Source organism: Seriola dumerili, unplaced genomic scaffold, assembly GCF_002260705.1.
Source record: "Seriola dumerili isolate Sdu_G_001 unplaced genomic scaffold, Sdu_1.0 BDQW01000468.1, whole genome shotgun sequence".
Classification (NCBI taxonomy): Eukaryota; Metazoa; Chordata; class Actinopteri; order Carangiformes; family Carangidae; genus Seriola; species Seriola dumerili.
In genome coordinates, this window is record NW_019174723.1 from 1102773 (window position 1) to 1174449 (window position 71677).

At 41.4% G+C, this 71677-nt stretch overlaps 4 protein-coding genes across 5 annotated transcripts in view; 2 read left to right on the top strand and 2 right to left on the bottom strand.

Annotated features, from left to right (window-relative positions):
- The window catches only part of LOC111235079 (nucleolar protein 4-like), a 21375-nt gene extending 9270 nt beyond the window's left edge, over nucleotides 1–12105 (bottom strand). The window contains exons 1-2 of the mRNA XM_022763397.1: nucleotides 11764–12105; nucleotides 2126–2281 (exon numbers count right to left, since the gene is read on the bottom strand). Of these exons, the coding sequence (XP_022619118.1) occupies nucleotides 2126–2281; nucleotides 11764–12105 (498 nt within the window). The remainder of the gene's footprint in view (nucleotides 1–2125; nucleotides 2282–11763) is intronic.
- An 18195-nt stretch (nucleotides 12106–30300) lies between these two features.
- Nucleotides 30301–44150, top strand: LOC111234906 (DNA (cytosine-5)-methyltransferase 3A-like). Its single transcript, XM_022763108.1, has 25 exons — nucleotides 30301–30424; nucleotides 31053–31198; nucleotides 31697–31868; nucleotides 31980–33715; nucleotides 33810–33939; nucleotides 34148–34207; nucleotides 34448–34503; nucleotides 34908–35061; nucleotides 37173–37231; nucleotides 37389–37538; nucleotides 37629–37736; nucleotides 38363–38492; nucleotides 38955–39071; nucleotides 39231–39275; nucleotides 39373–39452; nucleotides 39606–39718; nucleotides 39929–40112; nucleotides 41310–41394; nucleotides 41626–41771; nucleotides 41946–42036; nucleotides 42135–42283; nucleotides 42388–42473; nucleotides 42596–42665; nucleotides 43169–43287; nucleotides 44009–44150. The coding sequence occupies exons 1-25, from the start codon at nucleotides 30301–30303 to the stop codon at nucleotides 44148–44150; spliced, it is 4452 nt and encodes a 1483-aa protein (XP_022618829.1).
- Nucleotides 44151–51892: 7742 nt separating this feature from the next.
- LOC111234863 lies at nucleotides 51893–64243 on the bottom strand. The gene is made up of 9 exons (XM_022763060.1): nucleotides 63596–64243; nucleotides 61059–61283; nucleotides 59842–60000; nucleotides 57646–57717; nucleotides 56309–57529; nucleotides 56076–56195; nucleotides 54589–54638; nucleotides 53331–54507; nucleotides 51893–52314 (listed from the first exon to the last, which is right to left on the bottom strand). The coding sequence occupies exons 1-9, from the start codon at nucleotides 64241–64243 to the stop codon at nucleotides 52159–52161; spliced, it is 3828 nt and encodes a 1275-aa protein (XP_022618781.1). The 3' UTR covers nucleotides 51893–52158.
- Nucleotides 64244–65969: 1726 nt separating this feature from the next.
- Nucleotides 65970–71677, top strand: part of LOC111235062 (oxysterol-binding protein-related protein 2-like) — a 10579-nt gene continuing 4871 nt past the window's right edge. For both annotated transcript variants that reach the window (XM_022763366.1, XM_022763367.1), the window contains exons 1-10: nucleotides 65970–66058; nucleotides 66350–66495; nucleotides 66610–66721; nucleotides 68986–69061; nucleotides 69552–69686; nucleotides 69851–69948; nucleotides 70065–70247; nucleotides 70793–70900; nucleotides 70990–71079; nucleotides 71172–71298. In XM_022763366.1, coding sequence (XP_022619087.1) covers nucleotides 66459–66495; nucleotides 66610–66721; nucleotides 68986–69061; nucleotides 69552–69686; nucleotides 69851–69948; nucleotides 70065–70247; nucleotides 70793–70900; nucleotides 70990–71079; nucleotides 71172–71298 — 966 coding nt within the window. In that variant the 5' untranslated portion in view covers nucleotides 65970–66058; nucleotides 66350–66458. The remainder of the gene's footprint in view (nucleotides 66059–66349; nucleotides 66496–66609; nucleotides 66722–68985; nucleotides 69062–69551; nucleotides 69687–69850; nucleotides 69949–70064; nucleotides 70248–70792; nucleotides 70901–70989; nucleotides 71080–71171; nucleotides 71299–71677) is intronic.

Below are 71677 nucleotides of genomic sequence, written 5' to 3' on the forward strand. Positions count from 1 at the left end.
TCATATGTGCACCTCTCTCTCTGTCTCTCTCTCTCTCTCTCTCTCTGTGTCTCTCTCTCATGCTCAGCCTTCCTTCTCTGTTTGTCTCCACTGCTATCCCACCCTCCCCTCCTCACCCCCTCTGGCGTTTCCCTGTAAAATGCGACCTTCACGTGACCATGGAGAGGCAGCAGGGGTGCCCACCCCCCACTGGCCCACCACCACCACTGCCAGAGCTCCCCATCCCCTTTGCCCCCCTCCAATCCCCCCATCCCCACCCCTCATGGCCCCTTGAGGCAGCTGAGAGGGAAAGGCCACCCAGAGGAGCGTGCACCTCCCAGAAGGCCACAGTGACAGTTCCATATTATGCCCTGCCCCAGTGATGCTGCCTCCTCAAAAGGGTACACACTATGAGACGTGACAGGACCTCTCTACAGGGCAGGAGGAATTGGCTGTATGATTTTTTTTTTTTTTTTTTTAATTCTAGGGGGGAGGGAAGAGAGGAGGGGTACCAAAGTCCTGCTAAACCCCCCAACACTGCCTCCCAACATAGATGCACCCTTGAAGCTGCACACAAAGCCTCTCGGTTTGTTGGGACACCACACCCGACCCGACACCACACCACGGTTTGCAACATCAGCTGCATTTTTTCCAGAAACATCAATAATGTGACAAAAAAAACTGTGGCTTGAGCACTAGAAGTACTTTGTTTTCCTAGTAAAGCTGGTTGGTTGTTCCCTTGGTAAGTCCCGATGCTAAAAATGACACATTATATTGGCAGAGCTAATGTGTATCCTACTGTCTTTCACAGACTCTCTGGGTGTTGAATATACCTTTAGTCAGGGGCCCTTCTAAGTTTAGGACCCCTAAAAGAGTAGTGAACTCACTTTGGGCCCCCTGTTCTCAAATAAAATAATCCTACTGGGATTTTTTTTTTAAACCCTCTGAAAAGGAGATGCTGCCAGCACACTGAAATTGTCAAGCTCCCAAAACAATGTTTTCACTGACACAAGCTCTCTGTCAGGTAAACACTCGTGTGAACAAAAAGCAGACTACACTATACATAAGGACCAAAAAATGACGACTGCACCTACAGTTTGGAGATCACATAATATGCGATATTTCTAGTGGGAGCTACACATGTCTGAACAAAATCGCATGGCAAACAATTAAGTAGTTGTTGTTGTTGTTGTTGCTGTTGATATTTCAGTGATGGAACAACCATCAGACAAACTGACATTGCCATCTCTAGAGCCATGCTGCCAGTGTGGCTAAAATATGTATGTCCTATATGGGCTTCTTTGGGACATGATGTGTTTTTTATTTGCATTGAAGAAAAATTACTTTGAGATAATGAGTGTAATCATGTGATCTCCTAATTACAGGAGCTGTCATTTTTAATTGCGGTAGCAGGTCTGTTAACCCTTTTGGTCCAGACTAAAATATGTCAACATCTCTTGGATGGATTCCCATGACGTTTTATACAGACTGTCATGGTCCCCAGAGAATGAATCCTACTGACTTCATCTACCACCATCATCAGGTGAAAATTTTAACTTGTCCAATACTTGTGACCAAATACCTCACAATTACATTCCCATCAGCCTCAGCTGTACTTTGTTTCCTGTTAATTAGCAAATGTTAGCATGCTAACACACTAACCTCAGATAGTGAACATGCTAAACATTATACCTGCTAAACATCAGCATGTTAGCATCAACACTATGAGCATGTTAGCACTGAGCTTGAAGCACTGCTGTGCCTGAGTACAGCCTCACAGAGCAGCTAGCATGGCTGTAGACTCTTACTCTTGTTTGTCTGTACATAAGGTAGACTATAGCCTGCTTTTTGTTCACACTGATGTTTTTCTGACAGTTTTTTTGTTTGTAAGACAAAAAAGATGTGTGCAGGCCTCTCCTTGTCTTTTGTTTTTTGTCCTACACCTGTGGGGTTTGATTTGCCCACTATCCACCTTCTTTGCTTTGCCACTTTTTTACCAGCAGCTCTGCCAGTGGTGTAGATATGGGCAGAGTGGAAGAGACAAGAGGGAATAAAATATGTTTACTGTCAACATCCTCCATATCAACAAGCAGCAACGCTTGCCAAATTATCTGCAACCTGCAAGTACCTGCTTGTATTTACTCACCGCTTTGTAGGTCTTCTTTTGGCCTGCATGTTTGGGTGCTCTGCCAGGGTCGGCACCCATCTCCACATGCATGGCATAGATGATGTCAAAGAAGTCTTCAACCACAGCTACACGCTTCAGGGAGGAGTTGTCTTGGGCCGCATTCCCATCTGAACACTGAAATACAGACAGAGACTGGAGTTTAGTTGATTGTCCCGTCTCATACTTACAGAGCTGACATGTTTGTATTTCTATCTACAGTGGAGAATGTCTGATATCATGTCTGCAAATGCAGATTCCTGCATCCATGCGATGTGAGCAGGATCTTAAAGGCAAATGAGTCATGGGTCATGTGGCTGCAGACACTCAAACACACTGCACAAGGTGTCCTTACCAGCACTTAAAAAATCCTGAAACAACCTGCCTTACTCTGTCCAGCCCTCCTCCTGTAAATGTTCAGATTTCTCCGTCAGGTGGAGAAGTCTCAGCTGGGTCGGCAACCATCACCTCATCTCTGCCATGTTTAAAAATAACACCACCACCGACACTGTACAAGACCAGCAGTCCCTCCTTCCACCACCTCTGGCAGCCATCCTGCCTCCCGTACTGCTGACCCTGTCGCCATAGAAACTACCGCTGATTTCTCTCGGGCAGGTGTGCTGGGCAAGGGTCATGTGACACACCATAGAAGTGGGATCGCCAGGACAACAGCCTCCATCCACAGCACCACATGGGGCTTTCCTTTCCTTTCTACCTCCATCTTTTTTCTCCAAGTAACTCTTTAATTCCTTCATTCCCTCCTTACAAAACAGTCAACACTAGATCTTATCATTATATTCCTGCACCTGCTGATATTTTAAACATAAAGTGCCCCAGCAAGCATAAAATGGAACAAATGGATTTGGGCTTTTAATTAGGTTTCTTTTTTATTCAGAGTCCACCTCCTCCACGCAGATATGAGACATGCTCTGACATTTTCTGGAGATTGGGTTCTAGGTAGGGAGTGATCTTTTCTTGTTTGAGTGAGAGGAGGGTCCTGAGTTCAAAAAGTTGCCCCCCCTGGCATTGAGGAATAACACTTTTTCCCCCTCCTCTCCTTGACATTTGTGTGCAGTTCCTGGGATCTGACATTTCATTTTCTCTTTTTCCCCCAACTGCGTCCTCTCTCCTGCCTCCATGTCTCCATCCCCTTCCTCTGTCCCGTCCTTCTTTCTTTCTTTCTTTCTTTCTTTCTTTCTTTCTTCCCCCCTCCTCTTCTTTCTCCTTGCTCCTGCTCTCCCAAGTGCGAGGTAATGATCGTTGCCATGGCAACTAAAACCAGCTCACAGAGCGGGTTTGTTTTAATCCGGCCCTCTCCCTCCCTCTCTCCCTCTTTCTCTCACTAGCCACTCTCCCCTGTCAGCATGGGCTAAATGTAATGATAATAAATGAAATAATAGCGATCCTCCACCTCATCATAACAGCTGTAATCTATCGCACTTGGAGGTATCATCATCATTCCCCCAGTGACATCACCACCGCTGCCGCCACTACTGCTGCTGCCGCTGCTTGGGACAATGGTGTCAGGTCCATTCACGCTGGATTTAGATAATCTCATACAACTGTGGGGTGTGCAGTGCACCCACACCGCTGCTGCATCCTCCACTGAATTCTACCCCAACAAAATATCCAACATACACACTGGATATTCTGCTGGGAAGGATCTCACTGATCTGGAATCCAACCAGAAAGAATAGAAACACATACATAACATTGTAGTCAACCAGTGTTAAACCTGGTGGTAAGCTTGGCTAATTCTGCTAAAACCAATATTTGTTTAAGGCTGCAACTATTATTTTCACTTTACATTATTTTGTTGATAAACCGATTAATCATTTGGTCTAAAAATGTCAATTTTAATTATATAGCCCAAATATCATAAATCACACATTTCACCTGTACAGCATCACAGCACCCTGTCCGACTCTTGACTCCAAGATAAAACTCCCCAAAAACATTAGTACATATACGTATAATTATATAGTAGGCCTAGTATGTAGTAGGCTAGTAGTCCATTAGCAGAAATGTAGCAGATTTACAATATGGACAATCAGGATAGTAGATGATTGGGGTGGCGTGACGTCTTCTAATGTCTTGTTTTGTCCGACCATCAGTCCAAACCACAAAGATGTTCAGTTTGCAGTGACATGAAACAGAGTCAAACAGAAATCATCATGTTTGAGAATCTGAAGGTCGAGACCGTTTGGCATTTTGTCCACGTTTGGATTTAAACGATGAATCAATGCTCAAAATAGTTGCAGATTATATTACTGATCAACTAACTGTTACAACTTTACTTTCGTAGACTACTTAGAGCTGCAACGATTAGTTGATTAATCAACTGGTCAAAAATTAATCAGCAATATTTGGACAATTGATTCATCGTTTTAGTCACCTGCTGGGTAAAGTCTCTCTAATGGGAGGATTTGATGCTTTTCATTGTCGTATCTGATGGGAAACTGAATATTTTTGGATTTTGGACTGTTGGTCAAAAAAAAACAATGATTGTGTTTTATGATTATAGCGATAATTTACCATTTCCATCCATGATGAAAGTATTCATTAGTTGCAGCCATAATAAAAATATTCCTCAAGTTAAGAGGCTGCAGCCAAGACTGCATTTCCTCCGCAAGCCACCATCAGTCTGGCTACCTGAAGGCCTTCTTGGACACTCCTGCACCGATAAGCTCTTTAGTTTCCAGACACAAGCCAACAGGGAGTTAAACATTCACCTCTAAACACAACATGCTGTGTATTTGTGTGTGCATGTGTGTTTAAGTACAGTACGTGTCTACCAGGCAGAGCGACATCTCAGAGGAGAACAGCTGTTGAATAGCACTGTAGATATTTGGTCTCATCAGCAGCATGCCGTTTTAAAGAGCAAAGGAGACATGTCAGCATCCCTAATCGCCAACAACACTGCAAAACTCTCACCCTCCTTCTTCTCCTTTCCTCCTTCTCTCTATCTTTCTAATCCTGTAGGACTTTGCTCTCCCCAGCCACTGTACAACCAGCCCCCATCCCCTCTGCGCGCTCTCCCTGTCCCGCACCAAACCGCTCTGTTGCTAGGAGACTGGAGGGGTTGAGTCGACTGCCCCCACCCCCGCTGGCAGTCACACACACACACACACACACACACACACTGTAGCAGAGAGTCGCTGAGGGGAGAGAGGAGCAGTCCTGCACACAGGCAGGTCAGGAGGAGGAGGAGGAGGTGGAGGAGGAGGTGGAGGGGTGGGGTGGGGGTTCAGAGGAAGCAGCTGGGTCACAAAGACAGGCCGGCAAAGATAGAAGAGATGCATCACACAAGAAATTAGCTACATGGGTGAACAGACAAACATGAATGTGACATGCAAAAATCAAAAAAGCAAACATTTAGCTTCGCGCTTAACTTTTAAAGTCGAGCTGTGGTGCAGCATAAAGATGGAGATGGTGTTTTATTCAATGAGGTGGCTGCACAATAAGTAGCTTAAGTTGTGGCAGCAGTGATGCTGTGTGCTCAGGTACTTTCTCGCTCTGTCTTTCTCTCTCTGTGTGTGCACGTGTGTGTGTGCGTGCGTGTGTGTGTGTGTGTGTGTGCTTGTGCGCACGCCAAGATGGCTGTGTCAACAGTACTCATGACTCAGATTATCTCACTGCAGATGTGACAACAGGTCATCTTTTAAAGCCCCATCTTCCCTCTGTAAATCTATCAGCTGGCAAATGGACACATAAATGGGACGACCTGTGTTTCTTCTGTGTGTGTGTGTGTGTGTGTGTGTGTGTTTGTGTGTGTGTGTGTGTGTGTGTGTGTGTGTGTGTGTGTGTGTATGTGTGTGTTTGTGTGTGTGTGTGTGTGTGTGTGTGTGTGTGTGTGTGTGTTTTTGTTTGTGTGTGTGTGTGTGTGTGTGTGTGTGTGTGTGTGTGTGCACTATGAGAAGACAGTGCAAGGTAAAGGTCCATACTACCAAAAATAAGAGTCTATTACCTCCACTATGTCCCCAGATTTTTTATGAGAACCCTGTCCCCTTCTATTTCTTTTCTTTTAACCATCATCTTCTCTTCTCGCCCTCAATTCATAAAGCTCTGTCATTAAATCCACATTAGGTTCACCGAGCTCTACCCCTCTGTCCGACGTCTGTGACTGTGTGTGACATTGTGTGTGTGTGTGTGTGTGTGTGTGTGTGTGTGTGTGTGTGTGTGTGTGTGTGTGTTTCTCTCTCGGCTGCTCCCATGATGAACATTATTTGATAGAGTGTGTGACATCCCCAATATCCCAGCAAGCCGGAGACACAGACAGTCCCACTGGCCCCGCAGACTGGCACTGTTGACGTTCCAGTCACTGACTCAAAATGGTATGCAAATGACTCGCACATACATCATCACATCCCAGAGTCCATTTCGTCACTTTCAGGCTATTATCATACTGTCCCAGTTCGTTAAATGTTGGCCTTACAAAGGTATTAAAAATGACAGTAGCGGTGTGGTAGGAAGATTATTGCCGTCTTAAAGACTATGTGTGTGTGTGTGTGTGTGTGTGTGTGTGTGTGTGTGTGTGTGTGTGTGTGTGCGTGTGCGTGTGTGTGTGTGTGTGTGTGTGTGGAGAAGAACTCAGACTATCTCCCACACAGGGGGGAGGCCCCCGGGCCAGTTAAAAATGGTGTTAATTTCTCCTCCTATGGGAAAGCAAAGAACGGTCTCTCCATGGCAACAGAGAGGGTGCTGAAGGGAGGAAACACAGAGCATGCGATCAGCGACCCCCTCTTTGTATGAGCACACACACACACATGCACAAACTACCCACATACGTGCAATATGGATTTTGTCACCCATTTACAGTAAGTCATGGCAACGTTTTAACGTCTGAAATGAATATATATTGACATAAACTCATTTGTGTATGAATCTCAGTTTGACTCTTGTTTAACAAAGAAGTGCTCTGCACCCTCAAACCGACACGTCTCCACCTTTAAGCAGGGAATGAGACCAAGTCGTTCACCACCACCACACATGATCAGGTCGTTTCTCAGCTGCTCTGATGACGAATGTGGCAGGAACAACCAGGTGATTCTTGTTTGGGGCAGTGATGATTTGCTGTTTGAACCCATGAGTGTGAGCCCATGTGTTGCCCCTAATAAACGCTGCCAGAGAGAGACGACACAAAAAACGCCGGACAAAAGCACTGGAGATCAGCTATGCAGAAATAGCATTAATGCAAATGCTGTTGAATAATAGGGCCAGTATTCTTTTGACTCTGTGAACCTTCCACAAAAGAGAAGCTCTCAGGGGAAATGTGGACTAATTAATCAGATAATAATGATGATGTTCCTCTTCCCATTTGATGGTGAGGCAAGAAAACATTTAGGGCCCGCTTTACAAGACACAGAGGAGAAACAGTGGTTTCTGATTTCAACATGAGGAGAGGACGTCCCGAGGAAGACCTTTATTTTGTAAATTGATCACATTATTGAATCCTCCATCCTGAAAGCTTCTCTCTGTGGCAGCAGTGTTTTGTTTTATCCTGTCCTGTCACTTTAAGGCTTCAACCTTTTCATTATCAATTAACGGGCCAATTATTTTCCTGATTAATTGATTAATCCTTTTGTTGGTAAAATGTCTGAAGATAGTGAAAAAGGCCCATTCTAACTTCCCAGAGCCCAAATTTCTTATTTTATCTGATGTCCACTACCAACATACATGACAAAGAAAAACATCAAACCAGTAGTCAATTCATTGATCAGAAAATAATCTGCAACTATTTTGATAATTATTTCAAGTCTTTTTTTCTGTTGTCCTTTGTCTTCTATAGTAAATTGAAAATCTTTGAGCTGCTAGTCAAACAAAAAAGACATTTTTGAAGATACCTTGAGCTTTGAGAAACTGTGATGAGCATCTTCACTATTTTCGGACATTTTAATTGACAGATTAATCGATCGATATTATTGATAATCATCAATTGCAGCCCCAGTTGATCAACTAATCGCTTCAGCTTCAGGACACTTGTCTGACAGTGGCTTCAGACAAATCACACAGGATATAAAGGATTACACAAGCTGATGTCGATTAGATTCATAATTTGTGACAGCACACCCTGCAAGCACGATATAAGCACACGCAAACATCATGTGAAGTATTTCTGAACTGTGACATGTGTGTGTGTGTGTGTGTGTGTGTGTGTGTGTGTGTGTGTGTGTGTGTGTGTGTGTGTGTGTGAGAGCATGACCACCAAAACTGAGTTGTGAGAGACGAACAGAGATATTTACAGATTTCAGTTGGCATGGCAACTAAAAGCAACAGCTCGCAGTATTTCAAAATTTTCAGTACAATGCTCATGTCAGCCGTAAGGAAACACACAGGGCGTTTAAGCATCTCTTTTGAAACTGGCTGCACTCTGACTCCCTTCGTCTCGGGGAAGGGCTTGTGCTTGTGTAGTGTGCAATTCTGTGGTGCATCTCTGTGTCTGTTTCTGGTCCTATTCCCCTCCTCCTCTGTAGCGTCCTCTAATCAGGACATAATGAGAGCTAAACGAGGTTGCATCTCCACACTGAGGGCTGCTGGATTCTCTGAGCACTGGGAGGGCTCTGAGTTGTGCAGAAAGAGGGCGAGACAACATGGGCAGGAGGACAGAGACGGACAGAGAACACAGAAAGAAAATCATTCTGTGTCCGGCTTGAAAAGAAGCATCTACTACACTGAGTCTGTGCTACTGTGCCCTGTCTTTCTGTCCCGCCACACACTGAAGCCGCCTTGTATGCTTCACTGACACATAGAAGAGACCTTCTCTGTCTGCACATCAGCCACCATCCATCCCTACCCCCACCCAGCCTGCCCCCATACAGAAACTTGGCACACCCTGGGAGCAGCTGCAGCGGGGGCTTCCAATGCTGAAGCTCCAGAGACACGCCCCCGGCCCTGCAGCCGTATGAGGAGGCAGTGACCATTGTGCGTGTGTGTGTGTGTGTGTGTTTGTGTGTGCATGTTTGTACGTCTGCCTGTGTGTGTGTCACTTTTTTATCAGCCCAGGACGGCCTATTTATAAAGCCCATGAACACAAGCTGAATCAAAAATCATGTTTACTAATACAGTCACATGCATATAAATTGGTTGATTTGTGGTGCCTGACTCATCATTAGAAGCTGCTTATGTTGGCTGATGTTTTGTTTGTTGTTTAAATTTCCCAAGTGGAGCTGAGTCAAGGGGAGGTTTCCCCCTGCCCTATGATATTAGCTACAAAGCATCGCCTCTCCAGTAAACACTAAGCTACACCTTTACAGCAAGACTTTGCCTTTCTCAGCCTCTCCGGTGCGGTTTAACCCGGCCTCCGAGAATGATTTCAGCCCAGCAGTTGCTAGATGGGCCTCATAGAGAAATCAGGCTGGCCTGAAGAATCTTGTATTGATGAATACACTCAGTTGGCAGTTTATTACGTTCATGTAGCTGAAACTAATGCAGTCTAATACACCACTCCTGCAATAAATCCTCCCTTCATGAAGGTTATACTGTTCAGTTTGTGTTGAAACTGTTTTAGAGAGGTGTTGATTCAACTTTATGATCATTTTTGAGGCTGCAGTTTGCAGTGCTTTTGAATTGTATTGCATTATATGGACAGGCGGTTCTATTATTTTGTCCACCCCATTTATATCAGTGATGCTAGGCTGAATAACAGAAGCACCCCTCTGTATAATGCAATACAGCTCAACAGCACCACAACCTACATCCTCCAAAATCACTATAAATGTCACATCCAATAAAAACTGAACACTGTAAGATTCTTGAAGGGAGGATTTAATGCAGGACTGTATTAGTTTTATCTAGGTGTACTGAGTGTATATTTGACAAGAGGAAGTCTTAGAATTTATATCAACAAGAAAATGACAGGAACCATAAACAAAAGCTAATCATCAACACATTCCAGGCACCATCTGCACCTGCAGAGACAGATCACACCTGTCCTCTTGTCCAGAGGGAAACATAATATTGAGTAGAGATTAGAAGACTTTTGTAAAGGCATTTGGCCTAAATCTAAATTGTGCTTTCACACAGGTATAACACCTGTGGAGGGCTGTGTTCTATTCAACTGAAATCAAAAGATTCAGTCTCTAATCAGTGCCAATATCTCCTCTAGTTTGTTGACAGAAAATGTGTTTCTGGTCTTTGAGGTCCAGAGAGACTCTGTCCCAGCAGGGCGGGTAGTGGGGGGGGGGGGGGGGGGGGGGGGGGGGGGGATTATTCCCTGAAGGCGCTTATTTAAAATGGTGGTTGTCTCCTTTCTGGCACAGCAGGCCCAAACACCATACAGTGACATGCACAAGCGCACGCGCACGCACGGAGAGCCGCTGGGGCACTGGCTGACAGTTCATCATGAACATGTTTATCTTCCGTTACAAAAGAGGAATGTGTGGTTTAACCCATAATGCACCTGCAGCGTCGGTCATGTAGAGCGGGACGTGGCGGTGACACGACTACTGAGCATCAGATCCGCTCATCCAGAGACATGTAGAAGTGAAGTCTGAGCGCTACAACTCTGGGCGTATTGTCGCTATCAGTCCCGGGCAGACCCTTTTGTTTCCGCCACAGCCCCTCACGTGGTCTCCAATTACGCACAGCTGCCTCTCTCTATCAAATGCAGAAATTATTTTTTAATTAACTTAATAATTAGAATTTGTTTCTCTTGCAAAGACAGCCTTAAACGGGTTTGTAGAGCTTAATGTCGGAACGTACACAATAAAATGCAGCAGAGACAGACTATCCTGGACTACACAGGTGTTGCCAGAGCAACGAGTGCCTGCGATCCGCATCCTGCCCAGGACAATGAAAAGTCGGGTGCAAACACTCAGACTGACTGATACGATGATATTTTTCTGAAAAGGCCAGATATTCGAGTATTGTGGAAGCCTGCCTTTGCTCTCTCGCAGGCAGGCAAAATAAATGTTACCGAAGCACGGACACGGTCCGTTTTGCTCGGTTTACATGGGACAGTGAGGGCGCGTGTCCTTTGATGAATCGCTGACAATCAAACCCGCTGAGCTTCTCAGCAGAAATGTGGATCAGACATCCTCTAACTTGGCGTTAATAGCCTGCAGTCCCTCCAGGGGCACACCGGACTACCCTGACATACCCGACCTACGAACATGCCGTTGCATCCACGCGCGCGCGCATACAGCATCACCACACCGGGCTCCACGAGACCCGAACGGCACGGTTCAAACAAAATGTTGTCAATAGTCAATTATCTCGTGCTTTGCACCCGGCAGCGTGCCGCTGACAGGACTTCAACCTCACTGGCGAGATGGCTATGCATGATAGCCTACCTTTTACAATTGCGATTGCCAGGAGGCACCGGCGTTGCTATGGCAGCAAGGGATGAGAGTAGGGCTGTTCTGGTTGGGATGTGGACAAAGTGAATCTTTATCAGGAAAGACGAGGGCGAGCTGGGACGATAAAACACTATAAGTTGTCATTTTATTCATGTGACAGGTGCATGTGTGCAGCCAGAAATAATGACAACTTATAGGCGGCAACGGGACATCTCGTGCGCGTTTGCACGCACGTTCTCTCTCTGTCACACAAACACACACACACACACACACACACACACGCACATACACGCACACAAACACAAACGCACACACACACTTTACCGTTGACTTGACCGGGACATATAGGACGGGTTTCCCTGGGGCTCCTTTCTTGTTGTGCTCTCCCAAAACGTTGGTCCCGACCTGAAATCCTTTGGACTTCACCCAAAATTTGAATTTGGCGTTGATGTGGCTGTTGTCGACATAAACGCCATCCGACTCGTCGTTCTGCAACAGTGTCTGCATGATTTTGTTATATTTTCGCCGGGTGACGGTCTTTGTTTTACCGGAGTCTCCATAAGTCCGGAGACACCAGTCCTGAAATTCACTGAACATCTCCGCCTCCAACACGACCGGACTCCGGCTCCTTTTGGGCGCATCCACGCACGCCTTTTTCGTTGCCATCGCTCCCCCTCTCCCTCTCTCTCTCTCTCTCTGTCTGAACCCGTTCAAACAGCCCAGGCTAATAAAGAACAGACTTGACCGGGATGATTTTCCTCCTCTGGTCCCCGCTGTCCCGCGTCCTGGAGGCTTGGTTCAGGTTTTGGGACGCTACCTCCCCGTGGTTTCCCAGTAAAAGTGACCCGGACAGCAGCACACCTGTTTGCAGAGGAGCAGTGCTGTCCCGAACCGCAGCGGTGAAAAATGTCACTTCCTCACATCATCCGCCGAGAAGCAGAGAGGGGGGCTGTCCTATGCTGAGCGGGTATCTCCCACCTGTGCGTAAAACCCTCTTCACTAAAGGGTAGGCTATGAAAAAAAAACCCACAGTCCTCGCTAAACAACAAAGAACACACACAAAAGCGTGGAAACAAACGTCGCTCTCAGTTCCTATCGACCTACTTTCAAACAGCCAACACTATTTTCGGATGCGGGTTGCTCAACCCTTAAAAAAAAGCGCAAAGATGTTCACAATGAGCTACTATATGGCCCCATATCCGATCAACATGCGCCACCTGGGATTCTCTCTGCTCCTCACACCTGTTTGAATGGGATTTGCGCTTGCACTGTGTGCTCCTTCTATCCCATAAAAACACACAGTCATATCTGCATTTCACTGGTAACTGGCTTGATTTGCAGCAAAGCCTGGGCTTTACAAGTGGAGACATGGAAGGTGAGAGAGGGTGGGGGCAGAATTTCATTGATACTGTGTCAAGAATATACTGGAAAACACTGATAACATTTGCTTTATTTGCAATTAGGAAACGTTTTTCATTTACAGGTGGCCAGTGATTTATAGAGAAATAAAAAATGTGGGTAAAATAGTTCAACTCAAGCTAAAAAAAAAAATCCACACACAGTTCTCTTCAAAAGACAATATCCTCATATAATAATTACATTCACAACCAACTATCGTGATATACAGATTGGGTTTTTGTGCACCCCCCAAAAGGTGTAAGTAAGTGTATTGTTTAAATGTGGATAAAAAAATAATTTGACAAAGAGTCTACACGTGTTTAGTTTGAGAGGTGGAGTTTCGTTTTATAAAGGTGATTTAAGTTCTAAATATTGCAATATATGTCCATAAAAGCAAAGAACAAGGTGACAGTTTCTGTACCATCGCTTTCATGTGAAGGGACAAAGGGAGGGAAATCTATTGAGCCATAAAACTAGACTTGATCAACCCAAATAGGTGTCTTTATTTTGAAGTGTACAGATGTTTGAGAAAGATGCAACAAACTGCACACATTCAGGACCTGTATTTGCCTCCAGTGTGTAGTTTTGTGCCTGTGTGGTGTCGTGCTCTGATTGTGTGTATGTGTGTGAGTGTGTGTGTGTGTGTGTGTGTGTTGTGGTGCTCTGTTTGTGTGTGTGTGTGTGTGTGTGTGTGTGTGTGTGTGTGTGTGTGTGTGTGTGTGTGTGTGTGCGCGTGTGTGTGTGTGTGTGTGTGTGTGTGTGTGTGTGTGTGTGTGTGTGTGTGTGTGTGTGTGTGCGCGTGTGCAGCCTGTGTGTGACTCCTCCTGGCCTGTGCATTGTACTGTAGGCCCATGCTGGCGGTGGCTGCTGTTGCCATGACAGCAGCGCAGCAGTGTCTCCGGCCGTGCAGAGGGTGAGTGGGATGCCCCGTCCTCATCTCTCCATCCTGACTCAGACAACGGTATGCTGGACACAAAAGCCCCCCTCCCTCCTTCCCTCTCTCAACTAAATGACGAACAGCCAAACACTCTGTCAACAGATTGTCAGATAAAGAAAAACTGAGTGCACATGTGTTTGTTTGTTTGTGTGTGTGTGTGTGTGTGTGTGTGTGTGTGTGTGTGTGTGTGTGTGTGTGTGTGTGTGTGGTGAATGGCCAAGGCCTTTACAACCTATTTCATTTCATTTCATCATTTGGTCTTGTGTTGTGTCTCCGGACTGGCCCGCATGCAGGATGAGCTCCAGGGCTGCCCATCCACCCCCCAGGGGAGGAAACATCGCAACACTGCTCTTATTTTGAAAGGTTTGGTTTTAGACACAAATCTGCAGTTTGTTTGTAGTATGACTAACTGCTTTCAGATGCATGCAAGCTGCAAATGAGATTCTTCTACACAGATGACTTGACAAAAGCAGTGGTGGAAGTGCATTTACTGTGCAGATTTACGTGTTGTACTTTTTGAGAAATTTGTGAGTAATTTGCAGCCTGCAGTGCAGAGCGAGTGTAGAGAAACAGTGAAATTAAGAAAAAAGAAATAAGTTTGAAGGCTCTCAGTCCAACTGTAAAACAGATATGTAAACTGTAAAACCTTGATTTTATGCTTTTTATTGAGATTGTTAATAATTGTCACAGAGCTTTCATCAAATCTAAGAAAACATTTAGATAAACTGCAGTCTGTTTACTCCATCTAAGGGACAAGGGAGGGAGTATCTACAACTTGTCCATTTGCAGTAGGAACTACTTTAATAAATTAAGTGAATTAAATACATCAAAATATGTGATTTGAAGGTAGTTCAACTTCCACTCTGCGAAATGACTTTAACCAGTTAGATTTGTACAAGACTTGTTACGTTTTTCTCCAATGTGATTTAACATTAGCTCCTGTCTGTGGTATAAAAAAAGCTCTAAGATGATATTTTTGTTTGTTTGTTTTTTATCTATTTTCTAGTCCTTGTGAATTTGTTTTTTTGTTTTTTTTTAAATATTGATTTCTATGGTACAATATTATTTTTATATAGTAAAGTGAAACATCAAAAGGTCAGATTCTGCTCTTAACTCAGTTTTGACCAAATATACAGCAGTTGCTTCATTTTGGCTTTGTGAGGCAGTATTGTAATTATATGTTCATTTACAGGGATGCAAGAAACAGCTATTTGAATTATTGGTTAATGTGCCATTTTTTTTTCTCCATTAATCATTTTGTCTATAAAATGTCAGTAAATATTGAAAAATGTCCATTACAGTTTCTCACGGCCCAAGGTAACATCTCCAGATGTTTTGTCCATTCAGTATCCAAAACGCAAAGCTTCAAATTCTGACATTTGAAAAGCTGGAACAGCAAGGTATTTTCCATTTACACTTGAATGATGACTAAGACAATTATCAAAACAGTTGCACTAGAGACGTAAAAGATGAAAATATCCAGTACTTCAAGAAAAAAGAAAAAATTTGAGAAAAGACTGAAAAATTAACCAATTTTCTCTATAATTTTTTATTGATCCCTTTAATCATCTGGTGACCCCCTCAGACTTATCTCAGGACTTTTCCAAGGGGTCCCGACCCCTAGGTTGAACACCACTGAGCTACATTCAAAAGCTGCTGAAACATTAATGAATCTGTAATAATAATCCCACAACATTATAAATATAACACTCACAGGGGCTATTTTTCTGCCTAATGAGACTTCTAATCTGCATACTTCTACTGGAATGACTGCAGGACTTTTACTGAGTGGTACTTTACTCAAGTGAAGGATCCTAATACATCTTCTGCCACTGTACGAAACGACACACACACACACACACACACACACACACACACACACACACACACACACACACACACTGGTTTAACAGGACACGAGGTTCAGACTGCTCTCCTGAACCACACCAGTCCCTCGCTTCCTCTGAGCAGAGATCATTTCTCAGCGCCACCATCCGTGCGGTTCAGCTGTCGGACCTGTAGGCAGGGTCACGCCTCCTCAATCCTAATGAGGCAAAACTGCTGTAATTATGCTCACAATCCCCCACTGAGCACTTTCCTTTCAGAGTGAGGTGGACAACTCCTCTGTCCTGGAGGGCCACAGCGAGGGCTGTCTCACACGAAAATACCCCACATTCAAAAATAAAACCCCTCACTTAAAAACACAGGGCTGATGACAGCATTTTCACACCCATCTGCTTACTCCCCTGACCTGCACCACACTAACCTCTGGATCAACTGGAGAGTCTAGCAACCTTCGTGTCTTCACAAATGCCCTGGACATGTTCTAGTGTGGAGCAGATCCAGTGGATGTGTATATTCAGATCCTTTAATTAAAGGTGCACTCCACTGATTTTAACCTTCAACATCAGTTTACAAGTCATGGTTGATACCACTCAGCCAGAGAAAACAGTTGCATAATATCATTCCTGGATCTGGAGGGAACTTCCTAAAGTCTGAGTAAGTTGAGTTGTCAGGTAGGAGAAGTTATTTCAGGTGCCCCCTGGTTGTGAAAGTTAAAGTCCCATTAATATTTCCTACAGACAATGTTACGTGACTCACAGTTGGAGTACCTCTACAGCTTGGATTGAATCATCAGTTAGATGAACATCTACACTAGAAAACATCTGGCTATTTGGTAAAATGTTAACTTTGCCTCCCAAGGTGGCAAGAAACGTCAAATCAGTGCGCTTTTGCCACATTCACGTCATGTTTATTTCAATCAGCTGAGTGGGGAAAGCTGTTCAGGTCAGCCTCTGACTTGTAATTCAGGGTCAGGGATATTGGGAATATTTGGCAGCGACGATATCTCCCACTTGGTGAAAAGACCTGCAGCCATGTCAACAATCTGTTGACAGAATGGCTGCATATGCACCAATGGCAGTATTACAGTATTACAATTATTACAATTCATTCAGTTTATTTTATGGGAACTATACACTGTTTGTACCTGGTTTCTCTTGGTAACAAACAAATACCGACAAATACCTAACACAACAAAAGAGAATTAATAGTTTATCCCGTGTAACGGCAAGGTTAGTACTGGGCTTACCATCTTCGAATAAAGTGGGAATGTGTGAAGTATACTTGTTTTCCAGAATGGCCTGTTTAAGAGCTACATTTGTATTTGCATTATAAATTACTACGAAAAATAAAATTTTCTATGCATAACCATCAATATGAAAGGCAGCACTTTAATGTTGCTGCCGGTTAAGGGGAAGCTGATGTTTAGCCTATAACTTTATAGACTGGTTGGTAGTTTAAAAGAAAATGATGCATCATATCTTACAAATCAACCATATGTTTTGTTACATCTTAACCTGTAAAGTAACTTAAGTAATACCTACAGTAAAAATATTTGCTCCTGAAATGTAGCATATAGGGGAAGTACGTTAGCATAAAATGAATAGGGGGGGGGGGGCTAGGCCTCATGGTAAACAGAGGCAGAGACACAGACACTGACACAGAGCAGTGAGTGTTAGACTGAATAAGCGCATGAGTGGCACACACTGAGGGGGAGTGATGGTGAATCAGCCTCAGTCACAGTGACAAGTTTACCCTGCTTGGCTGGTGTTGATCTCAGAGTGTGATAAAGGCTGAGTGACAATTTGATAACTACTGCCTCCTGTTGGTAGAGCTGAAAACTGCACCTCCTTTGTGTCACCCATCCTGGACCGGACCCGTCCTACACGAGGATACAATCAATAATATACTGTTATGTTTCAATTTGCAGCATGACTTGATTGTCTGTGTTGTAATATTTGTATTTTACAGTGAAATATTCTGACATATATGAGTATTATAATATGTTTTTTATAAAGGGTCATATATATCAGCCACTGAGATTCTTGCTGCCACCTAAATACAATGCGAAATGAATAGAATTGTTATCATCTTATTGTTTTGTCATTTTGCATTGAAAAATCCCCTCAACAACAAGGTCTGTTTCCATAGTGCCCATCAGGATATATCCACAAATCTCAACAGCTTTCAATGGGAATATGTCTTTATTGGAAATTAGTAAACCGTCCACACTGGCGTCTGGGGATTTTTCTAATTTACCTGGACTTGGTTTCTGGAGAGAGACTTTGCTTTTCAAATATTATTTTGAAATGTTTTCCATTTATGTCAATTGTTATCAATCAATCCTTATTTATATAGCACATCTCATAATGGTTAGTGTGCTTTACGTGGTACAAATGGATCCACATTTGCTGCCATTATAGTATTAATACTCAATACTGAAAAATGACTTTGTATTGGTTAGTATTGATACTTTGTGGATTGATCCACCCACCCCTTAAAAAAAATAGTCTTCAGCTAAATATTAGAGGATTTAATGTTATACAGTATATGATGTTAAAAAATTGAATGAACTATTTTTTGCTTTAACATATTTTGTTCAACATGTTAAAACTTACTTAAGCACAGTTCCTAAGGTAATAAGTCAATTTCAGTCAGTGTTTTGAAAATCTTTCTAATGAGTTTTCTGCTGAAATACACCTGAACAAATGTGACATTTTGAAATACAAAATTCCTAGATTACTGCATTGTTAATTAAATGTTCCAAACTTAATAAAAACTGACACTGCACTTATAAATCATATATTATTGACATGTGGCGATATTCAATTGCCTTATTATATTGCTTAAAATGACCTTTGCAGATATTTTAAAATAAATCATAAATCAATGCCTCATGTTAGTGTGCGCATATCCCAACATGTAGATGGTCTTTGTTTCAGAAATTTGACTGTAGTGGTGATTATGGAGTTGATAACTCTGAGTTTTGTGTTGTAAATATTGTAAATAATTTGATTTGACTTATGACTGATTCACAAAGTCATACCTGGGTTGAATCAGGTAAAGTTTATATGTAGACCTGCTTGGTCATATACCGAACGTTACATGATGAAGACAAAGTCGAGTCGAAACATCATACTCGCAATCAATAAATTTCTTTTTTGGGGAGCCTTTACTCAGTGGATTAATCTGTATTCAAATACACTCAGTGAAAAATATGACTGAAAACTCACAATGCACAGTTACTAGTCATCATTTGTACAGTACTTATACAGTATTTCCTTGATACCCCACACATGCAAAATAATTATTTCAGGCTGTAGCATTGCTAAACATCACAGTGGCTTGTTCTCCTCATACACTGATGTTGAGTTTGAGGTGTGATGAGCCATAGCTGTGTAAAAGAGAGCGGGAGCATGCATTTTTACTGTCTATTATATAAACTCTCTCTTTGTCTGCTCAGTCAGCCACAACACGGACCAGCCAGAAGTTGCATTACCAGTCTGGCATGGTGAGGGCCTGCAGTGCGACACGGACACACACTGACAGCCTTATGGGACCATGAGGCAGGGAGGCAGAGAGCTGTGGGTCAAGGCCCGGGGTGGCTGCAGGCCCTCGGGACAGCACAGCCAAGAGGCAGCCAGGAGACGACAGAATGGGCACAGTCGCCATGGAAACACAAGCGGCCCAGGCAAATCATGGCAACTGGTAACTAAGTAACAGGAAACGACAGACCATAGAGGGCGATGAGTCTGGTTAATCATGAAGAGAGGGGGTAGCAGAGAGACAGAGGGAGCAGGGAGGGACAATGAGAGGGAGATAAGGGCCACACAGATCTGGCTCACCGCAGACCCCTCTCCTCCAAAGTGTGAGGCTCACTCCCTCCCTCCCTCCCTCCCCACGTGCACTGGATTGACACTGGATTAGTGAGCTGGAGCGGCAGCCTCCACCCGTCTTTCACCATCATTTTCTTTGTAAATCCATGAGGGGGTGTAATGAGCACACACTGTGAGAAGAGGGGAAGCAAGCTGGAGTGCAGCCATTAAACTGAGCTTCTGTGCGTGCATGTGTGTTGATACTGATGGAGGAAGTATCCAGATCCTTAAAAGTATTATGACCAAACTGTAAAAAATACTCCATTTCAAGTTACAAATATTGTGTAAATATAATCAGCAAAATGTACTTTAACTATCAAAACCAAACATTAGTCAGTGCAGAAAAAGTGTCCCCTGTGACTGTAATATTAGATTATTATTCATGTTTCACTCATGTTTAAGCAGCATTTTTACTGTTGTAGTTGGTTGAGATGGAGCTAATTTCACACAAAACTAACTGATGACTATTTTCATTATGGATTCATCCCGTTTGGTTGGTAAAAATTCAGAAAACAGTCAGAAATACCCACAGCTCAAAGTGACACATTCAAATTTCTTGTTTTGTCTGAATAATGGTCCAAACCTTTAAGTTATTCACTGAGCTATAACTTCAGACAAGAACAATTAACAAATCCCTCATTTTGAGAAGCTGGAACCTTGAATGTTTGGCTATTTTGCATAAGATAGATTAATCAGTTAAACTAATTAATCAGTTGACTAATCAAATACACAGGTATATACTTTAATATAATTAAAGTAATATTTTCATTATGGAGAATGGCCCATTTCAAAATAATATATATATTAATTGGGTTATAAATATTAATGTGGACATCACCTTGTGCAGCTGGTAAAGGTGGGGCTGATTTTAATTACTTTGCCTGTGAACAATGCAGTCTTATGTTATCTTAACTTGATTATATTTGTATTATACCATCAGACAAGGTAGAAGAGTACAAAAAATATAATATTTGTCACTGGTTTGTGGTGAAGTAGAAGTATAAAGTAATGGAAAAATGAAAATACTCAAATAAAGCAAAAGTACCTAAAATTTGTACTTAAGTACTTTACCTGAGCAGATGTACCTACTTAGTTTCCACTACTGGTCAGTGTAATGTTTTGTGGTTAGTGTGTGTCGTGCATTTAGTGGTTGGCCTCAGCCTCACTACAAAGAGGAAGCTACTTTTAACAACACCCAGGAGGTAGAGCTTCCTTGTGGGCCTTCAGATCATTTGCAAATGTTGCATACAGCCAGTGGCAGAAAAGATATTATCGGAAAAATGTGGTTAAAATACCAGAAGTAAAAGTACCACTCTCACAGCATCACAGCAGGCAGCTGTTTTCAGTGGGAAACCCTCTAAAAAATCCACTATACAGCTGCTGCCAGATATTTCCCTGAGGTGGTGGTAGAGACCAAAAACAGAGCTAAAAGTAGAGAGAACATTGGATTTACATCAATGAAGTGAACAGAAACATGACTCCAAATGAATGATACTGTTGCTCTGTGACTGCTGGATGTGTAAATAAGCAACTGTTTGCTAACAAGTTCACCATAATCAACTTAAAAGATGATAATATGTCATTATTGCTTTTGCAGCTTGTCTCTGCTGCTCCAAGTGGCCAAAGCATCTGTTATCAAAGGTTTAAAAACAGGTCACAAAAATATAGTTTAATTCTAATTTTTTAAGGCAAATTAATTTCCTCAAACAGGTGGACACTGTAGGTTTAAGCAAACTTACACAAACAGTGCATTTGTTGGGGAGTATTTTCAGCTGTGTTCACATTGAAAACAGCCCTGCATTAAAAAAAGAAAAGAAAAACACTAAAAGCTGCATTGCTGGGGACGTGACATTGCATGTAGAGGTAAAATGATAAAATACCATAGTAGGACTGCTGGTTTGGGTTATAGACCCATGAGTTTAAAACTTTTCAAAACACTGCACAGTGGTGTAATGTCGTGATGTGTCAGTGTTGTGTTCGGGACTCGTTTCTGCTGCCCCCAAATGGCCGAAAAATCAGCCTTTGCAGATTTAAACTTAAATGTGATAAATACAATGAAGTAAAACCTGTGTGTTTTTTTTTATAATCATCTTCCTATTACACAACTACCTTAGAGAAGTTGCATGTCTGTCAGCCAACACTCTTGAACACCCCTCTGTGGTCTGAGAGGCTGCGAGGGGCCCAGAGGAAGCCTGTTACCTCCACACAAAGGCAGATTGTGTGTGTGACCCCGGTGACCTAACCACTCCACATAACTAAAGCTTTATCTTTGACACAGCATCTGTTTATTGAACTGGCAGGCATGAAGTTAAGTGGCTTTGGATTCTGCTAGTCAAGTGATAAACAAGTAAAAGTTGTCAGAAAGCCAACTGCTGTCATCAGTACAGCCAAACATGACCATTTAGCTGATCTGTCCATTCACTAACATCTGATTTGCATGTCACTAATGTCCTTAATCAACCACTTCCTCTCACGAGTGTGGGATCTGTCAGTGCCACCTGTGTTCTTGGCCTCCATCATGCCAATACTACTCGGCCTCTACAGCAATAATGAGCAGACACAAACAATCCCTAAAGACTCTACAGCTTTTATTCCACCTCCCTGATTGACTGTGACATGCTTAGTGTGGCCCCCCACAGCTGCACTGACATCCACTTTGCCATGGCTGTGTGATACATTTGATTGCACCTGTCAGGCTCTGTCCTCTAAGCCTTATCCTCTAAATACTCCCACTGACCTTTGTCTCTGTTTTTTCTTCCCTTTCTCAGACTTTCCTTTCCTGTTCTTAGACCACAATGCACCCTGCTCTCTCAGCCCACGCTGCATGACACAAAAATGGCTTAGTTAACATATCTTTAACCTCTCATCTCATCTATCATATGTTGATATAAAATGATTATTGTTGTAAAAACTGTTGATGTTAAGTGGGAGTGGGAGTTTAGGTCACTCTGACTCTGTTTTCAAAGATCAAATCTTCACAGTGTTACTGCTAAAGTTCCTTTAACCTGCTTTCTGTTTTGTTTTGTTTTTTGCTTTTTAAAATACTTTATTAACTCTTGAATTGACTTACTTTAATCTGGCAATGTATGTGTGAGCAAACATACTCAAACAGGTAGAAATAGTACATTTGTTGCAGTGTTTTCAGCAGTGGATTTAGTGGATGTGCAGATTGAAAACAACCCTGCATTTGAAACAGATGCAAAGAGCTGCATTGAAGTGGGCATGACATTTCAGGCAACAATGAGATGATAAAATACAATCCAGTCAGACTGGTTTGAGTTATAGATCCACAAGTTTGAAAGCTTATTCTAAAATAAAGCACAGTGGTTTGTAATATTATGTGGAAGGATTTTACTTCTCTTTTATCTTTTATATTTCATCGCGATGACCGCAGGGTAAACAGAAACACAGAACTCACATGACTGCCATGACTGATCTCACTGGATGATGTTGCATTCACCTGTGGCAAAAGTTGGTTAAAGTTTTTTGTAGGACAACCCTGTGTTGTTGTTTTTTTTTGCTGGAAAAATCTGAGTTGGCACCCCTGCTGTGGCTGCACTGAAACGAATTAGGGGCCTTAGTTTTCCCACACAGTGCTGCTGTCACTGACCGTGGCCTCATACACAATTGGTGCTCTAGTGAGTGTTAACAGCAGGAGGAAGTATACTGGATAGACTCAAAATTAACTACATTTCCCATGTTCATGGTAATAAAGGTACCTGTCATCCAGCGCAATGGCCAATGTGTTCTTAATAGTTTTAGTGCAACAATGAAGCTCTATGGTGCAGAGAAATAAGTGCCATTGGATACACAGAAGATACTTGTTATTAAAATCAATTCATAGTTGGTTCTGGTCTTTTGACTGGATTTGTTTACAATAATAATAAAATAGAATACCACCAGTCTTATGGTTTAAAAGTGTTGATATAGAGAAAATCTCTATAACATCTGGTCGACATGAACAAAGTCCAACAAAAAAATCTATGAACATTGACTGTTTTTACACAGCACAAAAATGTCTTAGAAATGTCTCTCTCTCTTTCTGTTTTCTTCCCCTTTTCACACTTTTCTTCCTTGTTGTCACACCACCTTTTATTCTTTCCTCTCTGCCCACACCACACGTGAAGATTTTCCTTCCAACACCTTGATATTACATGATTAATGTAACCATGTTGCTATTTCAATTTTCCATCCAATCTTCATCACACAGCAGACGCAGCAGTAAAAACTTACAAGGCCAAAATCAATTACAGGCTGAATCATAACTCCAGACATTCACACAAGATCAAATGGCATACAAAAATGAAAGCGCTCTAATGTTTTGAGTTGGTGGTCGTATGTTCTCTACTCAGAGTTAATCATTCACAGAAACCTAAGCTAAACTATGTCTGTCTGCAATTGTTGAACCCCAAGAACTTGCAGTCCTAGACTAATGGCAGCGTAGTCAGATAAGAGTTGCTATCCATGATGAGAGTAGCGCATGAGGAAAATACATGTGTTACAACAGGCTAGCAAATGTATACACTCTTACTATTTCTTATTTTATGTATTTATTTATTTTTTAAGTGCTTTCTTGACATATATGAGACTTTACTAAACCTGTCATTCAAGCTTTTGACCAGTGGAATTTATGGTGGGTTTTTGTTTCCTTTTGTCAGTATGGTAACAATTAAGACTCCTGAATTCCTTTGTCTGACCTCTTAACCCAACAAACTATAAGGAGAACTCTTTTTGGATATTTCAACTTTTTATTAGAACCCACCCATATGTTCACATTTTCTCCACCACTAACCCATCACTAGATATCAGTCACATGAAGAAAAGTGAACATCCAATATCTTCCTTTCTTTCTCTCCTCTTTGACGACACTGTCCTCTGGGAGGATGGGCTGGTGGAGAGGTGGTCAGACAAAAGAAAGCTTCCCTGACCCCGGTGACCCTGCTGCAGGCAACCACTGGAGTGGCTCTACACTCACCGCAGATGGTGTCACAAATGCCTCAAGTTGGCTTCATAATGGCATCATAAAAAGACATTCAGGGACAATTTGTGATTTTCAGTATTATAGCAATATTTCACCCCGTAAGAGCATTTTCACATCAAGCGTTGTAGGTCACAGTATCAGTCCATAAATACTGTGTCCTCGCCACTTGTTAAGCGACTGTTATACTTAAGTACACAAGGGTCTGCTAGGGTCTATGTGATGTAAATGTCGTCACAAGAGGGTGTATGCGAGGCTCTGTGAAGATACCCATCTACCCTGCAATTTGCTGTATAAACCACAGGTGTAGTCGGAAGATAGTACGGTCTGATTTATCTTGCAGCCTGCCAAGGGGAAAATAGTGAAAACTATTTACAAAAAGAAAAATACATTAAAAAATTCAATTCGCAACTTGGAAATTCAGTAGAGGTTGCCTCCTCTGTAACCAAGTCAAGTCTGACTCCGCTTGGGCCAAGGCAACCCCAGATAAAGCATTTACAGCTTCTTAAACCCAGATAGGCCTAAATTTTCATAAACATTTCTTTTCAATCAAAAGTCTAATAACCTGCTTTACTGGAAATCAACTGCCATCCTATAAACCCCACCCAGAGTGTTTTCTAGCCCCACTCTCTAGTCTGCAAAGTCCCTTTCCCTCCAAACCACTGAGAACAAAGAGAATCACTGAAAGTTGAAGAATGGACTTTTCAAACCTTATGTTATTTTATTTGGTTAACATTACAGTAGTTATTTGGTTTGCATTTTATTGTTGCATGGCTTTTGAATGCTTATTTGTACTGGATTGCATTGGACCACTATGTTTAATACCCTGAAGGAGAAGGAAGTACAGAGATGGTGGATGCATGAACGAAGTAAGTGGAAGTAATGTCAGCTTGATTTACTTTATTACTTTATTTTGTTATTGTTAGTGTTGACATTTTAAGTTGATATGTACTTATTTTGTCTTTATGTCTTTTGATATCTCTCGTGCACAGCATCTTTAATTGTGGCAAATAAAATTGTTGGAACGGCTTCTGAATCTAAATGTGCACTCCACATCAGATGTTCTGGGAGCCAACGCCACCACTTTCACTGAAGTGTTCTCAATTTCTCTTTCACTTTTATTTGCAGAAAAAGATTTATACGACAAACAAGAAACATAATTGTGCACTAAGGTGGAGTAAGTGATTCTACAGTAATTCAATAAATTTTTTTGTCAAATTTAGAGAATATCTCCTCACACTTCATATCCCTGGCTCTGTAAATGTGAAATAAACAAAGTGTCTCGGTCCAAGTAACACAACACTATTCCAACCAATGAGCAACAGAGGGTGCTTATGCTCATGAACAGGACAAGGGAAAGGAAAAGAGAAGAAGGTAGATCATGGCAAGAGGGCAGTGAAAGCGAAAGATGGTAAATCTGGCACACGCTATCAGACAGTGCCAATTTTACAAGTTGCAATAGGCTATACCCTTCAGTCTGTGTCAGACCATGTGGAGTTAGGACTTAAGATGAGAGTCTGGCGGCAACATTAAGGTATGTGCATGGAGGAACATCTATATTTCTTCTACCCCACTTTGCATGTTGGTGCCCAGCTATGCAGCAAGATAAACACACTTCTAATAAAGACTGAAGACAGCAGTTGGCCCTCGAGGTATTTACTGGAAGCATTTGAGAAACTGTGAAACAGTAATGGTCAACAAATTCAGTGTTGGGGTTTACAAATCAGAGAAATGAAGCCTTCGTATATAGCACACTTTATTAAGAGGTTTATAAGCCAATAGTACTGGTAAATATATTGTTCACTAATACTAATACTACCGATCAGTTATAAGCCATTAATAAGAACAACTTTTGGGTTTCCCACAACCTGGCAACCCCAAAATTGTTCTTATTAGAATTATGGTTTATAATCGACCTATAATGGATGATGTTTTAATAGACCCAAAATTGCAGCGTACTCATCCCATTGCAAATGGTGTCTCATCAGAAGGTGTTAACAAATACATTTTTCTCAGACCTCCTGCCCCACTGATCATTTTGTATCCAAGCGAGCTGGGTCTTGTTCTGTTATACCAGGCTACAATTTTGCTGTTGTTGCTGAAGCTGTTTTGTCAGAGTCACAGCTTGTTTTACATACAATTAAGCCCTTGGTAATATTTCTTTTTTTGTTGTTAGATATGATGTAGTTGGTATAATGCAGGGGTCTGCAAGTAGGTCCAACCATGAGCCATTTTTTCAGCACTGTTCAATGGGTGGTGGGGGGAATATAACATATTAATAAAACATGCTGTTTTAGATATGATATGCACCATAGGACAGTTTTTTTTCTTCCATTTAGTTGAGTGCTAACAGATTATGTTTCTGTAAAACTCAACTTGTAGCCTACGATACATACCGTATTGCACTGCAATTGATAGGTTATCCACTCAATAAACAGTGACCTATTTGTGGTTGAATGAAAATACTGTTGTTATTGTTTATCGAGAAAAAAAACACTGCATGTTGTCGCTTATATACAGTTGCAAATCATCACTATAGCCTATTTGTTGTAACAAGGTCGTGTTTGTTGGGATTTACACAAGGCTGTTATTTACATTGTTACCTACGTTAAATTTATGGAAAGTTAAGCGAAAGTGTTTATGCAGACTATGATAGGGAAAACTTCCCCCTTTTGCCTTTTTCCCTGCCATTGGTGTAGTGGCTTCATTTGTTTGCGGGCGATTTCCGGGGTCGTTCCGCGCTGTGGCCGCTAACACTCCTCCCACCTGCCATTACACGAGTGAGGTAGCCGTGTAATGGCAGCCCAACAGGCCACAAGGTGCCGGGGAAAGGCGGCCTGAAACCAACAGACTATAGGTGTTGCGACACAGCCGCCGTTTCTACGTGTTTATGAAAGCTGAATTTTGCCATACAGTGTTTAACAGTTACCAACATCGACCATAGGGTGGCGGTAGCAGAACAAACCAAAACTTGTTGGATGTTCAGGCTAGTTTATAACAAGATGTGTTTGCCAATAGAATTTTTCTTCTCCAACGAGGGTTATCATTAAATTATTCTATGTCCAATCACGCAGATTATCGGTTATTAATATTAGAGGTATAATTCAGTATTTCACGGTGCCAAGGGTTATCCTGCGCAGTGGTTACAGCGCTAACAGTGGTTCATTTTCAGAAAATTAACTGCGACCTCTTGATTAGGCTAAGCTAGTGATAATACCATTATGTTTGCAGCCATGTTGCCATGTTTGTCTGCAAGCGGAAATTGTGGCATTTGGGGACTTCGCCTGAAACGTGGCCCTAGCGTTATAGTGACCAAGAAAGTGGCCAACCTGGGCAAATATTCTAGAGGTGGTCGCGAAAGTATGTTAGCAAGAAACGAAACTCTCGACTGAACCGGGTCAGTGATGTTATTTCAGCCAACTGAAAGTCGGTGTCGATTCCTTATTAGGCTAGTGATACAATCGTGTAGTTCGCAGCCATACTGACGACCAATTTAAGATCAGCCAGTTTTTATTTTAGCATTATGTACTTTTATTAGTCAATTTTGAGAAGGGGTGCCATCGCTATACTAAACAGCGGTTCGTTTTCTCAAACAAACTGAAAACTGCAGATTCATTTAAAATTACAGCAGCCGCATTTGTCTGCGAATGGGTGGGGATTCATTATTTAGCTAGTGCTATAACCGTATAGCTAGCAACCATATTTATCAGCTAGCTGAAAATCAGCGAGATGTGATTTTTTCTTTGCCTGCTTGAGTGCTTGTGCTTTTTAGTAAGGGGTACGGGTCTGGTAGACCCCTGACGGCTCAGCAGCTAGCAGTCTTACTACGGGACAGCCTCCCGCATCGGTCGTCCAATGGATCATTCCCGGTAATGCGGACGTCACAAGAGCCGGTCTGCCAATCGGGCTTTGTGCTTTCTCATGAAACCAAGAGTCAGGGGGTTCATTTGTGCCTATAAGGGAACGGCCGAGGTAAGTCACTAAAGATATATCTTTGTACAAAATTAGCCGCTTAGGTATTCGGTTGGGACTTCCTCCTATAACGGCGCTTTCTCGATGATAACGCACGGCGTAGTGTTGTTACAGTTATTATTGTCCCGATTTGGTGTAAATCCAACCTTATGCAGCCGCACTACACAAAGACCGGCTCATATAAACCCACGGCCATAACCATCGGATAGGATCGGGAGCCGAGGAGGTCGTCCTATCACTGCTATTGTAATGTATTGTGCAATTAACTTCAGTGTGTGTTTTGCCGGTTGTTGTAATAACGTGCTTATGTGCGCATAGTCGACTCTAATTGCATTTTCTTGCACGAATGTTTGAGTGTGTCACTTTTAGCTTGCTTAAACGTAAAGATTAAACACATAAAAGGCTTCTCTCATGTGAAACTAGACTGTAGCTGCTGCTCGGTGCATGCAATGAGAAATACAGAAAGCAAACCCTGACTACATAAATGCACATGCCGGTCAGGGTGTTAGGCACGTTACCACTTCACTCGTGGTGTATTGTATTTGTTTTATTGTAAGTAAAGCAACAGGGTCGTGTGTTTAAGATCGAGTTTCGTTGTCAGTGAAAGTTGTGCAGTGGAAACGTTCGCGGCAAAATATAGACAACGCGAGATTTCATTGACGGTCTCTATATGTTGAGGAAAAGGGGTGGAGAGACAGCGGCAGCATGGCACATGTGTCCTGTAGCACTTAGCTAATGCACACAGCTCGGTGTCTTAATGTACAGATGACAAGAAACCAGTCAGATGAAAACGTAAAGATGCTTTTGACTGGAAACCCTCAGCCTTTATTCTCCACAGTCAGTAAGACAATAGAGGATTAAGCAACCCACCCACTGGCCTAGTCTCACCCACCACCCCCACCCCTAGTAGTCAGCCATAGGATAGGGGTACACACTAGCTTTGGCAACATTGACAGCTATGTTTTTCTAATGAATAACTGTGAAAATTCTCTTTTGAAAAAAAAAGTTTTGGAAGGGCATACATGACAGAAAAAACTAAGCTGTAGATCATAGGATGTACTGTACTGTATGAGTAATATAGTTGAAAAACTACAGTGATGGTGGTGGCATTGGGTCACAGAGTGTCAGGTGTGATGTGCACATTTAAACACAGGATCCAGGAAAGCTGTATCACAAATAAGAACACTAGCCATAAATAAAGAATAGAATTGTTAAATTAGATTGGGTCCTTTCACTCTCGTACATCATTAAATGCATCCACAATTTGGATATTTGGGTAATTGTCAAATTAAACAAAAATGCAGTACAAAACAATCCAGTTAACACTCAAACAAATCCACAAAATAAGTTAAGGGGAAAAGTCCCTGTCGCTTTGTTCTACACTCTGCAATGGTTTGCATGTCTATTACGGAGTTGCAGGAAGTATAAGAGTTGGGTCTGGTGGTTTAAGGCAAAACTACATTTGCCTCTCATTCTCATACACACACACACTCACACACCCCAATGATAGCAGTTTACATTTGAAGGTGCTGGCCTAATCAATTGGTGCGAATTGGGGTTTCGGTGTCATGCCTAAAGACACTTCGGTGTGGGCAGGATGAGCCAGGGATCAAAAAGCTAAAGCTGAGATTAATGGATGACTCCCCCTCTACATTCTGAATTGCAGCCACCAAACAGTCAAATCTACAAAACACTGAGATTTTATGTTTGGTTAAAAATGGAAATGATAGAATTGATAAAATGTATAGACATGAACAAGTGTTAACTATAATAATAATATTAGATGACATAATTATTACATCATACTGTGAAATTATAAAAATGATTGTTATTGGGGGTTTTTTTCAGAGAGCTGCAAGATGGCAACTACAGAAGTTGTGATTCCAGACTCCTCCTATGATAAAACCAGCCGCTTCAAGTTGGTGACCTGGATCAACAACCTGCTGAAGACAGGCTTCAAAGATGTGCAGGAGATGGGTTCAGGTGATTCATCAGAATGTGGCCCTTTGTCATGTAGTTGACTGTGATGATCTCCTCCCAAAACATGTCTTGTGCTAAGCTGGTTGGCTCAACATGTGTATGGCTGTTGCTGGTGACAAGAGAGAAAGCATTGTATTTAAAAGGTCTCTGAGCTCGGATCTCAGTACTTTTTTAACTTGTAGTTTAGTTTCACTCCCCTGTGCATTTTAATACTTTCAGATACGTTATTCAGATATCAACTTTATTTTACTGTTTACGGTCATATCACAGCTGTATTTGAGCTGCATTACATTGTAAGTTGCTGCTTATTTCCTGCTGTTGATTCACATTGAAAGTTTTCCACTGGCAAACCAGCATGATGTTTTTATTGTGAAGCAGCTATTGGAAATGCAATGTCATTGAGTTAGCATCATCAGAGGCGCTACTCTTTAATAAAAAATGGTCAGACAGCGGACCAGGAATAATTATACAAGCAAAAACAGCCACAGTCGTCTTAGATGAGGAGCCACGACGTGGCTTGAATGGTCATGGCTGCTCAGCTCAGCGCAATATCCCCACTGCGATTGAAAAACAACAAAAGAGTGTTCTTCACACGTTCTGAACCGTCTATTTTCTGTGTATGATCCTACAGGTGCGTGTCAGTGTCAGATCATGGACTGGGTTTTGCCTGGTTCTGTTGACTTGACCAAGGTGAAGTTTGACGCACAAGGTGAGGAAGACTATAAGCACAACTTCAGTCTCCTCCGTGAAGCCTTCAGCAAGAATGGTATCACAAAGGTATGTACTTTTTCTCCAGTGGAGTAGCATTACACCTTTATGTTGTTTTTTGTTTTATTTTACTTATTTTTTACATTTCTTGAAGGAGAAGAAGATAGTTTCCAAAATCTATCCATTATGAGTAGTGCAAGGACCATGCCACTGTTGTATGCCCATGTATATTATATTGTGCATTAGTCATCATAATATTATATGATACAATGCAAATGTAGAGCCAAGATGAGTGACTTCCTGGAGTATCAGCTGATTTGTTTGGCAACTAAATGGTGACGGCAAAGACTCTCAGTAGTTTTACTCTGAATCACTGACCTCAAATGCCTTCTTTATTATGAAAGGACAAAGACGTATAATCAAGTGTATATGTGTTTATAAAAAAAAAATCAAATGATGGATATCCCTTTTTGGAACCAAATGTTATTTCATAGTAGTGTATCCCTACTTTTCTATATGATTATATTAATTTCAAAATTTTGCCATCTCTTCTTTGTCTTGATTTAGACCATTCCAGTTGAGGAGCTCATAAAAGGGGATTTTAAAAGCAACTTTGAGATGCTGAGGTGGTTCAAACTTTTCTCTAAAGCAAATGTTAAAAGTACACAATATGACCCTGTGAAAGCCCGGGACAGCCACAATATCAGCCCTATTGTGGTTTCTCCACAATCAGGTAACTGCAACTTCACATTTTCTCTCACTGTGATACTAAAATAAGGCAGTGTATTGTGTTTCAATCATCACATTTACAGTGCTTGTGCAGTAATTATTTTTTATTTTACTTTGTCAGGGAGGTCTAAATTGGAATCAGAAACGGAAGAGAACGGCTCTGAAACGAATAAAAAATTCCCTTACAGTGAAAAGTGGAAGGATATTTTTTGTTGGGCTGAACGTAGTCCTCTTGGAGAACAATATTCATACTGCCGCACTTGTGCCAGAAACCTGAACACATTTCATAAAGGCCTCTTTGAACTTAGGCGACATGTGGAAACAAAAAAACACAAGAAAGGGATTCAGATTTCCAGGAGAGCTACAATACAAAGCCGGCGCTCTGAACTGCTGCCCTGTAGTGATGCAGCTATCCGATTTATCCACAAACACTGTTACAATGGCTCCGCCAATGGTGGACAGGTGTCTAGACAGTTTGCACGTCGTAAGCTGGGGCTGCAGTACCCCAAAGATTTAACATCTGTTTGCCAGCACACTCCTTACTGTGTATACATTTATGGCGGGGTAACAGTGGGAGAGGAGGAGACCGTCTCTGTGGTCCTTGTTGGGTTTTTTGATGTCGAAGCCTGCAGGCACTGCATCCGGTTTCTGGATGCTCTTCAGTCAATGGATGGTGCAGGAGATCAAACAGCTACAGCAGTGGGGGAGACCTTGAAGAAATTTGGGTTACCAACAGATAACCTGGTTGCTGTTTATGTCAGTGGTCATGGTGGTGCCTCGGAGCAGATTTGCTCACAGCTCAGGGAACTCAGCCCAAACATAATAGTCTTAGGAGGGCTCTACACCATCGCTGATACTGCTTGCCATGCTGGGGTTAAGCAACTCTCCAATCAGGCTCAAGAGCTGATAGTAGACATCCATGCCCACTACTCCTCCTGCTCTATGAAGAATGATAACCTCAAGGCACTTTTTGGCTCAGATATTACTGCGGACAGTCCAGCATTTTGTATCAACACCAGCTGCCTTAACTTTTGCCAATTAGTCACGAAAATCTTGGAAATATGGACAGATCTTAAATCGTACTTCAGCTCTTGTGACAAGGATGATGACAAAGCCAAGTTAATCTGCTCCCAGCTGCAGGATCCCAAAGTCAGGGCAACATTTATGTTCCTGGAGCAGGCCTTAAAGCCACTGCACAGTTTCCTAAGTCATCTGCAAACACAGGAAGGAGGTTCCCGAGCTGATTTGCCTCTCATCCTAGAGGAAGCCAGTAACCTGATGTGCACCTACACCTCGTACTTCCTTCATCCTCAAGCTGTTGTTCGCTTCCTCAAGGAACGCGATGCCCAAATCCTTAAGAACAAGAAATTCCACCTGCCAAGTTCTGAACTCAGTCTGGGTGGGAAAGCCGTGACAGACTTTGTGAAGGAGTCTGAGGCTGCAGAGGCAATGTCACTGTTACAAGAGGAGGTACTGTCTTTCTACATCGCACTCACAGGTTGCATTTCAGAGGAGCTACCTCTAAACGATGGGTTGCTAAGGAGCATAGGTCAGCTGCTGAATCCTCAGAGCAGGCTGAAAGTGACAGGGAAAGCAGTAGAGGAGCTAGGAACCAAGCTGGGAATCTGCAGCTCCCCTGAGGAGGTCAAGCAACTTACGACTGAATTCCTTGCGTATCAGCTGACTGAGGAGGGAAAAGGTGAAGATGGAGACAAGGACCACTCAGCAGAGGTTTCACTGGAAAAACACTGGGCCAGCATACTGAAGGACACCAAGCCGACAGTCTTCAGAAAGCTTGTTTTGACCCTGTTGTCTCTCCCCTGCCCTCCGCTTGATGCTGAGCAAGTTTTTACTCAGGCAAGTAAATTCAGGAGCTGTATCAAGAATTATATGGTATTTAGGTTTTGCATGTTTAATTAATTTTGCGCACTTCCTGTATTTCCTGTCTCAGGCCTTAGAGAATGGGGATGCTGCACTGTTCTCTGAGAATGAAGCCTTGACAGAAAGCGAGAATGACTTCACATCCGACAGCGCTCTCTCTGACAGCACCAGCAACAAAGACTCCCCATTTCACACTAAAGGTAGGAAGACAGATAGTTCACCAAGTAAATTAAAACAAGTTAAATCATCATCTAACTTAAATTAATAATTTGATAGACCACTTTTCATGAAATTATGACAATGATTCATATGATGTACTGTACGTACTTATAAAGGAGGTGAAGAAGTGTATAGGAAGTCACTGCATTTGATAATTTGACATGTTATCTTCACTTTTATCTTATCTAGAACTTAATGGCCTTAATATGACAGTGAAGCCGTGTGAAGTCCGCCTTACGAAGATGAAAAGTAAGAAAAACAATGAACATTTTTTATCTGCATAATTTACATAATTGAAGTGTAATTTTCTCCTATATATTTAATTTGTAAATTGGAGTAAATCTTGATGTGGCTTTTTAGCTGGGAAACAGTTGGGGTTGCTGTCATCACCCAGATTTTCAGTTTTAAGATGTCAGAACGCCTTTATCACTACTCCGATCCTAACACTAAAAAATACTGTGCTGCGATACTTTCTCTTTCCTTTCAAAGAGTCAAAAAATGGATATGACGATATACATGGAGAGAATGGTGCCCTTTTGAAAGAGGTAACAAATTTTCCTCTCTGCCCTTTTTTCTTGCTTCACAATCTTCTACATCTTCACAAAAAAGAAGCAACTTGGTTTGAAAAGTTAAGATTGTCAATGACAAATTTTGACCATGAATGCCGTCAGCTAGACTTGATAGCAGAAACCAGAACAAAAGAGCAAAAAATATTCTTGCTGCATCACATTGGCTTCATTTCAAATTCTAAGTTGCTGCTTTTGTAAAGTGATTCCTCCACTCTTCAGTCCTTCCCACCTACTAACAGTCTTTTGTCCTCGCTTCTTTACTCTTTGCGCCCCTGGTATGATGAGGTGCAGTTTGCCTATATGGAGGTATGTTAGTGTTTTGAATAACATTTGCATGTGCATGATATTTGAGTGTGTAATGAGAGTGTGTTGTCTCTCAGGGGACCAGTAGGGGATGTTTTGGCTGGGAGAGCAGCTTGCGCCAGAAGCCACAGGCCCGTACAGTGTTTCAGGCTGGTGCTAGCACCTGGTCCAAACCCGTAGAGCTTGATAAGGACAGCAAAAAGGGTCTGGAGTCCCAAGATGAGGTGGTAGGTATACTCAAGTATACTGCCAGAATACCCCTGTAATGAGACAGGCCTCTTTGCCCTCTGAAATGCTACTAGATAGAACAAAATAAGTATTCAATGGTTTACCTGACAACATGAGAGCATCCTGCACAATAAGTATTTGATTGCATGGTTACAAATAGGTTTGGAGCGAGTATTTTATCAAATCTTCAGTCTTTTGAAGATCATATCAGATCTACGTTTAGCTTCAACAATTTTAAGTAAGTTTAAACAACAACACAAAATTCCAACTAAAATCCAAAGAATTACATTTAAAGACATAAAAGACAGATTACATATTTGGTATTTAGTTAAATTGCCATATAAAAGATCAGCATTTAATTTAATTTATTTAATTAAGTCTTAAATTTGATTTACAAAAGTTTATGAATATTTAGACATTGGTTTCAGTCAACCCCATCATACCTTTAGTAAATACTATTGCTAGTGTCGCTAGGCAGCTCTTAGACTCATAAGGAGCAAGTGCCAATTTTAGTAACAAGACTAGGTCAAAACCTAGTATATGGTTGGATGGTGTTGTAAGCTATTTGCATTCTGCCTAGTATCAGGTGGTTTCAGCCCTTTATCTGTTTGCTTCTTTCCTCCTCTGTGCTCGCATATACAGTATTTTGATACAGCCGAATTCTCAACTAAGCTGTTCTCATTAACATGTTCTTCTGTTTTTGTTGTCAGACAATGGAACAAGTATAAAATAGTCACGGAAACACAGCCCATTAAGACTTCATGTTAACCAGCCGTCACTTCCAAGCCATTTCCAAGCTTCTGCTCCGCTAAAATCCTGATTTTTGTAACTGTGTCTTCATCTGACAAAATGACAAAAAAAAGTGAAAGCACAATGGCTGTGCTGTAATTCCAGCTATACTTACTTTTGAAATGATCACAAATGAAAGATAGAAGCTCATTCATGTCAGCTGCCGTGTGGTCAGCATAGAGAGGTGTGTCTGCAGTGGGAAAGCCTGACCTCACACTTGTGGGGCAATACTGGTGACTCTCTTCTACGAAAAAGCCCCTAAGGTTTGTCCAAAACGTAGCTATTTGTTGCCAGGGTTTTTGTTAAAAAGGTGCTGAAGAGGCCTGGAAAGTCAGTTAAACTAGCGACAAAGGTGCTAAGTTGTCAGCACTGCTTGTGCGCGCTAAAACATTTTCAAAGAGCAACAACGAACTCCAATACTCAGCCGGCCAACCAATGGTGTACGCTTATTAGTCAGTCACGTGGCATTAGGATATCCAATGGTGTAACTTGATCACTCAGTCAGTCAGTGACAGGCCCATCTATAGGGTTGGCCCCGTTGTTGCGGTCCATCCAAAAACATACAGGGGCTCTGTGAGGCTTATCCTAGGCTGTGTGGAATTATAACAGGAGTATTTCTCACATTTTATAGATCAATCAATGAATTGAGAAAATAAACAGCAGATTTAATTGATAATGAAGATAATATTTAGTTGCCCACCCTAGTTGCATTTGTTACATTTACGGTTACATTCATCATAAAAATGGAAGCATATCTGTTGTGAGTGAGTGATGGCTGTCAAAATGCATTGAAAACACTTTCTGTGGGATTGCTCTTTAGACTCAGAGTTTAATGAAGTAAAAATTGAAAATCTGAACCAGCTATCAAAATCCGATCCTACCTCTAACACACCTTCATTTCAGATTAATCATTCGCTTTGTTCACCTGGCGCCAAGTCAGATTAGAAATAAATTGAAAATTCTATAATTCATACTCTAAAATATTATGCTGGCTCCAATGTTTAAATTCAATTTAAGCAATTAGTTTGAAACCACCATATTGGAAAAGACATTTTCTTGTTTGTTATTGGATTTTTTCCAATTTGCTGCTTTGAACAAAGCGAATGTTAATTTCATCATAATGATGAGGAGCCTTGCTTCTTGTTTTTAACAGATTCTCCCCTCTTTGTCATCTGAAATTATATAGCAAACACAATGATGATTGCTGATAAGCAATTGGTGATAAATTTAGAAACGCCTTTACCTAAACTTACCACCAAATACAGTTACACAGATATCTGTTCAGTAAGAAAATGTGGCTCTAAATATGGTTGACTTTCAGCCAGAAGAGTCCCCACCATCCAGTAAATCCACACCAAGACGACGACGGAAACACACCTACCAGGTAATATGTTACAGTTGCAGGAAAAAGCTCACAATACAAAGTTTGCTCATTAAACTTAATGTCATAGAAAATATCTGTGCTAGATTTTTTATCTGCTTCTAGGTATGTAATGTAGTTTTGAATAATGTCTGCTTTTCTTGTTTTTTGATGTCTGCAGGATGGGAAAGGGTTTCTGTCAGGAGAGCTTGTGTGGGGGAAAGTGAAGGGGTTTTCTTGGTGGCCTGGGATGGTGATGCCTTGGAAAACTAAGTCAGCTCCTCCGGGCATGCGTAGGGTGGAGTGGTTCGGAGACGGGATGTTCTCAGAGGTAAGGAGTACAGTGCATGTGCTTGAGCTGCAGAAACATTAAACGTGTTGAGTTGTATTTTTTTTACATCATTCTTGCTCTCTGTTGCAGATCCTTACAGAGGGTATACTCACGTTTAGTGCCTTCACTAAGTGCTTCTGCAAAAATTCCTTTGCCAGCTTGCCCGTCTACAAGGAAGCCATCTACCAAATTGTCGAGGTAAGAGACCAAAACTGTCACAAGACAAAACATCCTGTTCATCAGGATTCATTTTCACATCTGCATATCTGTTTCTCTTCTACCATCTCTTCGTAAGTTTTCTCTTGCTCACCAGTTTAAATGCTGTGTGGTGCTTCTTCTAAGAAAGGTTTGATCAACTCAGACCATAGAGGATGAAGTCAGTTCTCATCAATATGCATTTTATAAATCAGAGAGATTATTTCTACAATTTTCTTCATGATTGTGGTGAAAAAAAATCCATCTGAAAATCTCCTTCTATCTTCTTTCTGTGGGGATTTTATCAGTCCACTGAGATGGGGTTTGGCATCATGGATAACATAGTTGTCTGTTGTTGTGATATACTGGGGTATTTTAACCTTTAAAATATTATATTCAACATCATTCTCCTTTTTCCATTGTTCCATCTCTTATCATCTATTCAATTAAGACATAAATAAAGTGGAAAGTCCGACTGTTTTTATTTGACTGTGTGGCTTTAAAAAGGACAAAATCCGAAGGTTTGCTGATTAGGGCCAAACATCAAAGATGGATCATGTATCATCGTGTCAAGCAGATTGCTCAGAATCACTTGAGGGAAATGTTTCACCAACACCTGTGTTGTGCAGTTGGCAGGTGAGCGATGTGGGAAGTCTTTTGCTGAGGCGGAAGGAAATAAAGAAAAAGAGCTGAAGTTGATGCTGGACTGGGCCTTTGGAGGATTTCTGCCTACAGGACCAGAAGGATTCACACCTCCTGGTATCTACTCTCAAATACACAATGATTTATTTCTAAAATGTTTTAGAGCTGTCTTTAATTCATCAGGGAGGGCAGATTTTTAAATAGATACAGTCAATTTTTCTTCATGACAGGTTTTACAACCCTGTAATAATCAGGTGAAAGTTTGTAATTGATCAGTTAGCTGTGTTATTTTTACATACATTACGTCCTCATTGCTCTATCAGTGTAGCTTATTTAACCTTTGTTCGTTCTCTTTTAATGGCCACGCATCCAGAATCCAGAATCAGCAATTTTTTGCTTTACCAAAAAAATTGCTTGCTACATAGTTTCAGTTACACAACATATAGCTAGACATGATATATCACACAATTTGATGATAATAATAATATTCCTCAGTGGACAGTTACGAGCTGCATGTATGATGAGGCAGTGATGTTGACGCTTCTAAAAACATGATTCCATCTTTTTCTGATCTACAAGATTCTGCAGCACATCTTGACACTTCTGACTCTGCCCAGTCTGACTACCAGCCTCCACCAAAAAGGAAATATGTTTTTAAAAATAAGGCGAATGCATCCGTCATCACCTATAGCAGAGGTATGTATTATTTCTGTCCACATTTAGTCCACAAACATGACGAAAAACTCTCATGAGAGTAAACATTGGTGGAACCTTGTAGATTCAGAGTAGGTTGAATGTTATTACGTTATTATTTTTTCCTCTGTGTGTGATTTGTTTTAATGTTTCACTTTACAGAATCAATAATACAAAAGGTCAAAGAGAAAGGCAAAACAATTGAAGGTACGTTTTGTGTGAGAGTATGGAAGAAGTTTGTATTTTAACATTTTTGATATAAACATACATTTCTGAATTCTAAGGTAATGGTTTGTTATTTCAGATTTTTGTTTGTCTTGTGGATCAACTGAGATTGAAGTACAGCACCCACTGTTTGAAGGTGGTCTTTGTCTTAGGTGCAAGGTAATCTAACGACCCAATGATTTATCTTTGTCTATGTCAATGTGGTTTGCTTTACTCCATTCCAGCCCAGTTTGTAAATGTCTAACCTCCATCCAAAACACAGCTGCCATTAACACCCCAAATGCTGCGGAACGACATTGTCACTGTTTGCAGGAGAACTTCACAGAAACACTGTATCGCTACGATGAGGATGGCTACCAGTCGTATTGCACCGTGTGCTGTGCCGGCTTAGAGGTCATTTTGTGTGGCAACGCAAGCTGCTGCAGGTAAACACTGCTCAGGTGGTATCTCTCACAGACCATATTATTTATCACTGCAACCTTATTTGGTATGCTGAATTAGCTGTTTGAACTTCTTGGTTGTACAGTACCCCATGGGATTACAGACAGTTATCACTGAATTACTTTGATCCTGAAAACAATGTTAAAATGTGATGATTCTCAGGCAAGTTCTCGGATGTTCTCTCTCTCTCCCAGATGTTTCTGTATGGACTGCCTGGACATCCTGGTGGGCCCAGGAACCTTTGACAAGCTGAAAGATGTTGATCCCTGGAGCTGCTTCATGTGCCAGCCGTCACAGTGTAAAGGAAACCTCAAACTCAGACCAGACTGGAGCGTCAAGGTTCAAGACTTCTTTGCCAACAACAGCGCAATGGAGTTTGTACGTATCACACTCCACCTCCCAGTACACATTTCTATTTCACACGTTGGACAGTGGAGGGTAAATTCTGAAGTATATACATTTCTAGAAAAAAAAAATAACGCCTGCAGTAACTCAAATAGTTCCAGGAAGGAAATACACTCAATTATCCGTTTATTAGATACACCTGTCAGCGTTTATTATTATTGCAGCTATCATAAAGCTCAGTGTGTTTCTTGAGCTTCTCGGAGAAATGTTTATCCAGCTCACTGGTTATTTTGAGGCTGTACTTTGTGGGGCTGTTTAATTGCTTTTATTTCCATTATTTCACACCCTATAAACTGGAAACTCAGTTACAACAAAACAGATCCCCTGCTATGAGGAAACCTGGGTAAAGGAGCCGAAAGTGGACAGTAAATGTCAGCAGCATAATATTAGTTCATAAAACAAATCACAATTACAGTTAAAATTAGTTGTTAACATCAAATTGATAGAAATTTAAGCTGGTAGTTTTTCTAGCAGTTATGTGAGTCAAGCTGCAAGTGAATCCTCATCTCTGTTTTAGTTGAAGTATGTTTGTTAAGGTGAGGTGATGTTAAATTTACAATTGTGTCATCTTTTTTTGTCTCGTTACAGCAAAAGTTAGCAGGTTTAACTTAGGTTACCATTATTTTCATTATTGATTAATATGCTGATTATTTTCTAGATTAATTAATTGATTGTTTGGTCCATAAAATGTATGTCAATTTTACAATGATATAAAAGAGACAAAAGCATAAAATCGTCACATTGGACAAACTGAAACCAGAGAATATTAGATGTGTCTATTTGACAAATGACTGAAACAATTGATCAATTATCAAAAAAATGCCAGTTAATTTTCTGTTGACCAAATTATTAAGCTCTAAAAAATTATTCTCTGTAATGTTAATTGAAATTCAAGGGGAGAACATAACATGTGGTGACAGGTGTTGGTAGTGGTCAGTGTACACTCATGTATCTTATTTCTCCACATTGCAAAAACATGAAGACACTGCTTAATGTGATAATTACTAGTCTTCAACTCTTAACACTGAACACTCTTAATTAGGGACAAAACTTATGTTCATTGGGACGACAGTTTGCAGGTACATTACAAGTGTCTCCTGCTGCATCTGCTGTTAAATAACTAGTTGGTTCAGTGATGCTGAAAGTTGTCTATTAATGATTTTATCACAGGAGCCTCACAGAGTTTATCCCTCCATCCCTGCTGATCAGCGCAGACCAATCAAGGTGCTCTCACTCTTTGATGGCATTGCAACAGGTTGGTTCATCATGTCATGCTTTAAGACATCTAAACCCTAGTTTTGTTTCAAGACAGACTCATCCAGTCTTTGTGATGTTTGGTCTACACGCACTACTGAAGAGGAGCCTTTGGGAGCCTCAGAGCTGCTTAAACCAAGAGTACATGCCTAATGGGAAAACAGTAATTGCATAAGATGTGGGAATTCTTTTAATCAGTAACCTGGCTTTAACTACTGTCACATCACGACAGGATACCTGGTGCTCAAAGACCTCGGCTTCAAGATGGAGCGCTACATTGCTTCAGAGATTTGTGAGGATTCCATCGCTGTGGGGATGATCAAGCACGAGGGAAAGATTGAATACGTCAATGATGTTCGCACCATCACAAGGAAACATGTGAGTACAAGCTGCAGTAAGATTACTCACGCCACACACAAACCACTGAAAAGTAATCTGAACCCACCTTTAACTGAGCAGTCATTCAGTTTGTGTATCAAAGTTCACACCAAAGAGGCTTAAAAATGTTTAAAAATATGAAGTGAACTGAAGCTCTGTAGTTGTGTGTTGAAGCTGGCTGAATGGGGTCCGTTTGATCTTCTGATTGGAGGCAGTCCATGTAACGACCTGTCCATGGTCAACCCTCTTCGAAAAGGATTATTTGGTAAGCAGCTTCCAAACTACATAAAATAAGGTCACCATAGGTTACAGCATCTTGTACACACATTCTTCTTCTTTAATAACTCTCTGTTTGTGCTGCAGAGGGCACTGGGAGGCTCTTTTTTGAGTTTTACCGCATTCTGACCTTGTTGAAGCCAAAGGAGGACGACGACCGGCCGTTCTTCTGGCTGTTTGAGAACGTGGTTTTCATGAGTGGCAACGACAAATCAGACATCTGCCGATTCCTTGAGGTGATTGATTACTGGTGAAAGTATCCTGTTGGCACGATGGCAGCGATCAGGCCGCATTAAGTTTTACTGCTCATTATTTGAATCCTCCCTTTTTGTTTTTCCAGTGTAATCCGATTCTCATTGATGCAGTGAAAGTCAGCCCTGCTCACAGAGCACGCTACTTCTGGGGAAACCTCCCTGGCATGAACAGGTACGTACTAAGACACAGTCATATTCCTTTCTTAATGCAGAGTCACACACTAAAAGACAAAATAAATTCATTCCTTAAAAAAAATGTGTTCAGTTGACATGCCTATCTGCATTTCTCTTAAGGCCTCTCGCTACATCCTTAGACAACAAAGCGGCTCTTCAGGATTGTTTGGAGTCTGGACGTACGGCAAAGGTAGAAGCATTTATTTTGCTGTGTGTGAGATAGATGATAACCTGAAGTGCCAGAACCGTCAGACCTGTAGCAAACAGTGTAAACACCACTAGCCACAGCTGATTGGAAGTGGGTCAATTTTAGCAAGTTAATGTACTGAAGTAAACCATTTTTAATTGGTTGATCCATCCATCAATTTTATGCCCTTTATTTGGGGTTAGGTAATTTAAATAATTATAACATTAGAAATTATTGTTATTTAATACTGGGAGATACTGGAAAAGTGTACGATGATAAATAACTCTAAGCCATTCAGCACCCCTTGGTTTTTCCATTATACTTAGGCCAGTATGACCATGAAACAGCTATTAAATTGCATTCGACATGATATTAAAAAGTCTTTAAATTCAACTTGGTGGAAACTGTAGAAATTCTGAGAAAAGACTGAATAACTGTCTTCTCTCAAAACACAAGTCTTAAAATTGTAAAACACCCTGATTCTGTTTTGTCATCTCTTCCTGCAGTTTGACAAAGTCCGCACCATCACAACAAAGTCTAACTCCATACGGCAGGGGAAGATGGGACCACTACCTGTCACCATGAATGGCAAGGAGGACTACCTGTGGTGCACCGAAATGGAACAGTAATTATTTCCGAAATGAACATTTTCTTGCAAACATATTGCTTGCATCACAGTATAATCTCATGTTTAGTATTCATTAAGTAAAGCATTGTGTCTGCAGCTGCTGTGCTCCACAGTCCCCACCCACAGCCAGTGGAAATTAGTACAAAGTAGATAAAATGAAAGCTGACTGTGTGAAACTGTTTAGCCTAATTGGTCACACATTTTGAAAACGTCAGTCAGTGTTTTGCTGTCAGAAATATTATGTATTTTAGATTTGTTACCAGGGACATATGACGACTTTTCCGTTCCACTAAAAACAATATTTTGTTATATAAAGATTATAGAATAGCATGAAACAGCCTCCAAATTACAGACAATGTGGGCTTGCGGGAGTCCTGGTAGATTGGTGTTTAATATGCATATCAAATAAATCTCTGTATCTGTATGCTGTAGCTATCTATAAAAGGCAAAATGCAAAAAAGAGAAAAGAAAGAAAAGACAAATTGGGCCGGATGCTGACAGAATAGAGGAAAACTGCTCTGCCTGATTTTCACAAGTGGAAAACATGGGCAGCCTCGTCCTGACTGTGTTAAAGTAGATCACATCTGGATTGTGACCTTGTGTCACTTGTCTTCAGCAATATACTGAGAAGCATTTTGAGCATGTCAGTACACAGACACATATTAGATTATTTGATGTTTTGTATCTTTAGCATTTTCCATGTGGTTGACTCTTATAGGATCTTTGGCTTCCCCAAACACTACACGGATGTGAACAACATGGGCCGGATGCAAAGGCAGAAAGTCCTGGGTCGTTCCTGGAGTGTCCCTGTGATTCGTCACCTCTTCGCCCCACTGAAGGATTATTTTGAATGTGAATAACAACTCTGAAGTGAATCTTCGTGTCAGAGCAGCAGCGGTAATCTACTGCCTTCTCCTGCCCTGCATTACTAGCTCTCCAATCTTTTTCTGAAAGACTTAACGTAGTATTTTCTGTTTTGAGTTTTAGAAATGTTTCGCCCATGAGCTCGTTTAAATCTGTGAGTTGTCACTCATCCACCATCCACCATCACCAGCAGGCACCGACACTTTCCAGTTTCTTTTTTTTTTTCCAGGTTTCCTTTGATTAATGATGGTGCTGTGATCAAACAGTAATGTTACTCAGAACATGGGCCTGTGTCATGAAGCATGATTAGACAGTTAGCCAGCTATCTTTGGGCTTAACTGGGGTTCTTCAGTATCACGAGGCTGGCTCAGCTTAGAGTAAATCATCATGGTAACCTACTGCAGGACTAACACTGACAAACATTACAACAAGTAATAAAGGTTTTATAAGTCAGTAGTTGTGATCAGTAGATCATTAGTTTACATACCATGATAATTATGTCAGAGACAAAACAAACAAACATTCTTGCCCAACCACACATGTCCACTCTCAGATTAAAACAGGACTCTTAATAAGCTTCCCTATCAGCCCAATGAATGGCAGTTGTTTTGGTTTTGCGGCCAGTAACTTTACTGTTCTGGTTCATTCTCATCACTCTCATAGCATCATTTCAGCTGTTTTCACAAAGAAGATCTAAAAACCCACTGTCGTGGCAGATAGAGTTAGAGACTAACTAGTGAGCATAATGAAGGATTTAGCAGCTAAAGAGCCAACTATTTCTCCCAGGAGTTTGTAGAGACCAAAGTAGAGCTAGAAGAGAGTGAATATGCGACTTCTAGTCGTCAGGTGACCAAAATGTCACTGTCCTGGACTGCTGAACATGTTGAAAAGGACTAGATAATGCTTCCTACACTTATTTATAGCCTCTCTTTTCATATTTGGATATTGTTCCTAATGTTTTTTTTTACAACTTCTTAGTCCATTCTAATTGTGTGATAATATTATAATTATATTTACTGTACAGATAACCAGCCTTGTGATACCCGTTATTCAGGATTCAGAGAAGCCAGGTAACCCAGCTATTGAAGTCTCTTTGTGACACAGGCCCCAGGTCTCTACCTCAACACTGATTTATCTGCAGTTACACTTTTTTATCTTTATTAATTTATGAAAAACTGTAACTTTGTTTTCTTTCTACATAAATTTTTTAATTTTTATTGTAAAATCTTACCAGGGAAGTCTGATCTAATCATGTTCATCAATAGCTGTGAATAATTTTATTATTCTTACCTCTTCAGTGAATCGACTGGACAGTTTTTTTATCTAGTTTTTATTACATTTTTATCCAAATTACATTCATCTTACTGTGGTGCACCAGTGACTTTGTCCAAAATGACCTCACTGGTTTTGCATTTGTGCTAAAATTTTACCTGTTTTAAGAGCTGTTATTTATACGAGACCAAAAATATTTTGTGGCCACTCATTGAGAACAAACTGTCTTTGATATCACTGTTGTTAGTACAATAGTGCAGCAGGCTGACCTAAACATAATGTAACGTGTCTTCTAATGCTAGGAGACATGTACCTTAAAAGCCCATAACAATGGTTTTGCACATTTGATCCCTTTAATAACAAAATGTGTACTCTACAAAACAAAATCCAGCCATATTTCACAGCACACTATAGGCTCGAGGTTGAAAAAGTAAAGGCGCAGTTCTTTGTTGAAATACAAAAGTTAAAAAGCTTTTATTATTGTCGTTGCATTTTAAAAACAAGACCAACATCTTCCTCAGGGTCAAACAGTAACACAAACACAGGTGAATACTCTTTAAGAACAAGGTGCCAATTTAAACTTAATGCATGCACTGCACATAGGATTTTCTTTGTTTTGGTTGGTTTGTTTTTTTATTTCAAGCCATTTAAATGCTAGGGCTGTAAGTAATGATTATATACGTTATTGATTGATCTGTCAATTATTTTAATTATTATTATTTTAATTATGTTTTCTTTGAGCAGCAAATCCTCACACATGATCAGCAAACATTCCCACTTGAGAAATTACTTCATATTTAATTAATTATCAAAATAAATATCCATTATGTTTGTGTTGATTGGCTAATCTACTAATTGTTGGAGATCTCATAAATATGACTTATAACTGACTAAATAATTGAAATAAAACCAAAATGTCATAAAAAAAATAAAAATAAAAAATAATGAAAAAATAATATTATTAACTAATAAAATTAGTTAGGTTAGGAATGACTTTACTGATCATGACTTTTAAAAATGCAGATCACCATTTGTTAATCATGTTGCCACAGCAATAAAAGCTTTAAAACATTTGTTCTAATACTAAAACAAAGCAGTGAGCCTTGAATGATCCACCTGGTGCCTCCTTCATTCCTTTTGCTTTCTGAATACAACACAATGAACATTCAGTCTGCTATAGTTTTAGCAAAGTTATACTTCAGTCATGTGGTCATGTAAACAGTGTATTCAGCTGCTTGAGATTTGATGACTGCAACTCTTTAATGCAAGAAATTGTGGCGACTCAGCATTCAAAATCATGCCAAATAAATAAAACGGTTTGAAAAAGCTAATCACAAGAGTAATCACAGATCAAATATGGAATACAACTATGATATCCTGCTTTTTTTCACTGGTAATTTAATTACAGCCGTTTTCCAAAAACTGTTCATATTCTTATTTAACAATCTTATGTTTCCCATTGGCTGTTTATATCATAATGCCACTTTGCATCAGTGTCTTTGTCGGTTGGTCAAGACAAAAAAAAAAAGACAAACATATGTGATTGGCCAATCACATAACTCGCTCTGCTCCTTTTGTCTTGATTTACAAACAGAAATTTTGTGACGAAATAAGACAGTTATTGAGAAAAGTGACATAAAATAGAGAAGTTTGTTATTATGTTTCATAATAAACTGAATTCTAAAGGTATTCAAAGGATTATTGCACAATTTCATGGACAGATTCCATATTTATTCATGTGATTATTCAAGTCGCAATGTCTTGTTTATTCACTTAATTTGAACACTTGAATTTTAATAAGAAATTACCAAATTTACATTATTCCACTTACAAAAGCCACGTTTTGTTATTGTTCATTTGATTTTCTGACCCATCATGCAGCTCTGTATGTGGGACACCTGACATTTCTCGCTCAGTTTCCAGGCTCTCAAATGGCAGAATTTGTGTTTTGGACTTTTGATTGGACAAAACTTTTTTGAAACTTACCCTTGGACTTCTAATTGTTAGAATAATAGATTATTAAATAAAATTTTCAGTGTTAATCTTATTGGATGTTGGCCTGTTGATTGGACAAAAATACCTTTGATGATGTCACTTTGTGAGTCTGGAGATTGTGTTGAGAATTTTTCACTTGTCCCTGATATTTTAAAGGAATCGATTCACAGAGAAAATAATCTGCAAATGAATCAGAAATTAAAATTATAGTTATTTGTAGCCCTTCTGTACCGTCAAATTAAGAACTTGTTTATTAACAATGATGTCAGCAGTAATGTTTATTGTATGTGTATGCTGTAGGTGCGCGTTCAAATGTCAGTGAGATTTGACCCATTTGCATGTACCATTTTTTTTGTTTGTTTTTCTTTATGTTTGGTGTGAGGTTGTTTAATCATCAGTACTGTTCAGGTGTCTGTAAAGTCAGGTTTCATGCACACCTGTGTTTCTATTTTTCAAATGGGTGATTTTTTAACTTTACAGAAAGTTAAGATAGTGGTGCTGCCTTAGGTATGAGTCATTTATTTTCCTGTGATTGACCATTCATTAGTGTTCACTGACAGGCCTACAGTGAGATCAGACTGTTCTGACGTGGTCGACGCCTTTACCTCATCGTTTGTTTGGACTTGTTTCCTAATGGTGCTACACTAACGGTGCTAACTTTGCATGTAAAGTTTTTGGTTTTGTCTTTTTTTACCTCTACCGTTAATATGCGCCAGATAAAAGTGAACTTTTCTTGTAGTTTTTTTTGTTATGCAGTGTGTTGGACATTAAATTGTGTGTTGCTTTTTATGAAATGAGAAAGTGACATAGCGAAATATTAGTGTGATTTATCATCAGCGACATGTTATTTGTTTTTTTTTCCTTTAATATTCTATTACTTGTCAAAAAATGCCATTTCCTTAGTCAAAAACAAAAACACCTACATTTGACTTGTTTTATTGCTTCTCAATGACTAAACATACTTTGGTCACCCTTTTGTAAAATCATTATATAAATGTAGTTAACAGTTAAAAGTTGTACTGGAGCTCAGAACAGCTGGAGCTCAGTGGTGCTGCAACATTGGCTGATGGAATAAAATCTACACTGTGTATCTTGTCCCTCTTGCTTTTTTAAATCAAGTTGTATTGAACATGTGACAACTGAAATGACTTATATTCCACCACCAGAGGTCAACATTGTTCACAAATGTGCTGCAGTAAATCACTCGAGACTTGCAGAGAGAGGACCAGCAGTTTTATATTGAGCTAATCAGCCTCCTGGGAATCTGCATCCTGTCACAATTACAGCTGTTTAAGATGGATGTGTTAATATGGAGGCAACTGTGACTTTATTTTATTTCACCAGGATAACCACCCAGTATCAAAACTGCTTACAGGGAGTTCTGTGTACGTAAAAACAAAAAAATCGAACAAAACATCAAACAGTTGGTACTGGTGTCAAGTTTGATCCCATGTAGATCCCATTATTTATCCGATTCCAGATAGTGGTAGTATAATACAACTGGTTGCTCTTGAATGCAGCATTTCAGGGTTTTCCAGGAGGCGTGGGTCCCTCCTCTACAAAGTTTCTGACCTTATGTGATGGGTTGGTGGTGTACCCTAACTGAAATAAAATTAAGGCTTTAATACCTTTTTACTACCAATAGAATAAAATTTAATACCTTTTTCACAGTCATATCTGACGGAAATCAATATTCAAGACCATGTCAACAGAAATTGTCATCTAGTTGGAATTTTTCATACTCTTTAATTAAAAAATATTGATTTTTATGTACACAGTGCCATAAAGAGGGAAAGGTCACTTGGGAGATGATGCTATTTCCCAAGGTTTCAGTACTCTCTCCATCTGAGAAGGAGTGGGACTCTGGTTGCTCGGTTTTATGTCCAGTTTTATTGTTCCTGGCACTTCCCTTCCCTCCTGAATCAGCCGCATCACCTCTGCAAAGGAAAGCTGCTTTACCTCTGTCTCTGCAGATGTTTCAGCGCCTTGGTTTTTACTGACATCAGAGTCTGAATCTGAAGGAGTCCCCTGGTCCAGCTGCTCCACACTGCAGTCCATCGGTGTCACATGAGAAGAAGCAGAGCTCCACTGTTTGTAGCTCGTTCCGTCTATGGGCTCAACAAACCTGGTGATGACAGAAGAGAGGAATAATGATCTCTTTGTTTTGTTTTTTGTTTTATAAATGGGGCTTGAAAAGGAATGATAAACAGAATTAATTTTGTGTGGTAACATAGCGTTCAATATAAATAAAGTCATGCCTTACTACTATTTACACTTACTCCTTTCCTACTTACTTTTATTAAGTAATATTAGAATGTATAAAAGTACTACATTACAAACAAAAGTATTTTTTTACTATTGTGAATGTTTGTTGTATTGTGTGGTCGTGTTGTCTTTGTTGATGATTGAGTCTTTGTGATTGCATCTTGTTTTTAGCGCTTTTGAAAAGTATTTTAATCTCAATGAAACTGCCTGATTAAATAAAAATTAAATTAAAATACTTGAAGTATCAAAAGTAAACCGGAAGTGACCTGACTCCACAACACTACTGGGAAAATGTTTTGTGGACTGATGAAACTAAGGTTGAATTGTTTGGGAACAACATGCAGCATTGCCTGTGGCACTGCACAGCAACATGAAAACATCATCGCAAAGTTGAAAATTTCTTTTTTCTTTTGCCAATTTTAACAATTGATATTAGAGCAGCTCAGGCTTCTCGAAATCCTTCAAATGTTGAATGAAACAAAAGCAATATGAGGTTGAAATGCTTACAACTCACGTAGAGGGTTTCCCTCTGATGAGGGGGGGTCACAAATACATACTGCTTAAATTATACTGTCAGTGAATGAAGCTGCACAGACCTGTCAACACACACCTGTTGTAAAAGAAGAGCTTCATGTCCTGCAGTCTGGTCTCGTCCCTGCTGCTGTTGGACTTGTGTAAAAGCTTCAGTCCCTCCTGAAACCTCTGATCAGCCTCAAAGTCATAAGAGTCAAACCTCAAGAACACAGACTCCATCTCAGCTCGGGTCTGTGTTTAACTTCACTGTTTATCACGAAAGACAGATTTCAGCAGAGAGCCGGTTCCGACATGTTTTTGTTTTTTCTTTTTTTCTTTGGCATCAACAACTGTGGTTAAAGAAGGTTCACAGCGGACAGGGAGAGCAGAGCTGCGGCTGCAGCGCCCCCTGAGGTCACATTCAGTCCTGCAACTTCACACTGTGGGCAAAGGGTGCAAGAACTCAGATACTTCACTGAAGTAAAAGTAGAAATACCACAGTGTTAAAATGCTTTGTTACAAGTAAAAGTCAAGCATGCAGTTACCAAGCTAAATGTATTAAAATCATCAGTTATTGTGAAGAATTTCCTGTTTGAGAGTTTTAAATTGTTACTGGATTATTATTATTACATCGCTGACATCAAGATCGTGGGGAGAGTGGTGTGTTTGAACTTAGAGTTATTGTCAACCAATTTGTTTGTTTGTTTGTTTGTAACTCTGCTTTGGTTCAAACACATTTATGCCTATTTTTTTATTTTCTAACAAAATACACTGCAAATTATAATTATTATTATCATTATTGATTATTCATTAATATTACCTTTGTCAGACACATTTCTTGTTGTTGGTCTATTTTGTGTGTGATTGTCACTAAAGTGTGAAACTAGGTCACAGTGAATTGAAGATACTCCACTGGGCAGTAACCTACATTGTTGTATGTGTGTGTGTGTGTGTGTGTGTGTGTGTGTGTGTGTGTGTGTGTGTGTGTGTGTGTGTGTGTGTGTGTATGTCATGTGTAACAGTAGAGGATGAAGGCGTGTTGAGAGCAGAAACATGACACCGTGTCATTGTGTGACTCCTCCACTTGCTCTGTCCTTGACTGCAGCCTCAGGCCGGCTGCCGCCAGTTGCAACCAATTCAGCTTATCTACTCCAAGAAAATCTGAGCTTCCATCTCCCACAATGAATTTAAATTTAATGTCCAAGTGTATATTAAACAATTACAAAACAGAGCAGTACACTCTGATGTGGTGGCTGCAGTTTTTCAGCGACAGTGAAAGGCAAGAGTCACACAATTGGGGGGGGAGGGAGGGAGGGAGGGAGGGAAGGAAGGAGGGGGATCATGCTCCTAACAGGCGAGGAAATCTTATCTTATTAACTACTTAGCAGTTACTTTTTCTTTTTTGAGCATGTGAGGTAAAGCCCTCTCCTGAAGCAGCTGATTACTGCAGAGTAAACTCATTTCTACAGCTTAAATAAAAACCTACAAATTTCAGAGTGAGGTGTGACAGAAAAAAAAAAAAATCACAGTTACAGCATCTTGGTCAGATCATAGATGTTTATTCAGTAAAACATGAGGTTATTCTCTACAAAATACCATAAAGATAATATAAAATTATGTCACAATATAAGTGCAAAAGTCAGTTTTAGTTTAGAGTTTAAACTGTAATTATAAATGAGTAATCAACATTTGCAAGATTGTATTTTTTTTAGTAATTGAAATAAGCATTAATCTGTGTTTTTAATTGCACCAAAAGAAACATCTATCACTATCAGTTTACTCACAGCTCTCCTACACATCCCACATACAGTCTACCAGTTCTCCCATTTCAACCACCTGCAGTAAAGCAGGGTTTACATTTAAACATTACATGTTAAATTCCTGCCCCATGGCAACGAGCGCTCTCAGCTGTCCAGAAGTATCAGGAGAGCTGCTGCTGTTACTCCTCTGCCCGTTCACTCACTCACAGGTGGAGTCTGCGGCCGTGCTCACCGGAGGAGAGTATCTGTGTCGGTGGAGTTTGCTCTGGTTAGACGGTTGTCTCTGGGTGGAGCGAGATGGACGGGCGAAGCAGAAGGTCAAGGTGCTGCCGGAGCTGCAGTCGTAGTTTCCGTCCTGCTCGAAGAGAGAGTAGAGACGGAGAGGAGGTGGATGAAGTAACAGAAAGGCTTTATAGTAGAATGCCAGTTCGTTGAAGCTCATTAGGTCGGTAACAATATGTCGATTAATCAATATGTCAGTTGACAGAAGATTAATTGGCAATTAGAACAATTAAAATACAAAATATTCTCGTTCCAGCTTCTCAAATGTGAGGATTTGTGTTTTTCTTTGTCGTATATGACGGCAAACTGAACACCTCTGAGTTCTGTCAAATAAAACAAGCAATCTGAACACATCTCCTTGAGCTGTGGGAAATTACAACTGACAGTTCATTGCAACACTAGAGCTCATGCTCAGTTTGAAATGAACCAACTTGATGGTCAGGTGAATGCAGCCTCTGTGTACCTATATTGATTAATTGGTCTTTAAAAGGCAAACTCCACTTTCTAGTCAGTTCTCAGGTGGGGGGAGTGCTACTGCTGTGGCTCCAGCTGATACGGCCATTACTTCTTTTATTCATTTATTTAATTGTATTCATGTTTTCAAATGATCTGTTCCCTCTCATGGATTTTATTTATGCATGTGCTTTTCCTACTGAGACACGTCAAAATGTCATCGTGAAAAATGCTAATTGTGAGCTTGGTGTTCGAATAGCACCACATGGGCCACAGCTGAAGTTTTCACTTCTATAGTATTTAAACTTTTGAGACTTTTTTTTTTTAATAAATCTAGTCTGGATAACAATATAAACAATATAAAAACAACACGCAACGCACACCATTAAGGCTGAGCTACAGTCTCTTTCCAGTCTGTCCTCACTGTCCCTCTCAATAAAGGCTGAATGTATTATTTACTTTAACTGACGTCTGTCCTCAGATACAATCAATCCAATTTTATTTGTTGATGAACAATGTGTTTACCCTGCTCTTTGTCCCCCTGATGAACAATGTGAAAAAAAAAAACTGGTCCATGGCTGAATGTAACTGTTGACCCCTGATGTAGTGATGCATGTTTTTCTTTGATACACTGACCTCTGCTGTGCCCTGTCTGACAGCGTGGTTCAGGCTGCTGCCCCTCTCCTCTCTCTGGGCTCGGCCGGCCTCCTCTCTCTGCTTCATGAACCTCTGGTTGACGATCCTTGTCACACTGTCAGTCCTGTGCAGCGAGGCGGCTGGAGGCCTCGTCGGAGCACGTTCCAGGTTCTTCAGGCCGCTCTTCATCTTCTGTCCTGACGCCGGGACCGGTTTCTCAGTCCGACCGCTCACCCTGCGCAGAAACTCAGAGACCAAACCGTAACGGTTGGTGCCTGCAGCTTTGGTTGGAGGCTTGGCGCTGCTCAGAGAACTGTGGTTCTGCCCTGCGCCTGCTCTGGTTTGTCGGGTCCATGTGAGGCCAGAGGGGCTCTGGTGGTTCAGGTTCCACAGTGCTCGGTCTCTGGAGGTGGATACAGAGGAGGGGGAGCTCAAACTGGTGGTTGAGGGGAGAGGGGATACACCGGAGGCAGAGTGTCGCCGGTACATTTTAGGTGAGGAGGTGGAGGGTCTGGGCCTCTCGACTCGACCTGTTACTCCGTCCAGTGAGGTGGAGATGTGATGAGAGCGGGCGGAGACCAAGGAGGAGCTCAGGCCTCGAGAGGGGCTGCTTCTCACGGCGACCGGCCCCTGATTCCCATCTGTCTGCAGACCAACACTCACCATCTGTGGCTTCATGTGGGTCTGAGTACCTGAGCAGGCCACGTCCACCCACTGGCCAACTAATCTCCCTTTCTTCTCCTGCGAACTGCCATGAACCGCCTGCCTCCAGCTGGCCGTCATTTCCTTCACGTCATCGCTCATGTTAGCAGATGAGACCAGACAGAGTGGAGAGAAGGAGGTCGGCGGCGTGCACCAGGGAGAGGGAGTGCTGACAGACTCTCTGTCTGCGACGGGGCTTTGCTTCAACTGAGCCAGCTGGACTCTGCGAGCTGACGGGGGGCTGTAGTAGATGCGGAAGGCCGACTTCTCCGGGGCAGTGTGGCTTCTCTCCACTGACATCTGCTCAAAATTGAGATGAGGGAAGCTAAGCGGCATGATTAGATGGTCCCAAGTCTTAACAGGGTCTTCTCGGTCCAGCTGGGCGGCCTCCTGGCTCACATAGCACCAGTTCTTCCTCTTAGGGCCGTGAGGGGAAAACTGTCGCCTCAGTCTTTTCCCTTTTGAGCTGCAGATTCTGTGAAAACAGCAGGAGACAGTTGAGTTATGACTACAACGACCTCATGAATAAAAAGGATTAAATGGAGAAAGCACTGACCTGTCAGCTTCACAGGGTCGTTCGTCATGAAAGATATCGCTGACGGCAAACTGAGAAAAGAGAGGACAGACACAATAAGCAGTTGGACAGTTAACTTGTAAATCGTGGTGTTTCAGACTTTTTACCCACACTATGGAAGACTGTTGGTTTGTTGATAGATCCACCACTTTCATCCGGACTAAAATAGCTCAATAAAATTTGGATGGATCGCCATGAAATTTGGTACAGACATTCACGTCCCCCTCACGATGAATTGTAATAACTTTTGTGCTCTTGTCATTTTTCTTCTAGGGCCATGATCAGGTTAAATTTTAATTTGTCCAACAATATTTTCCTTTATGACCAATTACCTGCAAAACCTTCCCACCAGCCTCAGCTGTACTCTGTCTGATAAAAACCACAAAAAGTGCAGCCAAAGTCTGTTAAAGGTAATTAAATGCTGCAAATTAATTGTCTTGTTGCTATATTGAACAAACACAGTATTTTTACCCCTACACGATCAACTCTGCAGTAAAACCTCCATCACTCAACGTTGTTACACTTAAAAGTAAGAGAGTAAACTATTTGCTGTCAAGGTAATACAATGTTCTTTAAAGAAATGTAGCTGATGTTTGTGTCTTTCTCTATTATTTTGTTAGTGTTTATTTATTGAGACAGTCAGTATTTCCAGAACTGAGTGAGAAGCAGTAGAAGAAGACGATATTCAGCTGCCATCTTGAGTTGGCGTGAACACACACAATTCATAAACATGGGAATCTGTCCCATCATTACCTTCCCTCCCACGGGACGTGACAGGTAATTTCATTTGTTAAACGTTACATCGTGTTCACGTCATATGTCATGGATGGTACGGATGGGAAAGCTCTCGAGCATGATGATGGTGGCATTCAGCTCAATGCATGGCTGTGAGTTATTGCAGCCTCACAGAGCCACTAACGTAGCAGTAGACTCCCAGTCTTGTTTTTATAATGGCAAACTAAGTGTTCCTCTGAGGAAATGAGGGATTACAGTCTCTACCCTGTGGAGTAAGAAGGAAAAAAAGAAATAAATCCGGCCTTTGCAAAGCAGATCTTGAGTCATGCTGTGCTAAGGACGCACCAACAGTCCTGTGGCAGCAACTCAAATGTTGGATTACATTTCTTATCTAATGCATTAAAACTTTCTTTCCATTTGCATTTGACCAAACAGGTGGAAACAGTAACTGAACATAGGTAAGTTTGAATAATACATCACGTTTGGTCACTGCAGAGAATCATTTGAGGTATTTCATGCAGCAGATTTGAACATGCCTGTCCTGTTTGGCTGTCGCCCCTACAAGAGATTAGCCTAAATACTCTGGCATGAGTCTTTTCATGATGCCTGTTGAACCGAGAGTCAGGAGGACGCGTGGCCGAGGAGACAGATCGTTGGCAGGACTTCCCGCTGTATCACACAGCCTCGCACACAGCAGGGGGGAAACATGCCTGAAGGGTAAACACCATCCTTACCTCAGCTGCCTTGCCCTGCGTGGCCTTGGCCTCACTGGGGAATTCAATCCGCTCATCCCGAAGCTCTGCACCAAGGTCCTGCAACAACCCTCGCAGCACAGACATGGTTTTGTCTTTACCCTGGGTCAAAAAAGTCCAAACATATTTAGATATTTCAAAGATGCACCAAAGCGCTAAAGACATACACAATTCTCTCAATCGAAACAGTAAATGATCAACATCTTTAATTTGACCTCTTTTCTCTCCAGCTCGGGTCCTTTAACTTGACACCACTGATGGAGGATCCACAGAATCTGCAGGGAAAGTTGCATTTTTGGGTCCCTGCAGCTGTGGATGAGGTCCCACTGGAAAGACGGCGCTTGTCTTGTTGCTCTCTCCTTAACCTCGGTGGTGCGGAGGTCTTCAACACACTCCTGCTCACTTGGTGTCTCTTTCACATTATGATTATCCACGTCATGATCTGCACAGTCTCCAGAGTGAAAGGAGAAAGCGTAGGAATCCCAAACATGTCCGTCCTTGTGAGCAGAGTTTTTGCCTAAATCCTCTCCAGTTAAAAGCGTCTCCACCCTCCCAATGAAAGCCAACAGCATGGCCTTCAGAAGCTCCAAGGCCTCATTTAAAGGTCCCGGCAGGAATATCTTCTGTGCCTTACCATTCGAGTCCATGTCTGTCGAAGAGGTAAAAGCACATGTGGGAGATGAACAATGCCTGTTTTTTGCAGGTGTCGTCAGGAGCTGTATGGCTGAACTCAAAATGCAGGAATGATCTCTGAGAGCTAGGAGGGTTTCATAGTCTTTCACATTCATTCCTTTGAGACCTCTGTCATTCTTTTTGTTGTCGTCACCCTCCGGACTGTCTGAAGGGTCCCACTCACCGCCTACAGGACCTTCTCGAGTGATGTGACAAGCAGTAATCATCCCTTCAGTTTGTGATTGGTTGCAAAGCAGAGATGTCCCAACATCACTTTTACCTTTTTCTGCTTCCTCATCCTGACCCTGCTCGTAAGCAGGTAATCCCGCTTTTGAACTTTGCTCCCTTCCGTCTCTGTCCTTCACCGGCGTTGAAGCGGCCACATTTTCCTCCACAACATCCCGATTCTCTTCCTCTTCCTCTTCCCCTCCTCCTCCTCCTCCTATCTTCTCTCTCAGGTCGCTCATTTCTGCTCTCAGTCCACGGTTCTCCACCTCCAGTTCAACGATGCGTCGGCTCAGGAGTGTGGCCTCCTCTTCCACCAGCTTCAAATGAACTTTGACCTCCGCCTCCCTGGCGTGGGCGGAGTTGTGTTTGCCTTCGGGTGATTGGGTGGCATCTATGTCGCCGTAGGCTGAGTGGTATTTGGCCAGCTCCTCGCGCATGCCCTCACTCTCTGATACCAGTTTGGTGAGCTTCTTGCACATGAGAGCTAATTCCTCTTTGGCAAAGTGGAGTTGGCACTTGAGATCGGCGCTGTCATCCTTTTGGCAAGCAAACGACAGTAACGACAATTATAATCACTTACAGCCCATAACAGCTTCTCATAGGTACAGCCAGTTTTCATCATCATCAAACATGAATTATGAATATATCAAACCTCAATCTGTTGACAGAGCCTCTTCTCAGACCTACTGGCTGATGAACGGATGCTTTTCTTCCTCAGAGAGATCTGAGGAAGAAAAACATGAAAAAGGGTTCAGTACATAAAAAGCCATGAAATTAGTTTTAGATGTCTCAGTTTGTTAAATTTGCATCTTTTGGGACATTTTTAACAGCCTTTAAAACTGTGATATACATAACAACGTAAAGAACAGCTGTTTAGAGACCACACTGAAATCTCCTCCACAGCTCAACAGGATCCTTTCACTTTAAAGGAACAGTTTGACATTTCTAGCTGAAAGTTCAATGAGAAGATCAAAATTATTTTCATAACTGTTGAATAGGCTATCACCAGGACCCAGATAGCAACGGTTAGCATAAAGAGTATAAACAGGGGGAAACAGCTAGCCAGGTACTGTCCAAAGGTAACAAAATCTACCTGCCAGCGCCTCTAAAGCTCACTAATAAAAATGTTGTATTTCATTTGTTTAATACACCAATTTGTGGTTTTACAAGGTTACATGCCGGACTATTTCTTGGCTGGGCACAGTGACTTCATGGAGCCTTACTGACCACAAATTATTGTTTTGGTTTTTGTATGGTTTAAACAAACAACATGTTATTAGTGAGTTTTAGCTACTACTAGGTATGTTTTGTTATCTGCTTCCAGTCTTTATGCTAATCTAAGGTAACGGCTGCTGGCTACAGCATCATATTTGATGGACAGACATGAGAGTGGTATCATTATTTTATTCTAACTCTCGTAAAAAAAAAAAAAAAAAAAAGCAAGTGAATTTCCCAAAAAAAGTTTTTTTTTTAATTTTTTTATTCAATTGCTAAATATTAAATGCTCAACACGCCTTTGTGCTACTTTCAGAGATGTTTAAAATGCACTAAGTGTCCATGGTGTGTTTGGATCAAAACTTTTTCTCACCTCTGAGTTCCTCCTCTCTCTACATGAGTGAGTTTATTTGTAAGTCTGAGCATGGGAGGAATGTTAGCTTCTGGCTGGCGGCATTGTCTCACTCTTAGACACTAGACATGATGTCGGAATGTTAATAAAAGTAATCTCATAGTCAGGCTAGAAGAAGCAAACATAAGGGTTGCAGTCTTTTCAATTCAAGGTCAGTGGGCCTGTAGGCTGTGTAGATACACTGTGACCTGAAATGTGATATTACAAATTACAGAGGGTAATATACATGATGAAGATAAATGGTGTGTTGCATTTCAAAATAAAAGTGCAGCTGCAGTCTTTTTTACATGTCTTCGTTCATGCTTTTGTTATTGTTCTAGCTTTTTCAGCTACATTATGACCTGACTGTATCGTGTTACCAGTCAAGGCCCACACACAGGACAGCAGTGTGAATCTCTCAAATGCTCATCCTCCTTCACATCTATCTAAACTGTGTTTTGTGCTCCTAGATTAGGTAATCTAAGTGGATTTCCTTGTTGGGATCAAAGGGACTAGCAGCTGTTTCAGCTGAGTGGACTAGACTGAGCTCACGCCAAAGCACCGAATCCTGGATTAAACCGAACACGTGTCACCAGAGTGCACGATCGTTACCACAAGAGGCGCCGAGGCAGGAGGGGCTGCAAGAATAAAAGGTGGACTGGAAATTCAATCACTGTCAGGGTGTGGTGGATACACTTTGATGAAAGTATGTGTGGGTTGTGATGGTTGTAGGTCAGTATGTCAGCACACCAACACTCGCCTTTATGAATGCCATAATACATGCTGATCCAGATTTAGCCTAGCTTAATAGAAGCAGAAAGAGAGAAAGCAAGAGAGAGTCTATTTCTGTAATCTCTCGCACCCTCTCTCCCTTTTCTCTGTCCTCTCGGCTGAGAATATCAGCTGTGCCTGGAGTTCAGGCTTCAGCATACCAGGCTTCTTCTCCCCACCCAGGCACAGGGCAGCTGCGGGCCGAGCCCTCCACTCATATCATTGATCTGCACCAGGGTCATGTGTCACCTGACATCAGGGGGACAACTGGCTGGGATGGGTGCAGCTGTGCGGGGTAATGGAAAGGAGGATTCCTGACCAGAGGGATGGAGGTTTATGAGGGGTGGAAGCTTATGTTTCTGTCAAGGTTTAGGCTGCATATCGAGACCCAGTTATTTAAGAGCCCTTTCAGACATGAAATAGCAGTAAGCAAAACTAATTTTTGACTGGTTTTAATGTAAAATTTCACACCTCTCTGGCCTTCTCCGCCTCCGTCTGTAAGACCTGCTTGGCCACTTCCAGTTCCTGTGTCTTCTCACGAAGCACCTCATTTTCCCACTCCAACTGGGAGTTCTTCTTCTGTACCGCCTCCAGCTCGTTGTACAGCCGGAGAGAAACACTCTTTGCAACCTGCAAGCAAAACAAAGGCCAGGTTATTGTAGCTCCAATCAGAGACTGATTATTAAAATAGTTCCCTGAGCACAGACACGTAAAAGGCTCCCAACCCAAAGCCCAAAGAATGAAAGAGACACAACGCATCAACAAAAGACGTAGTGGTCACGTCTTTTTATGGCCATTCTGTGTCACCATTTGGTCATTTTATGTCTCTATGACCTCTATGTGGCTGTTTGTGTTTCTTTGTAATAATCTTTATAGTCGTTTGATTGACCTTCCAATAAGAAATGTTAACAGTCACTTCAAATAGAGGGTCTGGATCTGGAGGCCCCTTGGGGCCCTTGGCCTGTGCTCAGTAAGCCTGTTCAGTAATCCATCCGTGGATTCAATAAGGCAAAGTGCTGTAAGAAAATCTTTTGGTCCTAGTTGTACTCATATGCATTGTTTTGTGACTGCAGTATGTTCTCTGCAGCAGTTGGTTTGGCTAAAGCAGAGAAACTTTACAAGGAAATGCTTCTCACAGGAATTCACCATATTAGTGGATGGAGGGGGGGGGGGGGGAAGCTGGGGCTGCTGGGAATCCAACACCGGCACTAGACATACGCTGGTTCAGAGAAACAGAGTCAGGCTGCCACCGCAGGGTCTCGTTTTAACGACAGTGATTGACTTGCCATGATTCTGATGAAGATTACTGTGCTTTTATGTTTCCTACTCATGGACAACAGCTCACCACATAATTACAGCATGGTATGTTAAAAATATCAACAGGATGCATGATGAAGACATTTCAACCTAATGAATTTTTTGTGGTGTGGCCAACAGCAGGGAGTACTTTACAGCACAGCCAACAGTCGTGACTCATAGTGCTGTCAGCTGATTACAGTCCTTCAGTGTGTATGAACAAGTTGATCACTGTTTAGTGTACTGAAATGAGAAAAAGCTTTGTGGGACTAACAGAAAATGTTCACTTTGATGTCGGCAACTGGAATGGCAGTGATTCAGTCAGTGTGTGAGTTTTAACAAGACCACATGGTTACACACACAGAGGGAGGCGGAGTTAGCAGACTCCTGACCTTGATATCATGCTCCAGGCTCCTAACCAGCTCCCCGTCCACCTGTCCCGTCTGAGCCACTCGGATGCTGCGGCGCTCGGCTTTGCGGAGGCGGTACTGCAGGATGCGACACATCTTGTTGGCCTGCTCCAGCTGCAGCCGCAGCTCCTGCAGCTGGTACACCTCCTCCTCCTGGAACATGTCACGCATTTCCAGCATCTCACAACGGAGCTCCTCCACCTCATCCTGAGACAGACGACACAGAAATACAGCTATTAAGACCAAAAAATCAGTTTGGGTTTGAGACCTATAGTTTTCAAGAAAAAGGCTGCGCTACAAACTGGAGCTGTGTAGTGTGAAAGAAGTGGGCATTTAGGAGGCAAGAGGGGTCTAGTTCTGTGCTTATGACACATCAGGAGGTATTCTAATAATCAGCCAAAATAAAAGTTTCCAGAAATTCAAGTTGTAATGGTGACAACTCCAATGGATCTGTCTTGGAACTTAATAATATGGAAGTGCCACCGAGAAACCAAGAACACGTGGATGCTACACATCAACCAAAGACCATTGTTCAAAATAATTAAAGTCAAATCTACTGGATATAGTGTTATATTCTAAATAGACAGTGTTTTAATGCTCACATGACCAACTCTGTATCAAGGGGCAACCTCGGAGGCTGAAAAATGAAGCCAATGCAGAAGTGCCAAAAACTGCAGTTCCTCGAATGAACACTTGAGGCTGGCTGCAGAAGTGAGTCAATCCACATCGACTCTCATGTTAAAATGAACAACTTTACAGCAGAAAAACATGTTTACAGGCTGGTACAAAACACAATTTTGGTCTATACAGCTAGTTTCCCCTTTCATGACAGCTGTACTGGGGGTAAAAAAATTTTAATATAAATTTTTTATTAAGGCTTAAAGTTATACATTGATTAAGGGTGTGGCCACTTTGAGTGACAGGTGGGTGCATCACAGTTGGCTAGCCACTAGCTGTCGCCTCAGCTACTTCAAGTCGCTGAACCTCTCCGCTGTTTGTAATGTTGGTGCCTTTCAAAGGATTTTTCATAAAAATTTCAGACAAATAATATTGTTTCTTGTTCAGTTACTTGACTAACAGAACGTGAAGAAGTCTGTGCTCCTGTTTTCTGAGCAGAATTAAATTCTAGTATTATTCTATTTACATATTACCACTAATTAGCAAGTATCAATGTGTGCGCTCACCTTACCTGGCTTGTTAGCTTAGCACGTTAACTAGCTATTTAGCCAGCAAATTAATTAGCGTTAGGTTAGCCTTTGAGCAAGATGCCCGAGCCCCAGCTGTATTAACGATGCTGACGGGAGCCAGTGCTTGCCACAGTTGTTAAACCTGCAAGCACATAAGTCTCAGCTCCACATGCCTCACCTCATTGCCCAATTTTGGATTAGCCAGTAGTTATGCGAGTCAGGCGCTGCCAAGATGGCGACAGGGAGCAGCCCACTCTGACCTGTTGAAAACAGCTCTTCAGAAAGCTATGGGTGATATCATGGAAGCTATGTCCATCTTTGTGTACAGTGTATGCCGTGAAGACATTTCTCACTTGTCTTAGACTTAACAAACCAAACAACAAATGGATTGATCAAGAAAATCATCAGCATATCAATCCATTATGAAAAGAATCACTGGCTGCAGCTCCAGAGTTAAAATCTATCTCAACCAACTTCAACAGGAAAATGCTGCTTAAATATTAACGTGTGAGTTGTAGCCTAATAATGCAATTACATAAAACAATACACAGGGGCCATTTCCCTGCATTGAGTAGCCTACTTTTAAGAACATTTTCCTCATAATGCTTACAAAACAACACGTTTTGAATGCTGTACATTTGCTAGTAATTAAGTATTTTTATAGCCCAGTGTGGTATTGATACTTTTACTTGAGTAAAGGACATGAATACTTGATCCATTGCCTATTTATAAAGCATGTCATACACGAAATGAAAGGCACAGCAGTCTGCATCACTCACAGTACCATAGTACCTACAGACACAAAATTACTGCTCAAATAAATGGCAACAAACGGATGAAGGAGCAAGTCACTGTTTTACTCATTTCTACCTTTGAATTGCACAAATTAAAAGTGTCCGTAAATAATGACTTCTTAGAAATTATTTGATTTGCAACCAGAACTAATGACTGGCTGTTTTGTTTGACCTGGTTTTCCAGAGATTTCCTTTGTAATGTCTCTACCAATAAGCAGTTTTGTTATAGAAATTGACTGATGATACCACGTTATTTAAGTCAGCAGAGACTCTTGACTTTTGATGAGAGCTTCCCTTCACTCATCCTGCAGTCACTAATGAAGACTGACATGAGCATTTGGGCTACAGAAAATCGGCTCTGGTGTCCAGAGTCTGGAGGGCCTCTCATTGGGACTGGCATGCTCTTATAGATCTTATAAAGCCATCTTAGAGATATGTGGAAATTTATTGCAAGACAGGATATCATGCAAACCTAATTAAAATCGCAAACTCAATTAAACAAATTGAATCAAGTAGCCTACAATTAAATTAAACTTACTTTCAGATACTCGTTCTCTGATCTCAAATCTTCCACCTCCCTGACAAGATCCTCGGTTGTCTCCCCCATCATAAGCTCCATGAACGTCCCTGAGGAGTTAAACAAACCGAGGGTCGCTGCAGTCGCATCAGGCTGGAGAACGCAGCTATCTCTGGCCGCCTTTGCGCACGGTTTGCCGTCAGCTTTCTCCTCGCTGTCCGGGTTCACATAAGCTCTGCCGTCTATCCAGCTTAATTCATTGTCGCTACTTGGAGAGTCGTGCTTGTTGCCCTCCGAGGGGCAGTCGGATATTTCTGAGCTGCTGTCGGAGGAGGAGAGTTTCCCAGAGAGGCAGCCGGAGTCTTTGCTCAGGTCCTCTGATGCGTTGCTGGCATCGGATAGTTTCCTCTGCGCGCCGGGACTCCTCTGGCATTCTGCGGTGGCACTGGATGACACTTTCCCCGAACGCTTTCCCTGTAATCCGGCAATTTTCACCTCCTTCTCTGAGTCTGACTGACCTGACTGTGCCTCTTTGGAGTAGGGGCCACTTTGAGCATCTTTAGAAGTCGGATCCTTCTTCTTCTTCTGGACAGAAACTTGCTGGTGCGTCCTGGGTGGTTTCTGGCTCCGGAGCGCAGTCTTTGCGCTCTTGTCTCCGTCTCTGTTCATCCCGACTTTTTCCCGTGACTCTTTCTCTTATGTTTTCAGGTGGAAAAAAGTAGGCATGCAGTTTTTTTATTCAAGATGATCATGATTTATTCACAAATAAAATAAGTCTTAAGTCCGCACTTTACAGCTCAATGTCGTTAGAGATCCGACTGGCTGCTCCACATCCTGAAGACTGAAACTTTGGCATAATGCAGACCGAGGGCAGACAGTGACCAGTGTCTGACTTACGCAGTTTAATGATTTCCGGTGATCACTTCCAAAATAAAGGCCTGCCATCCACCCTTGATGAAAACGCTCTGATTTCTTGTTTATTTGACCAAAGTTAAATATTCATTTTATGCTTTCATTTTTTTTCCACACATCATCTATCTTGATAAGGACACACTTTTTTTGTTTACACTAGTTGCTTCCTACTATGGCTCAATGGTCGAGGAGGCACATAGTGCTAATAAGATTTTATTTCAAAAACTCGCTTTTCCCGGACTTACTGTGACTCATTAATTGACTTTGAAGCAGTTGAGTCAATGTTGCGGCCATCCAGCTTCCACTCTCTGCTGTGCAAATCTGATACACAGTTAAACTTACCATTTATCCTTCGAGTATTCAACTATTATTCATTTATTTACCAATTTTAATAAAATAATTATTTGACTTTAAGAGTCAAAACCTTTATGCTCCCTGTAGATTAATAGATTCTGAAGACAACATATTCAAAATTCACACAAAATGTCCCTTTGATGGGATTCATCTTGGGTTTAAGATTTATTTACTGCAGTATTTCAAACTGAATTTTGAAATAAATGTCCAAATTTTGAGTTAATTTTAGCGTTGACTGATCATAGGTATGAAGCTGCCACCTTGTGGATTACTTGAGCTGTATTCAGCATTAATTTGTGGGCAGAAATACAGGGAGCGGTTTACCTCGACCCACTTAAGCTTTTACATACGAAATATATGAAATGTTATCAAATAAGACGCTTTGTTAAAAAAAACTATAAACTCCTCAATTATGTGAGTATTTGCAACTCTGCATCTGAAACAATTGCTGAAACAGTTGACAGAAAAATAACTATTTTGATCATCTCGTTAAGTAATTTTTCATGCAAAGTAACATTTAAAGTAGGCCTATAACTACCTCAAAACTTAAGTAGGCTACACTACCTGAGTAAATGTCCACCACTGGTCATGTCCTCCCAGCCTATATTAATGTCCTGTGTGGCTTTTTAAATGTCATATTATTGAATCTTTGTTGAAAATAGCTGCTGGACTCAACATCTGGATGATATGTATGGTTTAAGGGACAAATTAAAAGGGCCATTACAACTTATTAAAACTGTGAAAACCACACTTCAATGTACTCCTCAAAAAAGCCTCAATTTTTAAATTAAGAGGAAAATTGAGAGCTAGCTATATATATATATATTTTTTTTTTTATCTAATGTGGCATAAGGTACAAATTAAGAGGTACATGTAATTTTTTGTAAATTTTAAGGGGGTTCTGCCCTTCAAAACCCCTTAAACTTAAACCCGTCAAACCATACTTCCTTTATTTGAGGAGTCAGGTCCTCCCAGACTATGTTAAACTCCTCAGTGGCCTTGTTTAATGTCACATTATTGAATCTGTGTTGAAAATAGCTGCTGGACTCAACATCTGTTCTTTACCTTCTATTTCTAGACGGCTACTGGCTGCGATTTGATTGGCTGAAGGAGTTGTCAATCAGGGTGTCCTTGCCGCCCACTTCCGCCCAGCTTCAGAGGCAGTGCACTCTTCGATTGTTTATGTCACTAGCGCTTTAATTTGACCTTAATTCACAGGTACATTTAATTGGATTGTGTTTAAATCTTCGTGTGTGTGCTGGTATGTGTTTGTCAGTGTCTGTGCTGATAACGTTAGTTAATCTCTGCTGTCCACTCTCCAGCTGACGTTTTAACTCAGTGCAGCAGCGATGCTAACGGCTAGTTAGCTAGTCAGATAGCTAACTAACAGCTCCGGGAAACGATTTACTGACAGCTGTTATTTTATTCATAGCATGATCTAGAAAATGTTTGGCTTTGACGACCACTGCCAGCTGCCCTGCTCGGTGTAACGAGCTGTCCGTGTTGCAGGTAGTGTGTTTGGCTGTCTGTGATGCTTGGAGAGAGGCTGGGCTGCAGGGACAGGCCGATGGTGGAAACATGGCTTCTGAGTAACGCTTAGTTACTTTTTCTGCTCAGTATGAACAGCGAGGAGGAGTTTTACGACGCTGAGACAGGTGAGACGGACTGACAGGGGTCTGTAGTTAAACATATTTACTTATCGTGTCTAAAAATGAATGAACCGCGTCTTTACTTTCTTCACCCCCTCCCCCTCCTTTTGCCCCCAACAGGGCTGGAGTCAGATGATTCCTGTGAGGTCAGTTTTAAAGATGCCCTGGTGTTTGACAGCAAGCAGGTGACCGACGGCAGCACCACACAGGAGAATGGAGTGTGGGAGCGCAGGTGAGGAATGTATAGAAGTCTGGTATGCATGTATGCACTGTTGTATTCGGATAAATTACATCTTTTGTTGTAATTTTAAGCGAAAAGAAGTAAATACGACCCCTGCAGCAAACATTACAGCATTACAATTGAGCCTTTCTTCAGATCTTAATGCACCGTTACTGCTTGTGAAACACTCAGATTATCATTAACTCATTTGGCCTTAATTGACTTGTTATGACTTGTAAGGCATGTCAAGAATTGTCATTAGAAGTTGTCAGCCAATAATAAATTCTCCTTGAAGAAACTGACTGAGGATCTGAAAATGATGCCTAACTGGAGGCTATAACTAAGATGTCAGTGCTTCCAGTTTGAAATTTCAACTGTCCGAATTGTCAGTAAGAAATGACAGCTATGGATCTCAAAGATAAGATCTGAAAGATCATGACATTTTTCAGATAAAACGGCACAACCGCAGAGAAGAAAGGTAAACCCATCCTATGACAGCAAAGGATGTGAAAGGAAAAATGCTCCACTGTGCAGCGTTGATGCACAAACATGATACATGGAAGAATCTTCAGAAGGAAGCCTTACCTGCGAGCTCATCACAAAGTACCTCTGAAATATACAGAGCAACTTCTGGATAATCCAGAGTTGTTTTAGAAATATGTGCTGTGCACAGAAGATGTTAAAATTGAGCTCTAAGGCCACAATCACCAAAGGTGTGTATGGAGGAAAAAAGGGAGTGACGTTTGAGGAAAAGAACAATTTGCCATCTGTTAAGCATGTGAGCGGAAATATTCTGCTTTGGGGTTGAGCCAGTGGCACAGGAAACATTGCACAGATACATGGAAGAATGGATTCCACTATATATCAGCAAACTCTGGATCCAAATTGAAACTGTAAAGAGCCTTGCCTCTCCAACAGGATGATGATCCAAAGTAAAACTCAAAATCCAACATGACCTACTTCAAGAGACACGAGCTGAAGATTGTGGGACAGCTCTCTCAGTCCCCTCACATGAGCATCATTGAAAGACATAAGATTCTCAGTCATCCGAGTCATTGTATCTCTTAGCTTTACGTAGGCAACTACACTTGTTTGAGGTTCCTCTCATATGAAAGGCTTCTTCAGGTGCAGCTGGCTAGTGGGGATCCCACAAGAAGTTAAATGCTTGGAACTGGAGGTGAAACGTCTACAAGAACCTCAAGCAAGTCCAGCTGCACTCCTAAAGCTCTGAGAGATCATTGGAAATCCGTGTGTAGATCTTAAAACATTCTGCGTGTGCAAGACAGCCTAAAAAGATCTTATAACTTCAAGTGATCTGCAGGAAGAGTGGCTGAACAACTATATAACGAAAAGACTGTAAGCTTCCTGTAAGTAGTGCCAAAGGGGAGGTTACTAAACTGACTTGGTGTGGTGCTCAAACTTTTTTTAGGTTTATGAACTAAAAAAGTAACGGTTCATTAACATTTGAAGAAATGCTCATTTTCTGCAGTGGGGTTGTTTCTTTTTTTCTTCAAAAATCAACAAAATACCTAATTTGCACACGTTTGGCCAAACTATTGTTACCTCCCGCCAGCCGTAGGCTCTGACCCGTAGTTGGGAGCGCTTGGGTTATTTAGCTTGGCTCGTTACTTAGCTGCTAACTAGCTCTCAGTCCGGACCACTCTGCTGAACAATGACCAGGCCTTGCAATCACGTTAAAGTGCTTTGTTCCCATACGGGCAGCGAACACAACTCCCGGCCTTTCAACACTGCCACGCCGTTATCCTGAACTTATCTAGACACTTCTTTCTGACTACCTGTAGCATGTAGCTTCTCCGGCTGCACGGCACGCGGCTCAGTCTCACTCGACGACACAAACTCACACGACAGATCTCTACTTCCCAGAACACCTCAATCACTACGTCACACACACAGGTTATCCACAAGGTCCCGCCCTTGAAGGGGAAGGCTGGGCTGGTAACACCGGTGACTACAGATGCATGTATGTGTGTATTTATGTATGCGTGTTACTACATGACCACATTAGAGTTTGGGTTCAGGATTTGAGGGTTTCATCATGCATGCACTCACACGTGGAGGCAGAAAAGGCAGTGTAACCACATTTTTATGATGTTAGCTAGTGAGCACCTCCTCTGCCAAGCATGTCAGTGTAGCTACAGTCATCAGTTGTATTATTGACCAACCATTAAGAGCCAGCTGTTAACAGATACACTGTCAAAGGTTTTGTCTGATTTTGCAAGATCTTTACAATCTTATTTGGTCCAAATGTGTTCCAGGAAAACCCTGCCTGCTGAAATGATCTCCAGAAACAATTTCAGTGTGTGGAGTATACTGAAGAAATGCATCGGCATGGTGAGTCCCTAACACAAGTATGAGAATAGAAAGCTCAGGTTCAGGTACTCTGGCAGTTTAATCTGATTTTCTGACATCAACTTTGCTACGAACAAGCAGTATCCAGGTTCTGGGGTGGTGTAGCATGCTTTTTTTTAAATAATTGAGTACTTTACATACTTCAGCTTTCAACTCGCCTCTACAAAATGAGTCTTGACTGAACTCGCTGTTCTTTCCAATGCTCAGATGGCTATAATTGGTTTGGGAAATGCACTCTTTGCAGCCACCTGAAAGAACTAAAATAACTTGAATGAACACCTGCATACACTCAATGCAGAAGTCATGGTTTTGTCATTCCCACGGTTGAAAGAGAGTGCATTTTTGTTGCTTAGAAGTTAAATAATATGATGCATGAGCTTGTTTGAGTAAAGTATTTTGTACAACAGTGCTGTTTTACTCTTTGAATCCAGTATATGATTTTATTTTTTTTATTTTTGTTGGGGTGTTATAGGAGCTGTCCAAAATAGCCATGCCAGTTGTGTTTAATGAGCCGCTGAGCTTTCTCCAGAGGATCTCAGAGTACATGGAACACACTCACCTTATCCACCAAGCCTGCAGTTTATCAGACTCCATAGACCGCATGCAGGTAGAGATAACAGATGACTCTGATGTTGTGTATTTGTTAAATATTATATTACAATGTTAACATAACAGTTTATTTGAGTTGATTTAGAAATTCATTTTCTGTCAATTGATAAATCAAGTAATCATTGCAGGTCTACTCTGCTCCACTTCATGTCTCTGTGACAGGTTGTTGCGGCATTTGCTGTTTCAGCTGTAGCATCTCAATGGGAAAGGACTGGAAAGCCATTTAATCCTTTACTGGGGGAGACATTTGAACTCATAAGGTATTAGTCAAGACTGTTGGCAAAAGCCTGTGGAAACTTGAAACTGCATAGTACAGTTTCGCCTTGATGATAGCGTTTTTACTTTCATTTATGAGAGTTTTTAAATGTTTTTTAAGGGAGGATGACGGATACAGATTGATCTCGGAGCAGGTGAGCCACCACCCCCCTATCAGTGCCTTCCATGCTCAGTCTCTGAAGCAAGAGTTTGAGTTTCATGGCTCCATCTACCCGAAACTCAAGTTCTGGGGCAAAAGTGTGGAGGCTGAGCCCAAAGGCACCATGACACTGGAGTTACTGAAGTAAGTATTTATGTCACTTATCTGTGTGGATTTTCTGCATGCCGGTACTCGTTGTTGTTGTTGTTGTTGTTGTTGTTGTGCTTTCATATAATTGTTTTAATGATTTGTTCATACTCGATGTCTGCATGTGGCAATACTTTGAATGTTCTTGGCTTTTCCTGAAATTTCAGTTTTGCTTTCTTGCTTGCTTGATTTTGCATGAAAAAGTGAAAGTTAAAACAGCCATGACATCGATATAGCCAAACAATATTTAAAGGAGTAGTTCCACATTACAGCAAAGGCACTTTATCGGTTTCTTAGCAAGAGTTAGATGAGAAGATCGATACCACTCCTGTATGTGTCTGATAAATATGAAGCTACAGCCAGCAGCTGGTTACCTTAGCTTAGCACAAAGACTAGAAACGGGGGGAAACAACTAGCCTGTTTCAGTTCAAAGGTAAAAAAAAAAAAAAAAAATCCACCTTCCAGCACCTCTAACACTCAGTAATTAACAAACACACTGTAGTGTGGAACTATTCGTTGAAGAAGCTGTGATTTTCTTACAGACATAAAGAAGCGTACACGTGGACAAATCCGTTGTGCTGTGTACATAACATCATCCTGGGGAAACTCTGGATTGAGCAGTATGGAACTGTGGAGATAGTCAACCACAGGTACAATGACAAATACTGCATTGCAAGATTTAAACTGTCCACCAGTGCTTACTGATTGATATACATATTTCCTTCATTTATTTCCTCAGCACGGGGGATAAGTGTGTGTTAAACTTCAAACCATGTGGGATGTTTGGGAAAGAGCTGCACAAAGTAGAAGGTTATATTCAAGACAAAAGGTAAGAGCGTAACCATAACAACACTGTGAATAGCCAGTGGCTGTGATTTAATTTTCTCCAAGGTGAATTTTCTGTCTCTGCTGTGGAACCAGTAAGAAGAAGCGGCGAGTGATCTATGGGAAGTGGACAGAGTGCATGTACAGCGTGGACCCCAAGGTTTATGAAACATACAAGAAGTCAGACAAGAAGACGGGAGGAGACTTGAAAAAGCCCAAACAGGTGAGTGACGCTCTAATTTGACTAGAAACTGATGAACCAACATCTGACATCTAACCTTCCACTGAGATGAAATGCTGCTTAGAGTCTGTTCTCACGCTTGTCTTTGACTTGTTTTATCTGTCTTACAACGTGAAGTAATCTGTGAATTTTACTCATCACTCTAAAATGTTTTTCTCAAACGGTATCTTTTCCTTTCACAATAACATGCAGTGGCTTTAGTAGAAGGTAAGGTAAAAGTGTATTTGATATCTGTAGTGTGCTACTGCTGTTGTCTAGTTCCAGTTATGTTCAAAGTGCAGTGTATGATTAGATCATTGCCAGCACTAATCCATAATGTCTTGCAATGACATGCATTGTTGCTTGAGAGACGTGTTGAATT

Bases quoted from the DNA above. Each gene is read 5' to 3' on its own strand.
- LOC111234906 (XM_022763108.1), top strand. From the start codon at position 30,301: ATGGCAACTACAGAAGTTGTGATTCCAGACTCCTCCTATGATAAAACC. The intron at 39,453-39,605 runs GTAATCTAACGA...CACTGTTTGCAG, and splicing joins GTCTTTGTCTTAGGTGCAAG to GAGAACTTCACAGAAACACT. The intron at 42,037-42,134 runs GTAAGCAGCTTC...TTTGTGCTGCAG, and splicing joins TCTTCGAAAAGGATTATTTG to AGGGCACTGGGAGGCTCTTT.
- LOC111234863 (XM_022763060.1), bottom strand. From the start codon at position 64,243: ATGAACAGAGACGGAGACAAGAGCGCAAAGACTGCGCTCCGGAGCCAG. The intron at 60,001-61,058 runs GTCAGGAGTCTG...TTTTGCTTGCAG, and splicing joins GCCTGGAGCATGATATCAAG to GTTGCAAAGAGTGTTTCTCT. The intron at 56,196-56,308 runs GTCAAATTAAAG...TTTTTGACCCAG, and splicing joins CCGAGCTGGAGAGAAAAGAG to GGTAAAGACAAAACCATGTC.